Raw genomic sequence first — 69,453 nt, forward strand, 5'->3', positions numbered from 1 at the left:
GTGTGCGTGGCCACGAGTCCTGGTTAAATGAGGTCTGCTGACTGCTAGTGATGGTCCTGATGGCACCGGAGGTCATGGTTGTTTGAGGGGCAACTGTGGCTTCTGTCACAAGATGATCCACGCACAGAACTTGCTGCTCCAGAAACTGGAGATCAGCTGGGGAGGAGAAATGGCTCAGAGAGAGCGAGAGCAAGGGGGAGAGGGGAAGAAAGAGAGAGAGAGAGAGAGAGAGAGAGAGAGAGAGAGAGAGAGAGATGGAGAGGGGACAAGGGAGAAAGAGGGAGAGAGGGGACAGGAGAGAGGGAGAAAGGAAGTCAGGGAGAGAGGGGGAGATGGAAAGGGGGAGAGAAGGAGGGAGAGGGGGAGAGATGGAGAGAGGGAGGGAGAGGGAGAGAGAGAGGGGGAGAGAGAGGGAGGGAGGGGGAGAGGGGAGAGAGGGAGAGGGGGGAGAGAAGGAAAGAGGGAGAGAGAGAGAGAGGACAGGAGAGTGGGAGAGAGAGGGAGAGAAGGGACAGGGGAGAGGGAGAGAGGGAGACAGGGAGAGAGGGAGGGAGAGGGGGAGGGAGAGAGGGGGGAGAGGGGGAGGGAGAGAGGGAGGGAGAGGGGGAGGGAGAGGGGGAGGGAGAGAGGGGGAGAGGGAGAGGGAGAGAGGGAGAGGGAGAGAGGGAGGGAGAGGGGGAGGGAGAGAGGGAGGGAGAGGGGGAGGGAGAGAGGGAGGGAGAGGGGGAGGGAGAGAGGGGGAGAGGGAGAGGGAGAGAGGGAGGGAGAGAGGGAGGGAGAGAGGGAGGGAGGGGGAGAGGGGAGAGAGGGAGAGGGAGAGAGAAGGAAAGAGGGAGAGAGAGGGAGAGAGGGGACAGGGGAGAGGGAGAGAGGGAGACAGGGAGAGAGGGAGGGAGGGGGGAGGGAGAGAGGGAGGGAGAGGGAGAGGGAGAGAGGGTGGAGAGGGAGAGGGAGAGAGGGGGGAGAGGGAGAGGGAGAGAGGGGGGAGAGGGAGAGGGAGAGAGGGAGGGAGAGGGAGAGGGAGAGAGGGGGAGAGATGGAGACAGGGAGGGATAGGGGGAGAGGGAGAGGGGGAAAGGGAGGCCGCAGGAGGGAGAAGAGAGTGGAAACAAAACAGAGCTCACCAGGACAATGACCAGAACCTGCTTGGAAACTCCGATTCTCAAGGAGCCCCTGTTATAGAATCTACTGTGAAATACATTAGCATAAGCTGTGGCAAATAAGGAACTCAGGGCCCCTCTTGGGGAAGACAAAATATCTTAGTTCTCAAATTATTTCCAAGAGTACTTTTGCAAACACAGCAACAAGCACATGATTTAAAACAACAACAACAACAACAACAAAAAAAACATAAATAAAAAGCAGCAGAAACAACAGAGTTAAGGAAAATACCCACAAGGGCTCCCACTATTGGAGTTTTCAGACACATGCTTAACTTGCTCACTATACTCAAGGATATAAAAGATAAGGCTGAGAATTTTGGCAAAGAATCCAAAATCTTTAATGATCTAATATGATTGAGTTCTATACTCCCCCCCCCAAAAAAAAAAAACTAAAAGAATTCAATGAATAGATTGAATGGTAGATTAGACAAAATTAAAGAGAGAGTTTGTGAACTAGAAGGTAGACCATATGAAAATATACAGAATAAAGTGCAAAAAAAAATTCAGAAAAGAGAGCAAAAGATGTGGAGAATAGTATGAGCAGATCTATCATAAATGTAGTTGGAATCCAAATATTACAGCCTTATAGGTGCACTAAGAGAAAGGGGGTAAATAGAGTATAAGAGAAAGTGGTTGAAACAATATCTAAAGACAAAACTTTCCAAAATTGACTAAGAACACAAGCCAGGGATTCCAGAAGTTCTACAAACTTGCAAATGAACAAAGATGGAAAACAGATACAATAACAATGCAACTTAAGAGAGAAGAATGAAAAAGGAACATAGAACAAGGGGGAAAAGAAGTTAAGTGATAGATTTAATGCAAATATATCAGTAGTTAGATTAAATATAAACACAGTAAATGTCCCAGTTCAAACACAAAAATGGTCACACGCTGGATCTCATTTACATCTTTATGTCTCTGATTACTGTTAACAAAATCTACAACTTAACTATCAGGATATAGGAAGGTAAGAATAAAAGAATAAACAAAAGTCTTGCCTAATCAAACACTGCTGATTTGGGCCCTTGAATATTTTCCCAAATACTTTTTAGGGCAAGGAGTAAATGCCCAAATTCACAAAAAGTGCATTTCATAATGATAATTTCAATAGGAAAATTTAAAACACCTTGTGCTTTGCATGTGTAACAACAAATACATCAGAACAGGTCGACTTAGCCGAAGCCAGTTCTCATCACAGAGAATGGTTGTCACGTACCTTTCCAGGCTAGAAGAGCAAACAGACTAAAGGAGAAGGGTATGGGGCAGTGAAGACAGGAGCCCTGTGAACTCGGGGTGGGAGAATATGGGGCACGGGAGCGTGTTCCAGGGAGCCCCTCCAGGTGACCAGGAAACACCCCACAATTGGAATTCAAGAAAACATTTGACCTGAGAGACCAGAACATGGTGATGTCAACCCCTGTCATGCTAAGATCGTGCCTAGAGAGAGAGCAGCGAGAGAAGAGGTCGGGAGAGAGGATCGGTGGTCAGATCAACACGCACCTGGAGAACAGAACAGAACCCCCCTTGGCAGAAATTCGAAAGAACGAAATAATACAGAGAAGAGCAGAAATTAACAAACTAAAATGACATGTTCTATAGAAAGATGAATGAAGTCAACAGCCCCCAAAAAATCTGATCAAAGAAGAAAGGTACAGTGGCCACATGCAGGAGCTGGAGGGGCTCTAGTGGCCCGCAGCTCAAGAAGGCCAAGAGGGCAGGTGGGAGTGCCCAGAGGCAGTCCTGCGAGATGGGACCAGGAAGTCCTAGGGAAGAAGGAGCTGAACAACTTCATGGTTACATAACTGGGAACTGAAACATAATGTGAAACTGTCCCATAAAAAAAGGCATCTCTGTGCAGATGGCTGATGGCTTCATCAGAGAATTCTACCAAACATGCAGGAAGAATCAAGGGAGTTTTGCAGGAACTCTTCCAGAGAACAGGAAAAGACACACGGTCCCTTACCCACAAGCAAGCACCACCTGTACTTACAGTCCATGAGGATGGTAGAGAAAGACAATTACAGGCCTATGAAAGCAAAGCCAAGACCCTGCCCTAGAACCCTCCACCCAGCCCAGCAGTGTGGAAAGATGAGAGGTCACAATCGTGTGCATCTCTTCCAGGAGCATCAAACATCTATCTGGGGCTCCAGCATGGCAGCAGAACAAAGGGGGATGTCACAATCATCTTAATGGGTGCAGAAAGCACATTTGACGAAATCCAACGACTGTTTGTGGTTTTAAAAAGAACCCTTGGCAAAGAGCAGTGGAAGGAAGCTTAATCTGCTAAAGGGAGATTTAAAAAAAAAAAAACTCAGCAAAATTACATTTAGTGTGAACTAGACCATCAGGAACCAGACCACTGCCATTCAATTATAGTCTGAGGTCCCGGCAGGAGTATCAAGGACGAGGAAGGAACGTGACCGTGACAAGGACCAGCCTCCAAGAAGTCAAACCTCCTTACACAGGAAATCAGCGCAATCCAGAGGCTGGAACTGACAGGCATGCTTAGCACGTCACTGGATATGAGGTCATCATACAAAAGCCCATGTCACTTCCACAGGCCAGCACTGAGCAGAAAACAAACTATGTACAAAGGTGTCCTTACAATAATACCACAAATTCAAAGATCCACAACAACTATAATAGGAAATGCACAAGGTCCCTTCACAGACAACCGCAAGGCATCATCCAGGGGATAGAGGGAGGCTTGGAGCAGTGGAGAGGAGCTCAGAGCCTTACAAAGACCTGTGCAAGAGCAGCGCTGTTGTCATCCCATCAGATTCCTAGGTGCACAGCAAACTGGTTTAGAATGTGTTTGTGACCTAAAGGACCAAGAGTAGCCAAGACACTGCCGGAGGGAACGCAGGGCAGCGGGGCCCGCGTGCATGTGGAGAGCTCTGCATCCCTCAAGAAGGTGGTGCTGGTGTAGCCTGTGTGCTGGGGGTGTGGCCTCCTGGCTAGTCAGCTGGAGGTGGACTGTCCCTTCTCCACTGGGCTCTATCCAGTTTCCCAGAGCTGTTTCTCACCAAGGGTGCCGGGTGGGGAGCCCAGTGTCAGAAGTCACAGGTGTCGGAAGTTCCCTTGGGCAGTTTCAAGGGGCAGTTGAGCTGGTGAGCCTGTCCCCTCTGTGCTGACCTCACCTCTACACCCAGGCACACACAGACCTCCTGTGGGGAAGGCAACAGGGACACGGGCCAGGAGCTCAGCAAGGTGGCACACGGGGCGTGTGCTGGTAATATGAACTTGACGGGCGCCCTCACAGTTGTGTGACTTCTGTCAGGTGGATGGGACCCCCCACAAGTGGAGGGACTGCAGCAGCTGCTGCCAGAAGCTGGTGCTCAGGCGTCAGGGGCTGGCAAGGCAATAGCCAGCTTCCCCTCAGCAGCAACTGCAGGAAGCGCCTGCCACCTGGGAGGGTGGGCTCCACCTCTGCTCCGGCTGCCCCAGCACTCCTGCCAGGAGGGCCAGGACGAGGCAGCTCAGCGTGCCCAGAGTTAAGTTCCAAGACCAGTCGCAGCCACACACGGGTCTGCTCCCACCTCACACAAATGGCCTTATCACTTACCTCCACCCTGTAAAGGGCTGCATGAGCTTTAGGTCACTGCAAGCAAAAAAAAAAAAAAAAAAGTTAAAAATGCTTTGTTTTTTAAATATTTTTTTTAATATTTATTTGTTGGTGTAGATGGACACAACACAATGCATTTTATTTTTATGTCGTGCTGAGGATTGAACCACCGTCCCGCCCATGCTAGGTGAGCGCTCTACCACTGAGCCACAATCCCAGCCCCTGTTTTTTAAATATTTAGCTTACTAAAACTTACATGTATTTGTCACACCTTCTGATAAAGGGTCAATAGAAACTTTAAGTAATAAAAACATGTCACTGGAGGACACGGTTCTGGGCAGAACGAGATGCCTAGAATCAGCTAAGAGAGAGATGTTCAGAGAAGATTTCTAACCTAGAAAAAAAGTGTTTATGGATTTTGTGGATGATTGATGGTGGGTAAAAACCAGTTTGGTATTTAGCTTCTTGGGTACATTGACAGGAGTGACTAACAGTTTTATTTTAGAGCATCAATATTTATACCCCACAAGAAATTACCTTCTTTGCAATTATTTATATTTTTTATTTTTTAAAAAATTTAGATGTTGACTTCAAAATATACAAGTGATTTGACAGCTTGTCAAGCCCTTTCTGGGAGCACTAGAGCCAAGACTTCAAAGTCCCCGCCTACCTGCCTTGTCAAGCTGAGCCAATGCATGCCCCAGCACAGGAGTGAGCCATCATCTGGTAGAGAGACAGGTCAGAAGAACAGGACAAATCCCAACAGCAGCTGAATGTGACAAGGGCCTGGTGCAACGTGGAGCCAGATTTCAGAACAAGTGTCCAAGGCTGGGTCCCTGAGTGCCTTGAGGAGGAGGGAATTCAGGGCAGGCAGGCCCTGGGCAGGGTGGACAGGGACCCAACAGGCAAATGTCAATGCAGAAGGGAGGGTCCGGCAGGAGGAGTGATGGAGGGGGACAGAAGAGGGAACATTCAGGGAAGAGTAAAAATTGAGAAGCTAGCTGTTGGAAGACAGGAGTGCCACCAAAGCCAGGGCCAGATGGGGCAGCCTGGCCTGCTCTGAAGAAGTCCGACGTCCCTGGAGAGACCGCCAGAGGAAGGTGGGCCATCTAGGTCTGTGGTAGGCACTCCCACAGTCTGTTCATGGAGGACACATCAGAGGCCACTTGGTGGTCAGAGCAGCCACAGGGCTGACTCATCAGCTCTGGGAAGATGCGGCCCAGCCCAGGCCTGCTCTGGTCTAAGCTCCCAACATGAAGCGAGTACTGACGCGTGAGGTACCAGAACACAGGGCGATACGTGTTGGGGCCAGGGTTGCTGTGAACGCATGGCGCCAGCTCGGTGAGCCAACCGGACACCGGCTGCATGAAGTGAAGGCAAGACAGCCTGAGGGCAGACACAGCCTGAGGACTACTGATCCTAACTCCTAAACACCCCAGGGGGGCAGTGACAAAGTTTGATTCAGGGACACCTGAAGTCCTGACAAAACCCACCTCCACCAGCACCAGGCTGTGGTCTTCTCCTTGTGGCCATGCACCCCCAGATCTCCCTGAGGGACACAGGGGGCAGGGGAGATAGAGGCGCCCCACCCACACCCAGGCCTTGACAAATGAGCTTGCGCCTCCAAACCCAGGTTCCAAAGACGGATGCCACCGCAGCCTGGGGCTGGAACAGGTCTGCTGGCTGTGTCTCCCCTCCTCCTGAGGCTAGGGCTAGGGCTGTTGCAGACCTATACAGTGCCCAGAGAAAGAGCAGGGCCAGCTGGCCAAGGCCGCTCAACTATGAGATGTCTTTTCTCCAACTGTGGTTTCCTGTGCTCCCCCACCCACCCTGACTACTGATCCTAACTCCTAAACCACCCAGGGGGGCAGTGACAAAGTTTGATTCAGCTGACTTGGTTGGCCCTAGAGCCAGGTCTTGTTTTGTTTTTTGAGATGAGGTCTCACTATGTTGCCCAAACTGACCTCCAATTCTTGGATTTAAGTGATCCTCCTGTCTCCGCCTCCAGAGTAGCTGAAGGTACAGGTGCACCCAGCATGCCATGCTGAGAATCAGGTTTTGAACAGTGGGGCTGCACCCAACCACTTCCAGACATTTTTCCAGGATCCTGCCAGCAGGGAGGAGCCTGTGGGAACCTGCCCCAGGGACAGAATGTGTCCCTGTCCACACTGCACTCTTAGGCTTTACAGGACCTGTCACAAGGAGTACTATTAAGAACCTCCTAGCCAAGCTAGGCTCTGGAGTTAGGGCCAGCTGCATGGGGAGCCCAGCCAGTGTCCTCTCTCCTGGAGACCTGACCCACAGTCCTGCTCTCTAAGGCCTGGGGAGACCCCACCAAGACGACAAGAGTACTGTGCACCCTTTGTGGAAAGGTGGGAGCCAGGAGTCCTAGCCCTGGGTAAAGCTTGGGGAGTGGGGAGAGGGGCAGGCGGGGAACTGGTCTCTGCTAGGCTGAGGGGCAAGCATCCTGGCTCTCGGCCCCACCACAGCAAGACTCACCCTGGCGCTCAGGAAAGCCCAGCGCCCTGTCCTCCAGCCACCTGCGCGGCCGCTGAGGAGACTGCTGCAACCTAGCTGGTCCCTAGGGGAGACTGCCCAGGAATCAGGCAAAGGTCACCGTCTGTGTGTTCTCCTGGTGGGCTAGGCCCCTACACCTCGGCTGCAGGGGTGGGCACAGACCCGGCGGGCCGCTGCGGATCCAAAGTGGCTCCGCCCCAAACAGTCCCAGCGGCGGGCGCGGGCGGCGCGCCGTACACCCCGGACTCCGAAGTCTCCGGAGGACGCCTGGGCCCCGCGGAGCCCCCGGGCCGGCGAAGTGACACGGCCCTCGGCACCGCCCCGGCCCCGCCCCAGGCGTCCCCCGCGCCGCCGCCGGGCCACACTGCGGCAGGCGGCGGGCGCGTTGCCATGGCGGCCAGGCGCGCGTAGCTGGTGGTGCCCAGCGCGGCCCAGCGGGGCCGAGGCGGGGGCCAGCGTCAGAGGGGACCTCCCGGGAGGGGACCCCAGGGGAGCCAGCTGCGGGGCAGGGACCCGCGGGGACGCGAGGGCCAGCGAGGGGCGCCGACGTGGCCGAAGCACCAGCCCGCCGCGCAGGCAGGGCCGAGCACGTAGGATGCAGGCCATGGACCCCGCCGCGAGCTTCTACGAGGAGGAAGGCAAGGACCTGGACTTCTACGACTTTGAGCCGCTCCCCACTCTGCCGGAGGACGAGGTGAGCCCTGGACACTGGGGGACCCCACCTGCCCTGGCGCAGAGGTCAGTGGAAGAACGGGGAGGGCCGGGCGGCGTCCGCCCCCGCAGACCCCGTGAGGCAGGTGGTGGCCGCTGGGAGTCCCTGTTCTCATATCTCCCAGCGCTGCTGGCAGGCCTCAGGGGACAGCAGTGGAAGCTGTCACTGCAGAAGTTGGTGCCCAGCTTGGGGTGGGCTTCTTATAACTGTTGGGTAGACAGTGGGGCACCGTCAGCACCGGCCAGTACAGGGCACTGATTACCTTTGCAGTCGGCCAGCTTCACGAGCTGTGGGTGGAGGGTTGTGGCAGGGTGAGAGCCGTCCTTCCCTCGGACTGAGCTGTGCTTCCTGCCCTGGACTTGGGAACCCGAGGCAGACCCACCCTCCCAGGGGGCACTCTGCCTGTGGTCTCCACCCCTAAGGGACAGAGAGGTGGGCCCACCTGGCCCCACAGGCTATGTTGGAGTCCCATGCACGAACTCCATGTTTTGAACAAGTATGAAAGCAGCCCCCCCCAGGGGGCAGCCACCCCCCCACCCTGCCCTGGGACGCCCTCTCCTCGCAGAACATGAGGTCTTGGGGAGAACTTCCAACCTGGACTACTGGCTCTCTGTTGAGGAATGCAGCCTTCTGCAGCCACTGGGGACAGTGAGATGCTGAAGACCCTCCTCCGGCCCTTGTGGGCAAACTGGCCGACTGATGAGTGAAACTTGGTCCCAACCTTCCTGGAGCAGAGGCCCATGGCTGCAGTCCCCAGAGCCTGTCCCCTCTGCCAGCCCCACACCTCCCCAGGGAGTGAGCTCCAGAGGAAGAAGGAGTCCATTGCTGCTGCCTGGCCACCCAGAGGCCACTTGGACAGTGCAGGGGGTTGGCACTGCCCCCACCCTCGATGTGGCCTGGATTTGGTGCAATTAAAGGCCACCGAGAGGCGAGGCCAGGAAATAAATAAACCTTCATATATCTCCCTGTCTTTGATGGAAAAGAAAGGGTGTCCTCAGCCACAGCCTTCACAAACTCCCCCAGAGGACACGCTTCAGTGTACCCCTCAGAAGATTCGCCCTCTAGCTGCCACTGGAAGCAGATCTGAGAATGTGGCTCTGCACACAGCACCTTTGTGCACTGGCTGCTGAGCTTGGAGGGTCTGCTCTGTGCCCAGCACTCCAGGCAGCAGCAGGCACCAAACAGGGCAGTGCCCTGAACACAAGCCTTGCCCCTCAAGCCGTCTGCCCTCCCAACATGCCCTGCTGCCTTCTGTCACAGAAAGACTGCACACAGCTTCCGTGTTCACGGTGCATGGGAGGGTCTCCTCTGTGACACTGCCATTTTAGTGGTGTCCAGTGGGAAGTTCAGGTGGGTCTCTCAGCAGGGGAGGGTGCTGCCTTCTCTCCTATTAGCAGGAGTGGGGTGCCCAGGGCCCAGTCTGGAATCGACGGATGTCCCGTGTCTGAGAGCAGGCATGGGGTCCAGACGTCATGCCTCCTGCACTGCCTGGTTCACATGAAGAAATGTGCTTTGTACCTGTCAGCCTTCTGCACCTGTCCTACAGGGTGAGGAAGAGGGCAGCTGCCATGTCACCTGGAGGGCATTGCTGCAGGAGCCTCCAAAGAGCACAGCTTCCAGGGCAGTGCCAATGAGGACCAATGAGGTCAAGAAGGGAACCTTCCAGACAGCAGGCCTAGGATGGCCCTTCCCCATCATGACCCAGAGAAAGCCCAAATGGCTGGCAAACTCAAGAGAAAGTTCATTACAGTCAACGGGATGCAGAATGTGCCCATCCGGAATACTTTTCCACAGCCACCAGATGGCGATGACAGAGGTGGACAATGGTGTGTGAGGGCAGGACCTACTTGCTGGCTCTGCCCCCTTACTGCTGTGGGAGCAGGAGCAGGAGCAGGAGCAGGAGCAGCCTGTTGGAAAACAGCAAGACCTGCACCCCGCAGCCCAGCAGTATCACCCCCATCTGCAGAGCACATGGGCAGACCATCGTGTGCAAGAAGGTGCTGGGCTGGAAATCACGCAGAGCTCAGTGAGTGGACAGCAAGGCCTGGCTAGGTTCTGGATCCCAGGACACCTGCAGGCTGACCGCAGAGGACCTTCCACCCACAGCGCAGACCTTCTGCCCAAGCACTGCACAGAGCCAGCCTCTGGGAGGAGCCATCCCTCCTGGACTCCCCTGGATTCCAGCTGCTCTGGACAGGGGATGGGATCAGAGGCAGAAGAGCAACATCAGATCTGGGCAGGACTGTGGCTGCAGGACAAGCAGACACATGCCAGGTGGCTTAGGCCCAGGTCAGGGTGCAGACCAGGACGGGCTAGGAGATGACAATGGCACCTTTAGGTGCCAGGCAGGGCGTTTCCTATCCCATGCCTCCCCTGAGAGGAGAGAGTGTCTCACCCTTGTCCAACCCGGAAAGCACCTTCTAGAACCTCCTGGGGTGGGGCTAGGCTCAGGACCCAAGGTGGCTGGGGCCACAGCCAGGAGCATCTCCCAGGGTGCCTTCCTGGACTCCATATGACCTGCACCCAACCCATGGGCCCAGAGCAGGAGGCAGCCTGAGACCCAGGGAGACAGCCCGGAGGGACAGCCTTGGACAGGGGAGGAAGGACGCCTGGGAGGGCGGGCCAGGGCTGCGGATCCGGTGGGGGTCAGGCAGCCCAGGGGCCTGCCACGTGCCCCAGGCTCTCGGCAGTTAACTTGGTTTGGCGTTGGAAGTCCCACTGGAACGTACCACACCTCAAAAGTCAATGGGTCATAAGTGTATTTGAAACAGGCACAGTGACTTCGGGGTCCCCTGCCATCCAGGCTCAGAGTCTGAGCAGAGGGGGAGGTCCCCTCAATGCACAGAAGCCCTGAGCACTACCCTCTGCACTACCAGAGAAGTGCCCCACCCTCTGGACTGGAGATGAGCTGAAGTACCACCTCTGCCCTGGAGAATGGCCCCTGGGGGTGGGGGTGGGAGGCCCCATCCAGATGTCCTCCAATCACCCTCCCCCCAGGCATGGAGGTTGGGTCTGGACCCACAAAACTGCAGGATGATGACTCTTCTTTCCTGCCCAGCAGGCAACAAAATCTGGGTGACCTTCCTCAACCTACCACAACCCCCTGGCAGCTCCTGATGGAGGAAGGGTGAGCAGGACCCTCTCACCACCCCAGGAGCTGGGCCTGCACCAGCAGATGAAGCGCCAGGTTAGATGGCAGGAGCCAGGGGGCTGCAGTAGGAACCATGATACCCCCAGCTGTGTGCACCTTGTGTGTGTGCTGGACAGGGGGTCTCTACAGGTGACCTCTTCAGGAGACCAGGCCAACTGGGCGCATCCGAGCATGTCCCCCTCCTGGGAAGTGTCGACTGTGGCCCACTGAGCCTCATGGAACCCACTCTAGGGCCCTGCAGCTGGGCTAAGCATATTTCACTTGGAGCCTGGACCTGCTGGGCCACCAGGCTAAGAGCTGCCCCTTCTAGAAGTGAGTGCAGGCATGTGGCTGGCTCTGTTCATGAGTGGCCGTGGGCCTCTGCTGAAGTTTGGGGTGCTGTGGATGAAGGCTGAGTGGCAGTGAGCGCTGCCCACCTCCCTCCGGGTCTCTCATCCTATCCCCTGGCCCCTTAGCCAAGACTCATCTTAAGTTCCTACATCCTCCCCTAGTTCCGCCACTGCAGGCCTCAGAGGGCGGGTGGCTCCAGGACCCAGCATCCAGGCCTGGGGTCCCTCTGCGCAGGTCAAGGGGAGCCAGCAGGGCCTGGGGTACCATGAGAGCTCAAGGGCGGAGAAGACCTGGTCCTGGAAGAGGCCTGAGCCCACTGGAAGCAGTGTCTCTGCACCCCAGGGATTCACTCAAGTCATGCAGAGAACCCCCAGGGTTTCTGCTTTCCCACCCTTGGACCCTCGCAGCATGGACAGGTGCTGGGAGATGCAGCTGCCCAGCACTGGCAAGGCGCCTGACTCTCAGGAGCATCTTTCCACGGGGCCTGAGAAGGAGGTGGTATTGCGGGCCACAAGACTGCCCTGCCTGAAGAGGCTCTCTTCTCTTGGCAGCACAGTCTGTGAGCTGGCGGGCTTGCTGGCCCGTGTGAGCAACTGCAGCAGGGTGTCGGCAGCCTTGCCGGGGACTGGGCCTGGCGCAGACTCATGTCGTGGGCGGGCTTTGTTCCTCAAAGTGGTACAGAACCACGGGGCCTGCCTGGGCAGTGCCTCATTTAGGGTGTGCTTGTGTTTGTGATGTGTGTGTGTGCATATGTGTGTGTACATGTGTGCTGTGTGTGTGCTTGTGCGTGTGCACTGCACTGTATCCTTGTGTGAGGTGCATTGTGCTTGTGTGTGTGCGTGTGTGCACATGTGTGCTTGTGTGTGTGCACTGCACTGTGCACTTGGGTGAGGTGCATTGTGAGGTCTGTGTGTGGAGGTCCCATGGCAGGGCTGGGTTCTGAGGAGCCCCACATCAGACCTGGATCGGCCAAGGTGTTGGTCATCTTCCTGTCACTGTGATGAAACCCTTGATAAAAACAACCCGGAGGAGGAAAGGTGTTTTTGGACTCGTGGTTCCAGAGGTTCAGTCCCTGGCTGACGGGCTCCGTGCCTCTGGGCCTGAGGTGAGGCAGAGTGTCATGGTGGAAGGGCCTGGAGGCGGAAGGCTGCTCGGTTCATGGAGTCAGGAAGGACCTGACGAGGTCCAAGGCCATGCCCCCCGTGACCCACTTCCCCCAGCCAACCCGCCCACTAAGGTTCCCAGTGCCTCCCGATAGTCCACTCAGATTATGAGTCCACCAAGGGTTCGCCCACGGATGGAGTCAAGGCCTTCAAGGGTCACCACCTTGAACACTGTTGCATGGGGACTAAGCCTTCGACACAGGGGCCTTTGGGGACATTCAGCCAGAAGCAAGCAGTCAGCATCTCCACACGGAATGAGTTGGAAGGTCTGGGGAAGGGCCACACAAGCCCCTCCCTGGACTCCAGAGGGAAATGGACGGGCAGACCCAGGCCCCACTGCGGAGCCCTTGGTCCCCTCACCTCTGGTTATGGGGATCCTGGGCCAGCCGCCTGGACACAGGCACACCTTTTAGGACCTGAGCTCCTGGCCACAGTCGAAGGACAGCCTATGTCCTGGTGGAGCTGCGGCCAAGGCTGAAGCTCTGCCTCCTCCCCCACCTGCGTCCCTCCAAGAGTGCCCACACCTTGGCTGGACCAGCGCCGCAGTCCGGCTCCCTCAGAACCTCCCACCACCTCCTGTAGGTGGGGCAGTGCACCCACACGAACACGGGGTGGCCGGTGAGGAGCACTGACCAGGACAGCCTTGGAGTCCAGGTGTCTGGTGGGTGGGTGTGAGTCAGTGTGTGTGGCGTGGCTGGTGTAGCATTTATTGTGTAACTGTGTGACTGAGGGTGGGGACGGGTATGTGTAGCTGTGCATACGTAAGCATGTGTGATGTGTGTGGACGTATGTGGGCCTATATTACTGCATGAGTGAATGAGTGTTTCTGTGCATGTGTGGGCATGCATGTGCATAGGTGGTAGGTGGGGACATGTGGGCTCATGTGTGCAAGAGTGCGTGTGGCAGCTGTGTGCCTGTGGTGTTGGAACTGGCCATCGTGTCCCAGGGAGCTACGCAGGATCTGCAGTGGCTCAGCGTGGGGAGGCTGAGCAGGGTCCTCCACGCTGCATCCTGTGTGAACTGCTCACAGCTCGTGTCTGGACGCATGTTCCCATCACGCAGGTGTGGCTGAATGTCACGTGACTGTATCGCAGGCTTGCTACCTCGTCCACTGGGCGGCTCCCTGGGCACTGGATCATGGCCTGTAGGCATCGACTGCCTCCACGGTCCCGTGGCTCAGCCTGTGCACAGTTCCATGCTGGCCAAGCTGTGAGCCTGCCAAGCCACGCTGTCCCTGAGCAGGTGGCCGGCTGGGCACAAGCTCACAGGCTCTAACCAGCCTCCCCGGAGCACAGCCTCGTTCCAGCGCTGCATAAGCAGACACCTGCTTCAGGCCACGTGCTGGGGTTCGCCAAATGATCACAGTTTCGCTGCCAGAGAACAGGCCCAGAGGGGAGTGTGGTTCAGTGGTGAGGGCTTGGGTGGGACAAGGAAGCACAAGCCCCTAGGTTCCAGCACCACAAATAAATAAACAGGTAAATTTTAAGAGGCTAGAGTGGGGGGTGGGGGCTGGGGCTGGGGCTCAGCAGTACTGCACTTACCTGGCATGTGTGAGGCACTGGGTTCGATTGTCAGCACCACATATAAGTACATAAATAAAACCAAGGTCTATAAAAAAAAAAGAAGCTAGAGCGGGGGGTGGGGGCCCTGCTACGGGCTCAGCACTCAGGAGCAGCTGCACCCAGGAGCGCAAGACCAGCCTGGGAAATCCTGAGACGCCATCTCACAAGTAATGATCATAAATGGAAAGTCCTGTCTGAAACTCCTTTCCCGACCGTGAGGGACTGCTGCAAGCCACCTGCGTCCCCAGGGCCCTGCTCCATGTTGGGCGTGTGGCCTGCCTGGGGCAGCTCCTCTGTGGGCTCATGAGGCCTGTCTTGGCAGGAGAACGTGTCCCTGGCTGACATCCTCTCCCTGCGGGACAGCGGTCTCAGTGAGCAGGAGGCCTGGGCTGTGTGCCTGGAGTGCAGCCTGTCCATGCGGAGCGTCGCCCACGCGGCCATCTTCCAGACGCTGTGCATCACGCCCGACACGCTGGCCTTCAACACCAGTGGGAACGTGTGCTTCATGGAGCAGCTCAGCGGTGAGGCCAGGGGCAGGCTGCTGGGTGGGCATGGCGGGGCAGAGGCACCCTCTCGGGGTGAGCCAACAGCCAGGTGGATGGAGCGCAGACCCAGAGAACAGGGTCCTTTGCAGCCTGGTGGGATCCTGGGCCCGAGGTACCACAGAGGGTGAAAGGCGGCTGCACATGGGACTTGGGTGGCTGGTGAGCTCCCGCTGCCCCAGGCTGACACCATGCCCTCAGAGAGCCCAGTAGGGGCCGTGCCAGCCTGACCCACCCACCATAGCCCCCAAGGGACCCTGCTCCAATGGGAGACCCCAGCGCCTCCTCTCTCTACTGGCCGGTGGGGAGTGGCCACAGGACACAGGGGACCTGACCATGAGCTACCTGGCTCAGGTGGGCGGGCTGCCCTGCACTGTTCCCAGGGAGAGCAGGGCTGCTCTCCTTCAGGAAGAGGAACAGAGCCCTTGTCTCCTTCCCCTGGAGTATGTTTAAGGTCCTCTTTTTAACCACTGCTTCTCCCAACGCCTGGACCATCCTCCCGTGGGGTGGGTGGAGAGGAGGACGTGACCCGGCACCAGTGGCCCTCCTGACTGCCCGGAGGCTCCTGGCTGGGTCTGGCCAGGGGGTGTCCGCCTGCTCCTTCCCAGGTGACCAGAACAACGCCTTTCCTTTTCCTCTCCAGATGACCCCGAGGGTGCCTTTGTCCCCCCGGAGTTCGACCTGACCGGGAACACCTTTGAGGTACGCGCTTCGGGAGGGCCACCCACTGAGCCCCGAGCTCCTGCTACCTTTGGGGTTACCTGGCCACCTTGGCCACTACAATGGGCTCCAGACTGGCCCCTGAGTGCACCCGCTGACCCCAGGGGAGCTGCCTTTGGGCTCCATCTTCAACCTTGAGGACAGTGTGTGTGGAGGGGTGGCCTTGGGCCATTTGTCCTGACTGTGATTTCATTTCCTGCTAGAGCATATCAAGTGGCCTCTGGGGACGTCCCTGCAGGTGGAGATAGGAAAGGGAGAGGGGGGCTGGCAGGGAAGTGGCCAGCAGGCAAAGCATCCTCCCTCGCTGCTGCAGCGTGTGCCCTCCAAGGGCTTCTACCCATGGCCCAGCAGGTATTCACTGATGTTTCCCACCAGGAGCTTCAGAGCTTTGTTCTTCACACGTGATCTTTTCTTTTTCAATATTTTTTAGATGTTGATGGGCTTTTATTCTATTCGTTTATTTATATGTGGTGCTGAGAATCGAACCCAGTGCCTCCCACAGGCTAGGCAAGCACTGTACCGCTGAGCCACAACCCCAGCCCCTCTTCACACGTAATCTACCTGAGGCTGTGGTTGCTTTTTATTCAACTACAATTAATAAACAAAATCTGTGCATTTCACGGTGTACCAGGCCACGCACTGCCCAAAGTGCACACCACTAAGTGACTAAGTCAGACTAAGCAGTCCATCCACTCTTTCCCAGTGTGACACAGGGACCCCTCTCCTCCTTCCGCATCCCAGGCAACTTGCCAGTGCAGTCAGTGGACCGGCTCCCTGCCACGGGAGCAGACTCCGTCCTGTGGCGCCCCAGGTCCATCCGTGCACTAGAACTGGCCTCTAGATCCCCAGTGCCCAGCAAGCCCTGTGCCAGGAGGGCTGTGCCTGCAGAGTGGAGCTGCTCCCACACTTTATCCCAGGGGGATTTTGGACTCTGCTCTGCTGGCGTGTGGCGGGAGTGGCTTGAAGTTAGACGCCTGGTCTCCTCTGTGAGCAGCTGACCCTTCTTACCTGCCGTGGTCTTTTTAACATCTGAGCAACAGCTAAAGCTTTCACCTGTCATGGGTGTTAGATCTTTATGAGATTTATTCTCAGAAACTTGTTACCTTCTGCTTCTCTTCTGAAACGGACGTTGTGTTTTAGTAGCAGTTTCTCCTGCTTGTTGCTAGTCTACAGAAGGACAGGTCGCTTTACTATCCTAGTTTGAATCCACCCATCTGCAAACTCTTGTGTTGTTTCTGGTAGTGGACAGATTCCCTCAGCTCTTCTCTTTCACTGATCACATCACCCACCTCACCAGCAGGGTCACTCCCTGGGGGCTGCCTTCCTTGGGGTACTCTGTGCTGTGAGGAACGGTGTTGAGCCAGGGTCCAGGCACAGGGCGGGTTCGTCCTGTCTGGGGAAGGATGGCCCCGTCCAACAGCACGCCCCACTCTCCCCGCAAGACATGGGCCCTGCTGCACCGATCGCGTTGATCACCAGTGCCGTCGGGCCTCTGAGGCGTTCCTCCGCTGTCACCCAGATTGACTTTACCAGCCAGGCACAGCGGTGCACTCCTGTGACCCCAGAGCCCGGCAGCTGAGGCAGGAGGATTGCAAGTTCAAAGCCAACCTCAGCAATTCATTCAGCATCGCCCTAAGCAACTCAGTGAGATGCTGTCTCTAAATAAAATACAAAATAGGGCTGGGGGTGTGGCTCAGTGGTCGAGTGCCCCTGAGTTCAATCCTCGGTACAAAAAAAAAAAGATTGACTTTACCTATTTACTTCCTGGTATTAAATTGCTCTTCCCACCGAGGAAAGGGCAGCTGGCCAGGTGTCCTCTCTCTGGACTCAGGAGTGTGCTCTGTGAACCCCCTGCACGCTCTGTGGGTGCTGGTGGTCTTCCCCCTCTGGGCACCGGGATGGTCCAAGGCCTGTCTGTGCAGCCCTGTTTTCCCTGCATGTCTAAGAATGGGATGATCTGTCCTTGACAGTCCAGCAAAGCTCGCTGTTTCCCGGCAGAAACATTCATTGTCACAGCCGATTATTAATAGCCACAGGACTAACCTGGTTTGTGCTCTTCTGAGTGGGCTTTCTGGTCAATTTCAGCAGACGACAGTGGGCTCAGGTAGAAGGGTTGGCTGCAAGTGATGCCCTCCTGTAGCCAAGGGTCCTCAGGCTGCCACCTGGACCCAGAGCGCCAGTCTGCACCTGCACGTCCCCCTCCTGTCGGCCGCACAGCATTGCTTTCTGGTCTGTTCAGGGTCTGTGCTCTCTCTTGGCTGCACACTCTTTTATGTGGATCACTCTGTCTCCCTTTACTTGTTTTGAGTTTGGGGTCTGTTCCTTTTCTAACCTGAGTTGGACCCTGCTCACCCATTTTCAATTCCTCTCCCCAACATCCGTGTTGACAACACAAGGCTATGAATTTCCCTCAAGGAGTTTTGCTGCATCCTGTGAGCTTGGCCACATAGCATTTATTTCCACCAAGATTCCTTCTTTAGCCCATGAGTTAGTCAGTCTTGTGAATGGGTTGAGCTTTTCTTACTTTTCATTGAGATATGTGTACAGAAAAATGATACCCTGAGCACACAGCCCCACGGATTCTCTCAGCTGCATATCCCTGTAAGAGCATCCACACAGCCAGAGCGAGTGTCTCCACACTTGGGACCCGCCATCCCTCGGGGCTCCAGGCCACACAGAGCTAAGAGCAGCCTCTCTGTGCTGTTCTGCTTCCCAGGGTGGACTCAGCAGGGCCAGCCAGGCGACTCCTGCCGTGAGCATGCGGTCACTGGTGAGCATTCAGGCCCAGCAGCCCTCTCCTCTTCCTGAAGGCACTAGGCCTTTCTTTCTGTTTCCAACTCCTAACTCGGTCGCCCTGTGGCTGCAGAGGCTGTCTGTGCTGTAGTTGTTTGTGGTTTGCTGGGGTTTTCTCTGTTGAGAGGTTCCTGCTCCCTGGGCAGGACGCAGCTTCCTGTGATGTGACCCAGCCCCTGCGTCGGGCTGGGTCTGGATCTTCTGTGGCACTGGTTTGTTTAACTTATTGCCCACTCACCCTACTGGCTATTGAGGTGAGGGCCTTGAGATCCAGGCTCTGCTGGTGGGCAGACACGGCTCTCTCCCTAGAGGATGCTGAGCTCCCGTGTCTGCAGAGGCACGGATGCCCCCGGCCAGAGCACCCAGCTCACAGGAAGCTCTCCAGGAGGAGTGTGGGGCAGGAGGGCTCAATGTGTTTTTAGCCAGGGAGCACCCAGGAAGCTGGTGGGTGGGGAACAGAGGAAGGGCCCCGGGTCCTCACCTCAGGATTGTCGAATGACAAGGAGCTTCTGTTCTGAGTCCCTCAGTTCCCAGGTAACCATCATGGTCCCATTCTTCTACCCACAGAGCAGGTGGGCCCTTCCTACCTGGCCCTGTGGAAAGGCCCTTCAGGTGCACCCAGGCCTGTTCCCATGTGGACATGGGACCCATCATCCCAGCCAGCCTGAGGTGCCCGGAGACCTCTGATCCGTCCCAGATGAATTTGGCTCTGGGGCCCTCAGCCAGGAGCTGCAGGACCCCTGGATGATCTAAGTGCTGCCCGTGGCCTCAGGAGCGCAGGGCCCAGATGCACCTCCACCTGGACAGCCCTCGCCCCGTTCAGGTGCACACCATGCCAGGAGCAGGTGCCCATGGCCAGCTCACCCTCCAGGCGCCATGCTGCTCTCAGGAGCATGTGGCAGGGCCAGGTGGACACCACGGAGAGACACCTGCCCGGCCTCCTGGGTCTCTGGACTGAGGTACTAGCCCTTTGGGCCGAGGCTGCTGGCTGCACCCAGGCTGAGCCACCCCATCCCTCACCTGTGCCCCTCCTGGTACCCAGACCCCATGGCCCAGTCCTAGCGTGATGGTGCTGATGAGTGCAGCTGGGCCCTGCTCCTTCCCTGCTGGCCTGCCCCCAACACACACACACACACACACACACACACACACACACACACACACACGCCTCCCTGTCGCTCCAGCCTCAAGAACAACCTCCCCCAACCCTTACCTCCCCCAGGCGCCTCCCCCAGCCCATCCTATACTCCAGGCACCACGCAGCTGCCCCTCCTGGGGCCATCTCCCCTCCACCTCTGAGACTGGCCCCTGGGCTCTTTGAATCCCTGGACACACCGAACACCTTAGTCCTTGCTCAGGAGACCCCACGAGTTGAGCTTGCTGGGCTCTGGCCCTGTGGGTCCAGGGGTCCAGCCAGGAGCCGGGCTGTGTGACACCCACCCAGGGCCTGTGCTCAGCAAGTGCAGGGCACAGAGAAGCTGTGTGGATCTGAGTGGTCACTGCCAAGAGGCCTAGGGGCTGTGAGACAGACAAGGTGGAAGGTGGTAGAGGGCAGGGCTATGGCCTCCCTCTCTTGCCTATGTCCTCTCTAGCCATTCTCAGACCCTGTGCTCACCACTGCCCCTGTCATTGTGAAGGACGACACTCAGGATCCCCTGAGGTTCAGAGAGGGTCTGTGGTTTGGCCAATGCCTCACAGCATGTGAACAGAGACCAGACCATTATCCCTCTGCCAGGGGTGGGGTGGCTTATGGTCCTGGTGTGAGCATAAGGAGACAGGACAGACTCAGGACACTGCAGTGACATGGACCCTGTGCAGGGTGCATCTTGGACGGGGCAGAATTACCTTGTCTGTCAATACATCTGTGGACCTAGACCCCAGAAGAACAGAGAATATCAGAGGCCAGCCGGAACAAGACACGTGCCCAAGCCAATGGCACCCTCTTTGGCAATCGCCAGCTAGAAATGAAGCTTATATGTCCCATAGTAAAAGCCACAAAGCCCACAGAAACCAGGGTGCCAACAAGCAGGAAGCAAGCCAGAGGCAGAGAGCCCACACTCGGGCATGGAGTATCACGTGGAGGCCCTGGGTCCCTCCCAGCAATGGAGAAAATAGAGTGTCCAGTCACCTGTTGGTTAAAGAGAAAACTAACAAAAAAGATAGGCCATGGCTCGGCAATAGAGAAATTATTCTGCAAAAAAATTGATCTCCCCCAAATTAATATAAGAAGCCACTGCAGTCACAGCACAGTCCCAGACATTCCGGTTTGTTCTTCAAGTGCCCAAGGTCCAATGGCATCGCGTGGCACAGGGGACAGCAGGCCGCTGTCGGCCCCACCAGGACCTGGGGTCGGCCTTCGGCATGGTTGGTGTCCTGGCGTGGACCACGTGGAGGGCCCACTCTCAGGCACACAGTTAGGAAAGTCCCCGATTTCAAGCAAAAAGCCAACCGGCATTTTCCCTGCTGCTGTTGAAGAGTGCCTAGGTCGGGCAGCGTCGGGGGCCTGAGTCTGCACCACAGGCCACTGTGGCTGGACTGGACAGGGGTGCAGAGGGGCTGGTGGGGCCTCTGGGACCCTGGAGCGGCGTGGCTGCTGTTGCTTCCTCCAGGAACGTGGCCTCAGTGGGCAGGGCCTGCCAGACTGACAGGTGCCCCGGGTCCTGAGCACAGCAGAGGGTGCCCAAGGGCAGAGCCGGAAACCCTGGCTCCTTGCTGCCGCAGGCTCACATCTACTCTCTGGGGGCCACACTGAAGGCTGCCCTGGAGTACGTGGCGGACTCCGAGCTGGAACCCAGGCTGAGCCCAGACCTGGAGGCGCTGCTGTGCCAGATGCAGGCGGAGGACCCCAGGGACCGGCCTGACCTGGAGGTAAGTCCTCAGCGTCTGCCTGCCGATGCCCACAGCTGATCCCTGCCCAGCCCGCCACACATGTAATGCTGCACACCCAGGCACACACACACACACACACACACACACACACACACACAGACCCCAGAAGCCTCTTCGGGGTCCCTCAACCAGAATTAGGTGGCACTGCATTGTGCTAAAAGAAGGGCCCGACCCTTAGTGTGCATGTTTGTGGTGAAGGGTTTGCCTTACAGTTACCGTGGGAAAACAGAATCCTGTTCTCTGCCACCCAGGACACCTTGCCTTTTTACACAAAAGGTGCATGTGGTGGGCAAGGGGCAGCCGGGGACCGGCCACCTGGGAGCTTTGTCTCAGGAGGGCAGCCTCTCCGCTGAGAGACCAGCCTCACTGGGCGGCACGCGCATGTCCACAGAGCATCATAGCACTGTGCCAGGAGAAGGTGGCACCCAGGTCCTCCTGCCGCCTCTGCCGGAGCCTCTCAGCCGTCGGGAGGAGGGTGCTCTCCATTGAGTCCTTCGGAGCGTTCCAGGGTAAGCACAGGCCTCCACACACGTACCTGCCTGCACACATGCACACACATGCACATGTAGGCGTGCAGTGTGCATCGAGTGGGAACACACATTAAGATGCAGCACACTCACACTTGCTCATACCAACACCCCTACCAACACCCACCACATCACATTGCCACATGCTCAAGGAGAGCTGTGTGCACCCCACAAACACAGCCACACTCACATGCGTGCAGATCCACAAGTCTATTCACACTCTACACGAGCGTGCAAATGCATCTGCATGTCTGCATCATGTGCCACGTGTGCCACACTGGCCTGTGCACACTCATCCAGTGACCTGAGCAAGACTTGCAGGGAGAGCTGAGCACTGGGCTCACACTCAGAAGCCACCGAAGCTGGTACTGCCAACCTCTGCCTGTCCCAAGCTGCCCTGCAGGAGGGGAGCCCCGGGCCCACACGCCCCATGCCCACACCACAGGGTCTGCAGACGCCTGCTGCTGTGTCTGGGGCTTCTTTGCACGTGTGCGACTCTGGTGGAGTCTGGGGAGCCTGCAGGGCCCGGTGGCTGGGGGTCCTCCCTGCTGAGAGTGGCCACCGGCCTTGCTCCCACAGCAGGGAGGTGGGTTCTGAGGTGCAGAACCGCCACAGGAGGGGTGCCACTGAAGTAGGCCACAGAGTCCCGAGGGCCAGATGCATGGAGGACTGCCCCGGGTTAGGTCCTGTCCTGGTCAGGGTGACCTGTGCACTCGTCATGGAACAAGGAGGAGCTGGGGACGGGAGGCTGGGACAGGCTCGGGCCAGCCAGGGACGCTCTGCTTGGCAGGGCCAGGGAGGCCCTGGGTGACCCCAGGAGGTCTCTGGAGCACAGGACGGGAGTCCCCACCTGGGGGACCTGTGCTGGGGGCGCGGTCGCCGTGCTGGCCACCAGCAGTCACAGCCGCTCCGTGGTGACCACCTCCTGCAGACGTCGGGGAGAACACTTGGAAGGGAAGACCTGCCTCCAGAAGCTCAGGCCCCAGGAGGCCCCCTGGGGACTTGGGCGCTGGCCCAGAGGCCCTGCCCACGCCGGAGAGCCCGCCCCAGCCCACCACACCTGAAGACCCAGAGCAGGAGGCCAGCCGGGGCCCCAGACCCCCGCCCACCAGGCCACTGCTGTCAGCCCCCAGGAAGAATGGAGAGAGCCCTGGCCGGGAGGGACTGGCCAGCCTCGTCCTGGACAGCCAATGGCCCCTCCATGAGCTGGACAAAGGTCTCCTCAGGCGGAGCCTGAGGAAAGTGCAGACGTTCCCCAGGCTGCTGCCGAAGGGCCCCGAGGCCAGTGCCCTGTGCTTCTCCCTGAGCAGCCCCAGGAACCCTCTGAGCGTCTCTGAACTCTTCCCCCCGGACCCCAAGGTCTTTCTGGAAGGGAAAAATGGCCTCCCCAGCTTCAAGGCCCAGCCCCAGAGCAGACTGTGGCCCGAGCAGGAACCTGGGCTGCAGCTGGAAGGCGCACCAGGTGCAGGCCTCGGAGCGGACAGGCGGCTGGGGGCCTCGGGGCAACCAGAGACCCCACTCCCTGGCCAGGAACCTGCGGAGGAAGGCCCCCGACCCTGTCCCATAGAGCCCGGAGATGCAGGCCGTGAAGCCCAGACTCCAGGGGACGACGAGGGGACTCCAGGAGGCGCCGGGCAGCAGGAAAAGGCAGCCACAGAGCAGGTGGGTGGGCCAGGTGGGGTGGGTGGGAAAGGGCTCGGGCCTGGAGCTGCCTGTTTTTGAAGGAAGCTGTGAACGTGCTGGGGGTGGGGGCTGCCAGGCTCTATCACCCCAGGTGCCGCCTCAGGCCAGAGCCCCTCCAAGGGTCTTTGGAGGTGGGTGTCCATCCCTGAGTGGCCAGGAAGCAGCCTCCAGCCCCGCCAGACCGACGTACCCACCGATCAGCACATCCTGGGGCTGGATTCTTGCAAAAGACTGAGGCTGGCAGCTGGGTTGGGGGCTGTTTCCCCAGTTCTCATCTCAGGGCCCTCCCTGTCCTGCTCTTACGATTGCCTTAAAGGTTAGAAACCAAAACTGGGCTGAGATTGCTCGCCGTCCATCCTGGCGCCGGAGCTGAGCCTGATCAGCATTCCGGTCAATTCCGGGATTCTGCATCACACCAAGATGGGGCCTGCCAGGCTGGCGCCTCAGACAGGACAGTGTACCCCAGCCAGAGGGGTTCCCCCAAGCAGGACAGGGTCCTCAGGCAAGACAGGTCCCCTGGCATGGACCCCTCCTTGTGAGGGACAGAGGGTTCTGCTTGGAACCAACCATTTGGGAGATTTGTGTAGTTTTCAGCATTGCCAGAGACCATCAGAGTAGCCTACGTTTTTGGCCCTTCTATTCAGTCAGGGTCACCTGAGCTAGTTGGAACTAGCAAGTATATCATTAATTTTTCATATTTGTCAGTTTCTTGTTACTATAACAAAATACCTGAAACAGGCCACTTGATTTGAAAAAAAAAAAAGGTTTAACTTGGCATACACCTGTAATTCCAGCAACTCAGGAGACTGAAACAGGAGGATCACAAATTCAAGGCTGACCTGAGAAACTAAGAAAGACCCTGTCTCAAAATAAGTTTGAAATAAAGCAGGGATGAGGGAGGGGCACTGCGGATGTAGCCCAAAGCCTGCCTAGCATGCTGGGGGCCCTGTATTCAATCCCCAGTGCACAAAAGGAAGAAGAAGAAGAAGAAAAGGGGCTTATTTAGCTCACTGCTCTGGAGGCTCAGGTTGAGGGCCGCATCTGATGGAGGCTTCTTGCTCACAGGGCATCACATGGAGAGGCAGGGAGTGTGTGTCTCTGGTCTCTCTTCCCCTCTGAAGCCAAGGGTTTGTGGCTCCCCCCATGACAGTGTCTCTGCACCTCCCCAGCCCTCTGCCAGACACAGGGCCGGACTCCATCCCACCCTCTCACACCTGGCGGTGGGGACAAGATGCCTGCCCCTGGGGGCCTCAGACCCACAGCTCAGCACAGAGCTCCTGCTGGCTGCTCAGCCTCCTGAGGTCCATGTCCCCAGGCCTGGCGCCCCTCAGGACGAGGACCTCTGAGCCAGGGCACAAACAGGCCCGTCCACTGGGCAGCCCCCAGGCTCGAGGACCAGGTGACGGCCACAGCCCCTTTTCCACCAGGCTCTGTGGCCCAAGGGAGGAGGGGTGGGCCATTGTGGTCACATGGTCCTTCCTGTCCCCACGGCGGGGAAGGACACCCCAGGGGAGCACGCAGCCATGGCACCGAGCCTGCCTGCTGGGGCCTGGCGCCACCCAGGCTCAGCCAGCTCCCACCCGGCCCCCGCGGCCCCAGCACCTCCCGGGGCGGGACGCCCCACAGACATGCCCACCTTCCAGACCGCGTCACGGCCGGTGGCAGAGCGGCCGTCAGGGCAGCATGCGGAGTGGCTGGGCCGAGGTCTCCGGCCGGGCACAGGGTAGCACTGACCAGCGAGTGCAGCTCCTGCCGAGCCATCAGACAGAGCTGGGCCCAGGGCCCCGGGGTCAGGCCCCCTGGCCCCCGGTGTGGGGGCGGCTCAGTCAGGCCCACCCCAGGTCCAGCCCCAGCAAGCAGGCCACGGGTCAAGAGAGGCCCACACGGCCGTGAGCAGGGAGGAGCCGAGGCACTGAGGCCACATGTGGCTCAGCCCTCAGGGGTACCAGGGGCTGGGCACAGGGTCCCCAAACTTCCGACACCCAGGCAGGCGGTGCCGGCCCCAGCTCAGACGTGGAGGAAGCCCCGGAATCCAGGAGCTGCTGTGTGAAACACCCGGGCCTGAAGACCTGCCTGGGCCAGCCAACAGCCCAGACCACGGCACAGCACAGCCACCTGCCACCCGCCCCACGCCCAGCCCCTACCACTCACCCCCCACCACCAGCCACCTGCCCGCCAGTCCATCTGGGCTCTGAGAAGGGCCCCAGCCAGTGCCTGTGCAGGAGGCACGGGGCCCATCCTCCAGGTCCGCCTGTCGCCGTGCCTTCCTGCCCCCAGGGAGCCACGTCCTCACCCCCGCCCACGGACAGTGCAGGGACTGTCACATGGACGTGCCCACTGCACCCTGCCCCACCCAGTGTCCAGGTGTGCCCAAAAGCAGCATCGGGATCGCCCGGCCGTCCCTCGCCACTCCGGCTCTCTCGCGGGCGCTGTGCGTGGGGTGGAGGCCGCCTCACAGGACAACTCTCCCCCACAGAGCCTGTCCCTGCAAGACCTCCTGAGCCAGCTGGGCCGGCCCTTCCGGGAGTATGAGCTGTGGGCCCTGTGCCTCGCCTGCCTCCGAGCCCTGCAGACCCACAGCCAGCACCCAGGTGACCTGGGGCCCGGGGCAGCTGAAGAAAGGCTGGGGCGGGAGTGTCCACCCTGTGACCAGGATGCGGAGCAGTGTCCACGCTCTGAGCTGGGGGAATAGTGTCCAAACAGTGATCAGAACGGGGCAGTAGAAGTGTCCACTCTGTGAGCTGGGGGCAGCAGTATCCATACTGTTAGCGAGGACAGAGGACAGTGTCCATGCTGTGACCAGGACTGGGAGCAGTGTCCATGCTGTGAGCTAGGGAAGGGGGCACTGTCCACAGGTGAGCTAGGGTGGGGCAGTGTTTGCACTGCGTGTGGCCTCCCAAGCTGGACCCTGCTGGACCCTAGGACAGATGGGCGGTCATCTGTGTTCCCAAAGCTCTTGAGGCCGTGATAAGAATGGTGTCTAGAAGAGATGGAGGGTGGGGCACGGCGGCCTCTCTTGTCATCCCAGCCACTCGGGAGGCAGAGGCAGGAGGACCCCAAGTCCCGGGCCAGCCTGGGCAGCTTAGCCAGACCCTGTCTGTCTAGAGTAAGAACAGAAGGGCTGGGTGCAGCTCTGGGGCAGACCACTGGACCCGTGTGTCTGGGGCCTTGAGATCCAGCCTCCCAGGTCAGCCTCCCAGGTCAGTGCCAGCATGGACCACAGCCCACTCCTCTGGGTCCTGCCCTTTTCATCCCCAGCTTGATGAGGGCACTACAGCAGTGTCTGCCTGAGGCCCTGCTGCCTGGGGGTGGAAGAGGTGGCCCAGGACCTCTGTGGCAGGAAGAGGCTCGGGTAGAGCAGCACCGTCTCCTGACCCGCATTCTGTTGCAGCCTGCCTGTGCCTGGACAACGTGTTGGTGGCCGAGGACGGGGCTGTGCTCTTCGGGCCGCCCCCTGCCAATGGTACGCACACGGGCCGGGGGCCTGGGCGAGCCCTCGTGGGCACACCCTGAGCTGTGTTCTCTCCTAGGCTCTTACAACTCGCTCTTCCTGGCTCCCGAGGTGGCAGAGGAGAGGCTGGTGACGGAGAAGGTAAGGCCCAGCTCCCCCGGCCACCTTCCCCACCCGACAGAGCCCACACCCCCTCCTGTCCGGTGCCCCCTTCGGTGCCTTGGCTGGCCCGGCAGGCAGCTGGGCAATGCCCAGCACAGGCCTCCTCCAGGGCACAGGCAGAGCCAGGGCAGGGTCCTGGGCAAGGCAAGTGTGTGTGCCGGGCTGCCCCTGGCTCTGGAGGGCCCAGGGCAGCGTCAGGAGTACTGAACACTTGAAGTACAGTAAGTACAGCGGTCGGCACTGGGTCCTTCACTCGGGAGGTGGAGGGTGCTCCAGAGGCTCCCAGAGCTGGACACTCCTCACACCCGAGTCTGCAGGGAGAGGACAGGCAGCTCCAGGGCTCCCCCAGGAGCTCCCTAAGGGGCAAGGCAGGGCCTCGTGTGGACACTTGGAGCCAAAGAGGCCGAGCTGGGCAAGCCCGGTGGGCAGACGGAGCTGGTCTCCGGCCAGAGGAAGCAGCGGGCGGTCTAGACATGAGCCCCCTCTGCAGCCCACACCACAGAGCACGTGCCACCACACTGGCCAGCAGAGACCGGAGCAGGCCGTCACCCTCACAGTCAGTGGGGACCACAGCCAGACAAGGCCAGAGGTCAGGCTCCAACAAGATCGGGGTCCCAACAGGAACACAGGTTTCCAGTGAAGATCCCCCCAAGAACGCGCCGGAGGTCCACACTGGGATGAAACGGTGTGGGCCGGGTGACAGACGCCAGGGGTAACTAAGGGACGTGGGAGCAGCCATCCAACAGGGCTTCAGTGAGCAGTCACCAACAGGCTGGAAGAAAGGACAAAATGGAAACAGGAAGTTACAACAATGAAAGAGAAAACCAAGTGCACATTTTTAGAACTAAGTAAAAAAAAACGGCTCCGAGGGCTGGCGGGGTGGCTCAGTGGTAGAGCACCTTCCAGCATGCTGGGGCCTGCACTTGGTCCCAACAGCCCGCGCACTCGAGATGGATCAGCAGATGGGCCTGGGACGCAAAGGACAAGGGAAAGGACTGGTGCAACTGAAGACAGAACCACAGACATGGCACAGTGTGAATAAGAAAGAGGAAGAGACTGAGACCTGCCCAGAGCCTGAGGGTTTTGTGGGAACATGACAAAAGACGTAGCAGCCATGTCATCAAAATCCTGGAGGAGAATAGCAGGTGGGGCAGAAAAGATACTCAAAGAAATCAGGGATGAAAACCTCCCAACCATGGCAGAATGCACAGACCTACAGATTCAAGAAGCTAATGATACCCAAACAGAATAGGTTCCAAGGCATCCACACCACCACAGCACAATCAACCCCTGCATGCTGCAGACCAAAAGAGAAGGAACCGCAACTGCTGTGCAGGGCAGCCAACTATATGGCACCTGCCACAGGCCCACAGGCTCCAGGCCTGAGTGCAGAGGGCCCCGTGGCCAGCACAAGCTCCTCAGAAATGGAGGACAGGGCAAGATAGCCTCCGGTGAAGGCAGCTGAGGACTCATGGCCAGCAGATTCACTCTGCAAGAATGGCTAACAGAAATCTTTAAGCAGAAAGGAAAATGGAAGGAGGAGGAGGAAGGCAGGAAATGCTAAGAAGAACACGTGTGGCCACCCTGGTCACCCCAGCCACCAGGGGACTGGGGCAGGAGCATGGCCAGTTCAAGGGCAGCCTGCAACTTTTTTTAAAAAAGGTGGGGGATGTAGCTCATGGCAAAGCAGCCCTGGATTCAATCTCCAGTAACTCAAAAAGACAAAAAATACTACGAGTAAAATGGAATCTGATGGAAGAAAAGAGAGAAGACGGGAGTTACCAGCTCCAGAGAGAACAGAGGGGCATCTCGATGGCCTGCAGACGTGGCAAGCACAGCCTGGGAGGCTGCCCACAGCCCTCACCCACTCCGGAGGCGCAGATAAAATGCCCAGTTCTGCAACAGCAAACCACCACCATCCAGGATGAAGCAGGTCACTCGAACCGCCCATTAAGTATCGAGGACATCGAGTTTATGATTTTAAAATTCACCAGAACATATCTCTAGGCCAGATGGTTTCACTAGAAAATGATGCCAAGTGTTTAAGGAATAATTAACACCAGTTCTACACAATTTTTTCAAGAAAGCAGAAGAGAAAAATGTTTCCCAATTCATTTTATGGAGTTAGTATCACCCCGATCCCAAATTAGACAAGAGTACACCCCCCCAAAAAAAATCAGTATCTCTCACGAGAATGAAGGCAAATGCAAATGTCATGCAGCAATATAGACAGCAGTCACACGCCTCAGCAGAGGGGTTCTACTCCAAGGATCCAAGACTGCTTCAATACTTGAAAATCAGTGCAGACAAGCTTACTAACACCACAGCACAAAAACGCACAATCGTAATGATTGATGCAGAAAAAGCATCAGACAGGGTCTAAGGCCCATTCATAAGCTTACAAAAAAGAAGAAAAAACTCTAGAAAACAGAAATGGAAGAAACATCTTCAAGTTGATAAAAAGCATCTACCAAAAAAATAAATAAATAAATGCAATAAGCCATCCGCGGCTAGTGTCATAGTACTCAGTGGCCAAAGACTGGACGTTTCCCCTGGATGGGAACCAGGCACCACCCTGAGCTCCGGGAAAGCATCTCGGGGTGGCTGCGGGCCCCTCATCAGACCCAGCGGCTCCTGTGCACAGGGAGCAGGCACCTGTCCGAGGGTCTGCTGCTAACGGCAGGCCTGCACCACTGGGCAGGTGTCCAGAGGCCATGTGGGCAGCTGCCTCCTCACACTGCCCACCAGCTACCTGTGAAGACAGAGGGGCGTCCCGGTGGAGCTCTTCACACTCCCATGCTCAAAGCCCAGACCTAAAGGGGGTGTTAGCCATGCAGCCCCCCGGCCAGGCCCCGGGGCTCCCCTGGGGGCTGGCTAGGGTGGACCCCCAGGCTCCGGGCTGGTCCTGGCTCCAAAGGACTGTGCCTGAGTGCCCCTTAGGACACCAGGTCTGCCAGGCCTGGCTGGGCCCCATGGCCCAGCCGCCACCCTCCTCCTCTTTCTGCCCTGCAGGCTTCTGTGTACTGCGTGGCCGCCGTCCTATGGACCGCAGCCAAGTTCAGCATGCCCCGTGAGCAGAAGCTGGCCTTGCCACGCAGACTCAAGACCCTCCTACTGGACATGGCAAGGCGCCACGCCCCTGAGCGGCCATCTGTGGCTGAGGCCATGAAGGTAACCACAGGGGTCAGGCCCTGCTCACAGTCCCGGGGCCTGCAGGCCACTGGGCAGGGAAGGGAGTGAGTCTCATTCCTTGGCCAAATCCATGTGGGCAGTCAGAGTGGGGCTGCCCCACAGCCTGGACCTCTACCTACTGTCCCTCCTGCTCTGCAGGCTACCAGCTGCGGTTGTCCTGTATATGTGCAGGGACTGGTCCTGGCCAGACCCACCAGGCTCTGCAGTGAGACCCTCTCCTAGTCTGGCACCTCTCGTCCCTGGCCCACAGAGGTAGCAGAGCCAGGGCAGCCCCTGGCACCGGCCCCCAGTGTCGGCAGGGAGGCATGGAGCTCCTGCTCGGTTTCTATTCACAGCTGCACACAGGGAGGGCAGGCCCCAGAGGTGGAGTCTCACTGAGGTCTTCCTGACTCTCACCCACTGCCCTGCAGCATCAGGGCACACGGCTGGTGTGGTGGGGCTGAGGCCCGAGCCACCCACTGGCCCGCCCCACCTTCTCCCTGCCCTCAGGTGTGTGGCAGCTACCTCCTCCAGCGAGGCATGGACAGCAGCAAGATCCTCGCCCACCTGCGGGTGTCCACCTGCAAGGTGAGACAGCACTCCATGCTCAGGTGACCTGCCCAGCAGGCACTCCCAGGGGCACTGGACTCCCCAGAAGGCAGCGAGTTTGGCTTGGCCAGCGTCTCCCATCCCATAATCCTTCCAGAGTCTCACTGACAGGAGCACAAGGGAGGCCTCGGTGGCCCCTGCTCTGAGTCTCAGGGGCAGAGGCCCTCCGTGCTGGGCTTCTCCATCCCTCAGAAAGTTCCTCGCACTGGAACCATGGGCAGGTGTCCACACTGCACCCCCAGGGACCCCCGATGACTTTTCCATGGCCCTTGGGCAGGTGTCCACACTGCACCCCCAGGGAGCCCCGATGACTTTTCCATGGCCCATGGGCAGGTGTCCACACTGCACCCCCAGGGACCCCCGATGAGTTTCCATGGCCCATGGGCAGGTGTCCACACTGCACCCCCAGGGACCCCCGATGACTTTTCCATGGCCCTTGGGCAGGTGTCCACACTGCACCCCCAGGGAGCCCCGATGACTTTTCCATGGCCCATGGGCAGGTGTCCACACTGCACCCCCAGGGACCCCCGATGACTTTTCCATGGCCCTTGGGCAGGTGTCCACACTGCACCCCCAGGGAGCCCCGATGACTTTTCCATGGCCCATGGGCAGGTGTCCACACTGCACCCCCAGGGACCCCCGATGACTTTTCCATGGCCCTTGGGCAGGTGTCCACACTGCACCCCCAGGGAGCCCCGATGACTTTTCCATGGCCCATGGGCAGGTGTCCACACTGCACCCCCAGGGACCCCCGATGACTTTTCCATGGCCCATGGGCAGGTGTCCACACTGCACCCCCAGGGACCCCCGATGACTTTTCCATGGCCCATGGGCAGGTGTCCACACTGCACCCCCAGGGAGCCCCGATGAGTTTTCCATGGCCCTCTGCGCAGGTCCACCAGGAGGAAGAGACCATTGGCCTCCAAGACACCTTCTCTGTGGTGGAACTGAAGCCCCGAGCAGCGCCTGCTCCTCAGCCCAGCCCAGGTGGGTCTGCCAGCTCCTGGGAGTCCAGCCCCCGGAAGTCCCGCCCCGGGGGCACCTGGCTCCCAGACCAGGACGGCGAGCACAGAGGGCAGCCGACCGGGCCTTCCTGCCCACTCTCCACTCCAGACTCCCTCTGCTGCCCACAACTGGGCCAGCCCACCCCTCCCATCCACGCTCTGGGCCCAGTCCTCACCTGGCCCAGCTCTGTGCTGCCCGCTCCCTCCCAGCAGCTCCTCCACCCCTGGCTGCGGCCAGCCCTGCAGTCTGTCGCCTGGCCTCAGTCCTCCCCAGGCATGGACCCTCCACCTTCCAGGCCCTCGGGCCAAGCCTGACAGAGGTGGCTCTGGGGAGGCACAACAAGGGCACAGTACCCAGTCTTGGGGCACAAGGAGCTGGGGGCCCCTAGGTGCAGAGTCACACTAGAGCACTGCCAGCCCCTAACCACCCTTCTCCCCACCGGCTACCTCAACCACCCATGGCCCCAGGCTTCCTGCCAATCAGCAGTGACACCGGGCTGGTGGCTGTGCCCGGGCCTGTGCCTCACCCGCCCTCCAGCGAAGGAGCCAGAGAGCTGCCTGAGGCCTTCAGCTCTGAAGCCACGCACTTTAAACCCATCGTCCTCATGCAAGACTCAGGTGTGGCCAGGTGAGCATGCCCCCCCTGGCTGGTGGCACACAGCACGTGGGTGGCCCTCCTGAGCACTCTTCCTCTCCCCACAGGGACCAGCTTGCTGTGTCCTCAGGGCCAGCCAACCAGGCTGAGGAGAGGAGCATCCAGCTGGACACAGAGGGCAAGGGGAAGCAGGTAGCCCAGAACTTCTCGGGGGCCACCAGCCTGGAAACACCTTGCCACTCAGAGTCTGGTCCAGGGCCACAGGGAGCAGCCCCAGAGCCTGTTGGGGACCAGGAGAGCCCCTGCCAGGCAGGCCCTGACCCAACCAACCAGCCAGAGGAGGCCACATCAGCAGTGCCGGGGTCTCCGGGCCCTGCCCTGCCCCAGAAGGCGCTGGCACTGCCCCCCAGCACAGGGCCAGACGGGCAGGCCCTGCCTGGAGCCATTCTGCCCCCGGGGCCCTCCTCAGCCAACCACAGCCCAGGTCATCTGTGCAAGCCACCCAGGAGCAAGGCCACAGAGCCGGAGGGTCCCCAGCCGTCGGCCCAGAGCCCCACCCTGGCTGCACTGAGTCCAGACAGCCCCAGGGGCCCAGACAGACACCCCGAGAGGCCCCGGACAGCAGACCGCAAGACCTCTCTGTCCAGTGTGGATGCCTCATCCCCCTCCAGGAGGACGGCCTGCCCCTCACTGCAGGAAGCTATGCGCCTTATCCGCGAGGAGTTTGCCTTTGATGGCTACCTGGACAACGGGCTGGAGGCTCTGATCATGGGTAGGGGCCACAGGCCAAGAGCAGCCCCAGGACCAGGCAGAGTAGGCAGACGCGGCCCCAGGGGGAGGCTGGAGGGCAGTCTGGAGCCCCACTCACCAGCCCTACCAAGGGCCACCAGGGGCCAGGGACAGCACCTGGCAGCCTCAGGTGGGAGGCAGGTCTGGGGAGCCCACCCTGTGTCCCCCCACCCACACCCAGCCCTCTGCACCTCGAGACTACCTCCTCCAGGTGCCTGGAGCCAGGGAACAAGAAGTGCCCAAGGTGCCCTGTTGTCCCCACACCAGGGGAATACATTCACGCCTTGAAAGACCTCACCTTCGCCACCTTCTGTGGAGCCATATCTGAGAAGTTCTGTGACCTCTACTGGGATGAGCGGCTGCTGAAGAATCTCTTCCAGGTGGTCAACCAGCCAGCCTCACCCTCCGAAAGGTGGGTGTGCAGGCCAAGACCACCTTCCAGGCCCCGCCTCCAGGGTGACTGCACACAGGGCCACGGGCCACGGGGTGCTTGCCTGGGAACTCTGCTCCCTGGGGGCAGGCCCACCCTAGCTCGTGGTTCTAGAAGGTGTTCTGACCTGTCCCTGAGTCCTGTCCAGCAAGCTTTGTGGGGCCGAGGCCCCAGGAGGTGCAGGCCAGAGGTGAGAGGTCCCACCCTCCCCCAGGGTGTGCAGGTGAGGCTCCCTGCTGGGGGCCGGCTGCATGGGCCCAAGACCATCCCGGAGGGCAGGGGTCCTGACCAGTTGTTCTGATTATCAGCACTTCCCAGGATCCGGGGTCTCAGCCCGAGAGCTCGTCAGGCAGCTGTTCAACCTTCGGCAAAAGGCCCTCGCTCCACGGACTGGGTAAGAGATACCGCCTGCAGCGCGGGGAACAGGTGCGCACTCTGCCAGCCAGCCCGGGCCCTTCGGCAGCAGGAAGGGCTTTGGGTGCCCAGGACACCCAGGATCCTGGGGCTGAGGGCTGTCAGTTAGGGGCCTTCCTCCTCCCTCTGCCAGCCACCAGCACCCAGGGGGGCCTTTGCACCCCCCTAGAAACACTAGCCATTTAAACCCTCTGAGCTGGTTCCCCAGATCATCAGCCCAGGCTCCAGGTCAGCTGAAACCTAACTTTCCTAACCTAGCTGAGGGAGCAGACGGGGGTGCTGACCACACCTGGCTGCAGTAGGGCCTCCGTGGTGGCCCCATCCCTATTGAAGTAAACCAGGGAGCAGATGATAGGCCAGGCCTGAGGTCCACTTGCTCTTGATGGCCAGGGACCCAGGAAGCCACCAGCACAGACAGAAGCTTCAGAGTCGACAGACCCCAGGGCCTGAGGGTTGTCGGGAAGGGACAGAGTGGGGTCCAGAATGTTCCAGAGAGGATGGGCTGCAGGGACAGAGGGACCTGGTCCCACAAGAAGTCTGGAAACAATGCAGATGCCTACAGGAGGCCTCTGGGAGGGCCCCTCACCTGGAACGGGAAGTCTGGCTTCCTCAGCCTCCAGCCCTGTCCCAGGATTGCCTGGCATCCAGCCTCCCCCACACTCCCTGGGTGGCGAGTCCCCTTTCACTGGGACACATGACCTGAACCTCCTTCCTGACCCTCATCTCTTTCTCTCAAGGCAAAGAGAAGGTGGTGGCAGCCCGGGGCAGCGGGGGCCCTTGCTCGCCCACCACGCAATCGGACAGAGACTCTGACATACTCTCACAAGGAAACTTTGAGGTGGGATTTCGGCCTCAGAAATCGATAAAAGCTGCTCGAGAAGGGCAGCCTGAGGTGAACGGGCAGCAAGTCCCTGGCCCGGAGCCTGCCAGCAGGGCCTCAGACATGGACACGGTGGCCCGGCTGGCCAGGCCCAAGGAGCGTGGCCCTGCTGGGTCTCTGGGCCCAGCAGAGTTCCGTAGCTGCAGCCCTGGCTGGTCCAGCGCCTTCTACGAAGCCGACTGTTTCGGGGCCGATGTCCACAACTACGTGAAGGGTCTGGGCATGAGGAAGGCCAGCGGGCACCCAGAGCCTGAAGCCGAGAGCTCTGTGAGTCCAGGGCATCTGCCCATGGGGGGTGGGATCACTGTAGGCAGAGGGCCTTGCTCAGGCAGAGCTTTAGGTCACCCCGAGGGTTGATGATGACATACATCCTGTACCCCACTCCGGGGTCCTGTGGGGACGGTGCTCTGCTCTTAGGCACACGCTGTGCACATTCTGGAGGCGGGCAATAGCTTTCCTCTCCTGTTAACGGAGCGTGTGGTACCGGTTCACCCATCCTGGCCACCATGGTGTGGCTTGGGTCACCTCCCACTGGGATGGGCAGGTGCAGCCTCTTCCTCCTTATCTGGTCCCTGGCCTTGAGCAGCGCCATTCGGAGATGACAGCAAGCACCAGAAGTGTCTTGTTCGCAGCAAGTCCTGGCTGGACCCGGGGTCAGTGTGGTCTGGCATGGGCTCATCTGTGGGCAGCACCATCCAGGTCAGGGGCAACCCAGGCTCTTTGTTGCGGGTCACAGGGCACAAGCAGGCTGTGGCTTGAGCAGCTGGGCCTGGCCAGCACCATGTGCAGGAGAGCTCTGGGTGGAGAGCTGCTGTCCCTGCTCTTGGGGCCCAACAGTGACCAGGAGCCCCCTGCAGGGCAGCAGCTGCACAGGTCCAGGCCATGGGGTCTGACGAGGAAGCCCCTCAGCAGAGGGGCTCCTGGCACCTGCCCTACCCACTGCATCCACACCTCTGGCCCTGCCCATGGCACAGGGCAGCATCTCTCAGCCCTGTCCGTGTGCCTTGGGACGTCACAGCAGGGCGCTCTGCACAGACATCCACTGACTAGCCGCGCCCAGACACCGGGCCTGGCAGGGGGGCCCATAGCACCCCTCACCTCTCATACCAGGGACTCAGCGTCACGAGGCTCAGCCCTGAACAGGACCAAGGTGCCTGGCACCTCCCGGGCCCCAGAATGTCCCTGAGCCTCGCTCCTTCAACTCTGTGGGGCCTCCTCCTGCTTCCCGTCTTCCTGCCGCTCCTGGAGCACTGGCCCCCCACCCCCAGCCCCACCTTTCCATGCAGCAGAAAGTGCCTGCAGGGTCACGGGCCTGTCGTCCATCAGCACAAGAAACAGACCAGGAGGGGTAAGGCACTAGCACAGGTGGCAAGAGACCAGGCTCAGCACCCTCAGGACATGCACCAGACCAGAGGTCGGGCCTCCACCAGTGGCAACCTGAGTAGCACTGCCCTGCAGCCGTGTGCTGGGCAGCCCTGCCTGGGCCGCTCCAACGCTCAGACCATGAGAGAGCCCAGGTACCAGGGTGTGTGTTGCCAGGCAGTTCCAGAAGGGGCCTGGCCTCTATCCCCAGAAAAGACCTTGAAGACACGCTAAGGCCAGCTCCTGCTGACTTGGCTGTGGTCCCACAGCTGGGTCCAGGTTCCTTAAGCACTGACCGTCCTCAGCCAGTTGAGGGCACAGGTGGCCAGGCCTGGTGTCACTGCTGTGGCTCCTGCTCAGGATGGCTCTACAGGGGTTCCTCTGAGGAGGGTGGCTGCCCTTGGGGCACAGGGGACAAGGAGTGGCCTGCTCCCCTGGGGGCATGTCAGATGAGTTTCCTGTGCCCTGGTCTGCATGGTGGGTGGCTTAGGTGAGCCGTCACAGTGGTTATGTCTGTGAGAAACCACTGTCTGCCCCAAGCAAGGACAGCATCACAGTTTGTGGGCAGACTTCACATTGCGACCCAAAGAGCAAGGGCCTGCACAGGCAGCCCCTTCACCCCAGTGGGGAGGGGAGGGTGGCATCGACCACCGACAGCATGAACAAGCAGCCCCTGAGCACCCGCCGGCCACAGGCGGGAATACGTGCTGCAGTGTCTGCAGCCGCGGTGGCGCACCCAACACCCCGTGTCCTAGCCTGGGCACCGGGTTTTGCTTCTGCTGTGGAAACGGACTTTGCTTTCTGTGTTTGGGGATTGGCAGAGGCTTCAGTTCATCCCTGTTTTCTTCCTTTTTTTGTAATTTCCGGGTTTTCTAACCTCTGATTGTTGCTTTCTTTGTCTACCTTGGGGTCCATTAGCCATTTGGCCAATTAAATCCAGTAGCCATGGTGCCTAAATTGCACCTCAGATCACACACCCTTACTTCTGTAATAAACCAGTGCTCTTCTGATTTCCTAAGAGCTCTTGGTCAGGATAGGGGCAAAGCCTGCCTCACCGTCCTTGCAACTGGGCCTGACCAACCACCTGAGCCTCGGGCCACGCTGTTCTGTGCATCAGCCACAGTGGGGACCTCATAGGGAGGCCAGCTCTTGTGTCTTCCTCTCCAGCCTGTGTGAAGATCACGTCATGTGGATCTATCTAAAGTCTGCACCTGTCTGCAGGGCTGCGCAGAGTCAAGTGCTGCTCACGTTGGGAGCAGCCTCAATGGCAGCACGTCTGCACAGTCTGTGTTCTAGCTGCCTCACAGGGAACCACCTCTAGGTCCCCAAGTCCTTGGCACCCACAAACCCTCCCCAAGGATTTGTCAACATCAGCACCTCCACTGCAGACAAGAGACGACAGGGCAGACAGAACCCGGTACAGGGTGACCTCCAGGGACAGACAGGAGCCGCACAGCCTGGGGACATGGCCCCCCTCCTCAGAGGCCAGGATCGCAGCTGTGAAGACCTCTGGCCTGGCTCCAGCCAGCAGACAGCTGGATGCAGCCTGTGCACACAGCTCGGGAGGCTGCAGTCACCAGCCTCGACCTCTGAGGTGCCCCGGCCTTCCCCAGGACAGGATGCTCTGGGTCTGCACTGTGCCCAGGGAGCCACCACATGCAGTTTCTAAGCACGTGAATGCTGCCGTGTGGCTGAGGAACTGGCACTTCAGTTTCATTTCATGTTAATAATCTAGACAGCCTCTGTGGCTCCAAGTGGGAGGCCCAGGCTTTGGGCACACAGCCATGGCACAGGCTGGGACCCGTCCTACTCCCCACCACAAAAGGGAGCTGGTTCAGACCGCCATCGAGGGGAGGCAGACTGGACGCCTGGCTGTGGGATGCCAGACCCAGGCTCTCCTCCACCCCTGGGAGGTGACGCTCAGCAGCTCTGGGGCAGTGCCAGCAAAGGCTCTTGCATGGGGTCCTCAGTGGTCCACCCCAGTGTTCTCCAGTACATTTCCATGGAGACAGACCCTGCCTGGAGTGTGCCTCGGCCCAGCTGGGGCAGGGCCCGGGGTCTTGGCACCCCCTGGCTTGACGGCAAGACTCGGGTTCTGCTGGGTCTGGACCCCTCTACAGCTGCCCGGGCCTGGCCACGTTGACCATCATGGAGCTGCCCACTGGCCCACACCCCATTCCCTCTGGGGACAGCCCAGGCTCAGTCCTAGCTGAGGGCCCAAACTCACCCCAGCCCAGCCCATCCAGCTGGGCCCAAGGCCCCTGGGTGCAATTAGGGAGGCCATGTCTCAGGCCATGGGACAGAGGGGACATAGTACCTGGAGGGGGCTGCCTGCCAGGCGACAGAGGTGTCCTGGGGGAGTAAGGCATCCTCCTCCTGAATGTCAAATGAACCCTCGAAACATCTTATCCAGCCAGGCACCATGACCTACTCCTGTAATCCCAGCAGCTCAGGAGGCTGAGGCAGGAGGATCACTAGTTCAAAGTCAGCCTTAGCAACTTAGCAAGATCCTAAGCAACTTAGTGAGACCCTGTCTCAAAACAAAAATTAAAATGGCCGTGGATGTGGCTCAGTGGTTAAGTGCCCCTGGGTTCAATCCCTGGTACAAAAAAACCCACCTCATCCCAGGAATAACTCAGACCCACCTGGTATAGGGTGCCTCGAGCAAAGCCCAGGGCAGGGGGGTCTGGCCCAAGTCCTGCTGCCCTCATGGAGGTGGACTGATGCCTGCAAGGACTGATCACCCTGACTCAGGTGAGCCCTGCTGTCTTCTGGGGCAGGAACCTGGATTCAAGACAGGTTCGGGAGAAACACTCAGAGGCACACATGTTCCTCTGCAGAGGCCACTAAGGGCAGGGGCGTGCCCAAGATCTCAGGAGGAGTGGACATGTCCCAAACAGGGCCCCTGGTGGGGGGGAGGGGCAGACCAGAGCTCGCGGATGTGGTGCCCCTTGGGGTGATGGTCACTGTAAGGTGACACACCACTGGCTGCCCCGTTTCAGTGTCCTCCCGTCCCTTTCTCCGAAGTTGACAGCTTTATCAGCCCTCCAGGCATGTCCCCCTGGCCTTGGCCTCATGTGACGGCTGGCAGTTGGGCTGACACTCTGTGCTTCCTCTTAGGAGCTGGAGCAGCAGCTCCTGATAGAGAAGAGAAACTACCGGAAGACCTTGAAGTTCTACCAGAAGCTCTTGCAGAAGGAAAAGCGCAACAAAGGTAAGCCCAACCCGACAGACAGGCCAGCCCGGGGCCTGGGGGCCACCAGTGCCAACCGGCTCTGCCCCGCAGGATCCGAGGTGAAAACCATGTTGTCCAAGCTGCGGGGGCAGCTGGAGGAGATGAAGGCCAAGGTGCAGTTCCTCAGCCTGGTCAAGAAGTACCTGCAGGCAAGGCCCTTCCCCTGCGCGGCACAGGGCACCCAGGTTCCCTCCCGGGGGACAGAGGCAGGGTGTGCGCGCTGCCAGCCGTGACGGTGACTCGGCCCTCCTCCAGGTCATGTACGCAGAGCGCTGGGGCCTGGAGCCCTGCGCCCTGCCAGTGATCGTGAACATCGCGGCAGCCCCCTGCGACACCCTGGACTTCAGCCCCCTGGACGAGTCCTCCTCCCTCATCTTCTACAACGTCAACAAGCCCCCGTGTGGGGGCCGGCAGCAGAAGGCCCGCATCCTGCAGGCTGGCACACCGCTGGGGCTCATGGCCTACCTCTACTCCAGGTGCGCACAGGTGCCCGGGGAGGTGCCTGCCGATCCTTGGGCACGAGGTGGAGAGCAGGAGCGGGAAGAGCTTATTCAGGAAAAGGAAGTCGGCCCCAGAAGAGGCAGGGAAAGCCCCATCTAAGCTGGGTCGATCTTGAATTTAGGAAAACGTTTGCTCATTTGACCTGTGTTCACTGTCACTGCTGTGCCAAGCAGCCTCGGCCGTGTCTGCAGATGCCCCGGCATCGGGTCTCAGGGGGTACCCAGGAGGTTGTCCTGGGAGAGTGGAGAAGAGGCTGCATGATTAGCACGCCATCGGGCAGGAATGCTCACAGGAGCCTGGTGTGGCCCGGAGGGGTTGACACCCTCTGCCGTAACCTCTGGAGCAAGGCATGGGTTGGGCGCAGCCCTCAGTGTGCACGGCTGCACCCCAGCCTCTGGTGTGAGCTCTGTTTTGCTGTCAGATGCCCTGAGTGACCACCAGGAAGCCAGGGAAGAGCCCTGGAACCCACCCCCTCTGCCAGGGCTGCGGAGCCATCCGTGGCTAGGTGCCCACCTCTCCCACACACCAGCCCCATGCCCTCTGGCCTGGCAGTGTCACCATGTGCCCAGGCAGCAGGCCTCCCACAGGCTCTCTTCCCCCGATGGCACTACCCACACTAGACGTGGGGGCAGATGGATCACCTGGGCTTTCCCAGATGACAGGGCTCCTCCCAGGCTCTACACCATTGCACCCTCTGGGTCAGGGGCCGTGGCCACCCCAGACCTGATCATTGTGTGTCAGCAGGGCCCAGAGAGGACAGTCAAGGAGCAGGACTCCCTCTAGAGACCCAGGCCTCCTGGCACAGCTGCCTCCTTCCCACCAGCCCTGTCTCCCAGGAGCACTCACCCAGTCATGCTGGGGCCTCCTGCTGCTGGGACTCCAGGCTGACCCTCACTCAGCCTCCCCTTGCCTGCAGGAGGTGCAGTCATGCCCACCATGGGGCCTGCTGCCAGCTTCAGGGGTGTGCTGTGCTCCAAGTGTGTATAGAGCGATGTGCGTTCATGGGCGTGTGCTGTGTCTGTGATGTAGGGTGTGGTGCAGGTGATGTGTGATATGTACTGTGTCGTGTGGTATGGGGGGCCTGATGTGGTATGGTGGCACATGTGTGCATGTGGATGATGTGTGGGGTAACGTGGGTACTGTGTGATTGTGCATGAGTTATGTGCAAGCTGGCACACACACAGTGCACCTTGGGGTGCTGTGTGGTGTAGTCGTAATGTGTGGCATGCCTGCTTGGTGTACACGCAAGGGTGTGGTGCGTGCGGGAGCTCAGCACCGTAGTGGGCATCACCTTTGCAGGGCCAGCTGAGCCCGCGGCTGTCTAGTCCCCCCCTGGGCTGTGGCCATGAGGGTCCTCGTCCCCTAGGGGTCCCCTATGGTGGACACAATGTCCCAGCCCTGGACTCCTCCCTGGACCTGGGCAGCACCCTGTCAGCCCTCCCCCGCCCCCAGCCCACCTGTGGGGCTCCAGCCAGTGTCCCCAGCTGGGACACCCCGTGAGGACGCTGAGCACAGTGCTCTGTCCAGGTGCGGCTCCCTGAGCACCCGAGTGCAGCCCTCAGAGGCGGCCTGCAGAGTCGGGACGGGCGCCTGGTGCTGCACCTCAGGAAGGCTGGGGACTTCAGGGACGTAGGACCCCAAGGGGCCTCTGAGCTGCCTAGAGCTCCCCCCTCCACACCCAGGGCCCACAGCCACACACCCACACTCCCTCACACACTCACGCTCGCCCCAGGACCCCCCCATCGTCAGCACAGGTGAGTCCGGGTCAGTGAGAGACCCCTGAGGCCCAGGCTCCAGGCAGCGACTCTCTCCCCAGCGATGCCTTCCTGGAGGGCTACGTCCAGCAGTTCCTGTACACCTTCCGGTACTTCTGCACACCACAGGACTTCCTGCACTTCCTCCTGGACCGCATCAGCAGCACCCTGTCCAGGTACCACCCATGGGGACAGGCTGGGGAGAGGGCCCTGTGAAGGGCAAGGTGGCCCCAGGTGACCCCAAGAGGGACAAGGCCCAGGAGAGCCTCACCAGGGAAGGTCGAGGCTGGGACGCAGAGCAGCAGGGCGAAGGGCAGTGGCCAGCGCATCTGGGTGCCCTGGGAGGCAGCCCGGTTGGCGAGGGCTGGCCCCTCCCTGCTGGCCCAGGGGAGAGCCAAGCCCACCCCCAGCAGAGGACAGCCCAGCGGGGGTAGAGGCCTACTGGCCTCAGCCTCCCTCTCCAGGGCAGCAGGGCCAGTGACAGGGACTGGAGAGGGGCAGTGGGCTATGGGGAAAGCTCTGGCCTGGTCTCTGGCCTGGCCGGTCATCACCCCATGCACCCCACTTGCCCCTCACCCACACAAGCTGGGTGCCCCACCACAGGCATCCTGTCTCCCTCCAGGGCCCACGAGGACCCCACCTCGACCTTCAACAAGATCTACAGGCGGAGCCTCTGCGTGCTGCAGGCCTGGGTGGAGGACTGCTACACCGTGGACTTCACCAGGAACGCAGGGCTGCTGGGGCGGCTCGAGGACTTCATCTCCTCTCAGGTGGCCACTGCCCCTCTGGCCAGCCAGCACTCCAGGCTGCACAGAGGGGGGCGCTGCCCTGACCCCACCCCTGCCACGCGTCTGCCTAGATCCTGCCCCTGGACGGTTCTGCTGTGCACCTGCTGGGCCTCCTGGAAGTGGGCACTGACCGGCGGGCTGATGGTTCCCCTCGCAGCACAGACCTAGAGGATCCCAAGGAGGCTGAGGAGGACACCAGACCCTTCAATGCCCTCTGCAAGAGGTTCTCAGAGGATGGCATCTCCCGGAAGGTGGGGGCATTTCCCAGGGAAGGGCTTCCTTGTGTGGGCAGATGATGTTCCCTGAGACCCACCTGGAGGACATGGTGTGCAAGTGTTCACGGGCACATGCATAGACATCCAGAGAATGCATGCATGTGCACACACGACCTGGAAGACAGTGTGCACATACAGGAACACACTTGCATACACGGATCTGCACGTGCATGCAGGTGTGTATATGTGCGCACTGTACGCATGGACCTGCACTCACATGGGTGTGTACACGTGTGCACACACATGCTCTCCATGCACATTCCTCTTTGGGGCTGGTCCCTTGCCCTGGGCAAGGGCAATGGAGGGGCCCACCATGCCATCCCATGAGGTGGGTCCTACTGTGCCTCGCCAAGCCTCTCTGACCTTGGGGTGGGAGGCCTGGGTGGAAGAACCCAGGACAGTGGTCTTTGTTCTAAGAGTGGGTAGGAGGGACTTGCTCTCTGACTCTGGCTGAGCCGGTCTGAAGAACCCTGGGCAGGACCCTGCCTGTCCTCACCCAGCCCCCCACACCTGGCCCGCCTGACCTGGAGGGGACCTGGCTTGCCCACAGAGCTTCTCCTGGAGACTGACCCGGGGCAACGGGCTGACCCTGCCACACCACAGGGAGCGCCAGTACACCATTGCGTCCGCCTTGCCCAAGCCCTGCTTCTTCGAGGACTTCTACGGCCCCTACACCAAGGCTAGCGGGAAGGGGTCCTACTTCCTGACAGAGTACAGCACGCACCAGCTCTTCACGCAGCTGACGCTGCTGCAACAGGTGTGTGGGGGCTGCGGGCACCAGGAGGGGGCAGAGGACCCCTACTGGGCTGGCCACGGGCAGCAAGGGGCAAGCCAGGGGCAATCTGGCATCATGGGCCTCAGCAGACACTTCCTGAGCCACAGACGGGACAGTCGAAGAGGGACCTGGCTGCCAGGAACGCAGGTCCCCAGGAGCAGCTTCCAAGAGTGGGGAGGCCGGAGTCAGGGACAAAACTGGTCTCCAGCCAAGCTGGACCCGCCTCTCCAGCTGCTCAGGGCACACAGATGGCACACAGGTCACCACCTACTGGCCACCAGACTCTGGACCTGGGTCAGCACAGCTCCTCATGCCCTTGCCCAATTCCTCTCTCTGCTCCTGGCCTGGGTCCAGAGCCCAGGAGCCCCTCCCTGACCCCCTGCTGTCCTAGGATACCATACCATAAGGCAGGTGACAGAAATGCCAAGAAATCCTACCATTGTCAGCGTTGGCCATGTCACCGGCCCCAAGGACTGAGCTCGGGAGCTTGTTGGTCAAGCTCATGGCACATTGGCCCACTGCATAGGTCACCCGATACTCCAAGAGACGACACCAAATATCCAGCCCTCCTTGGGACACTGCCGTGGTTTCCAGGCCCTTGGGGACAGTGGCCTGACCATCTGCTTCTATGTCCCGGCAGGAACTGTTTCAAAAGTGCCACCCCGTCCACTTCCTGAACTCACGGGCCCTGGGTGTCATGGACACAAGTGGAACCATCCCCAAGTGAGTGGTCCAGGAGTCCCAGGCCCAGAGCACTGGTGGAGGGTTAGAGGCCTCCCCCAGGTGCCTCCTGGCTGCTCCTGGCTGCAGAGAGGCTCCGCACGCCCCGGGGCCGGGCAGGCCACCTGCCCCCTCCCCAGGTGAAGTGCTCCGTGTTCTCCCCAGAGCCAGCTCTTCCGAGTCTCTGTCTGCCCAAACCTGCAGCCTGTTTCTGCCCAGTTACGTCCAGGACAAGTACCTGCTTCAGCTTTTACGAAACGCAGACGACGTCAGCACCTGGGTGGCTGCTGAGATCGTGACCAGCCACACCTCCAAGGTAGGCGCCTCCTGGCCAAGGTCAGAGAGGCGTGGACCACGGGCGTCGGCCCACAGCCTGCCCCTTCTCCAGGGGCCGGGAGCCCACACTTCTGTCCCTCACAGCAACACTCAAGCCCAGTCAAAGGGAAAGAGCAGACCACAGTGGCCACTGACGCAGGCCCCGACGGGCATGGCCACCACTTTACCAGGCCGACCCTCCCTCCTCTGCAGAAGCTCCCGCGCTGTGGGCTACAGGACGCCAGGACCTATGGGCCCTGCCCAGAATCACCGGTCATGCTAGTGCTCACACTCACATCCCTCTCACACAAGGTCCTTTACACACGGACCTGCAGACACATACAGCCCCTGCGACAGGGCCCTCTTACACACTCACACTCACACACAGCCGCTCCAACAGGGCCTTCTGACACACACACACGGCCCCACCAACAGGACCCTCTTAGACACATTCTCTCTCACACACACACACACGGCCCCACCAACAGGACCCTCTTACACACTCACACTCACACATGGCCCCTCCAACAGGCCCCTCTGACACACATTCCCTCTCACACACTCACACACATGGCCCTGCCACAGGACCCTCTTACACACTCATACATGGCCCCTCCAACAGGGCCCTCTTACACACTCACATGGTCCCTGTGACAGGGCTGTCTTACACACATTCCCTCTCACACTCACACCCATTCCCTCTCACACACTTAAACACTCACACGGCCTGATAGGGCCCTCTTACACACTTTCCCTCTCACATACATACACAGCCCCTCCAGCAAGGCCCTCTCACATTGCCACTCACACACAGCCCCTGTGACAGGGCCCTCTTACACACATTCCCTGTTACACACCCACACACATTCCCTCCTACACACTCAAACGCTCACACGGCCTGTCTTACACACTATCCTTCACACACACACACACACACCCTCCAACAGGGCCCTCTCACACACACAGTCCCCAGTCCTGCACACACCCTCCCACAGGGCTCTGTTAGAGCAAGCCCTCGGCCAGGCGGCCCTCACACCTGTGCCTGTCCTGCCCTGGGGCAGGCTTAGGACCACCCCGCCCTGCCCGGAGCTCCTCTAAGGCAGCCATAAACTCCTGGCCCGCAGCCCCTGCTCCTGCTGCAGCCCTCAGCCCTTTTGGAATGAAGGACACTTAGCTCAGTGTTCTGGCCAGGCCAGGGTCCAGCTCCAGCTGCTGTGGCCAAATCCCAGGTTCCAAAGTCCCACAGGCCTTGGGTCTGCCCAACGGCTTCTCAGCCCAACCTGACCACCTGCTCTCAGAGGGCTCCTGGCACCCAGCAGGAACCACCCTCCTCCCAGGAAGAGCCCAGTGTCCAGCCTCAGGCCCGAGGGGTCTGCACCTTCATGCAGCAAGCTCCCCACTGCAAGGGCCTCCAGTTCCCTGGATGGAGGTCCACAGGACCTGGCACTCTGTGGGCTGGGGTTAGCTCGGTTCTTCTCCTGTGAGGTGGCCACACCGGCAGGCAGAGGACAGGCATCAGGGTACGAGGGCTCCTGTGCCATATGGCCGTCTACTACAGCAAGAGGACAGTGACTTGGGGTCACAGTGAGCACCCACCACCAGGGCCGCAGCTCCCTTGAAGCAGACCTGGCCCCAGACACAGGCCCCCGGCAGCTCGCCAGCATGGCTCTGGCGTGGGCTGGGTGCTCCACAGGAAATTCAGAGTTGGGATGGTGTGGACCAGGGCTGCCCTGGAGCCCAGAGGTCCAGGCCCTGCTGGACTCCAAGGCAGCGTCCACTGTGGGCTCTTCCTCTCCGCCGTCTCTCAGAGCCACAGTCCCTGTGGAGCAACTGAGGCTCACGTGTCTGTCAGGAGAGGGAGGCTGTTTACGAAGGGGTTCAAAGGCCTGGCACCTCATCAGCTGGACTCTTGTGGCCTTGACATCCCAGTGGCACAGGTGGAGGGCGCTGGTGGGGGGAAGGGGAAATGGCCAGACAGGATCCAGGGAGCAGAGGGCCCAGGCTGGGCCTTGCCACTGCCACCCAAGGCAGCCAGAGGGGCCCCCCGAGATGCCTTGAACCTTCTGCGACGGGTCCCTCAACCCCAACCTCCTGAAGGGCCACCCTGGGGATCAAGCCTCCAACTCCGGCTCCCTGAGGCAAACCACCCAACCCAGCAGCCCACAGGGAATAGTTCCCAGGCCTGGGCTTCCCAGGCTCTTCCTGCCGCCGCACACTCATCAGCCACACCACCCACTGTCTCCACCAGCACAAGGAGCAGGGCCTGGCTGATCAGTGCCCTCTGATCCACAACGTCACAGACTTCACATGACATGGGTTGTCAGCCTCTTCCAGTGGGGCCTATGTGGCTGGGATTCAGAGGACCAGAGAGAGAATGGTGACAACCACCTTGCAGACCGCAGCATTCAGGCCCCTCTGAAGCCAAGCTGCCTGGAAGGTGGAGGATGGCCCCCTCCTGGCCAGAGAGGCGGCTTGTCACCTGCTGCACTCAGCCCCAGGTGGCAGGAAGAGCCGTCCATCTGGGTAAACAACGCCCAGCTTGCAAGACACTGGCTGGGCAGAGGGAAATCTGCAGGCAACAGGACAGTGACTCCCAGCACGGGAGGGCAAGAGCCACCCATGACACCACAGCAGCAAAACTCTTGAGCATCATCCTCCACCCCAGAACCAGAACCAGAACCACCAGGAAGGAGGAGAACCACCAGGAAGGAGCAGAACCACCAGGAAGGAGCAGAACCACCAGGAGGAGCAGAACCACCAGGAAGGAGCAGAACCACCAGGAGGAGCAGAACCACCAGGGAAGGAGCAGAACCACCAGGGAAGGAGCAGAACCACCAGGAAGGAGCAGAACCACCAGGAGGAGCAGAACCACCAAGGAAGGAGCAGAACCACCAGGAGGAGCAGAACCACCAGGGAAGGAGCAGAACCACCAGGGAAGGAGCAGAACCACCAGGAAGGAGCAGAACCACCAGGAAGGAGCAGAACCACCAGGAGGAGCAGAACCACCAGGGAAGGAGCAGAACCACCAGGAGGAGCAGAACCACCAGGGAAGGAGCAGAACCACCAGGGAAGGAGCAGAACCACCAGGGAAGGAGCAGAACCACCAGGAGGAGCAGAACCACCAGGGAAGGAGCAGAACCACCAGGAGGAGCAGAACACCTGGGAAGGAGCAGAACCACCAGGGAAGGAGCAGAACACCGGGAAGGAGCAGAACCACCAGGAAGGAGCAGAACCACCAGGAAGGAGCAGAACCACCAGGGAAGGAGCAGAACCACCAGGAAGGAGCAGAACCACCAGGAAGGAGCAGAACCACCAGGGAAGGAGCAGAACCACCAGGAAGGAGCAGAACCACCAGGAAGAAGCAGAACACCTGGGAAGGAGCAGAACCACCAGGGAAGGAGCAGAACACCGGGAAGGAGCAGAACCACCAGGAAGGAGCAGAACCACCAGGAAGGAGCAGAACCACCAGGGAAGGAGCAGAACCACCAGGAAGGAGCAGAACCACCAGGAAGGAGCAGAACCACCAAGGAAGGAGCAGAACCACCAGGAAAGGAGCAGAACCACCAGGAAGGAGCAGAACCACCAGGAAGGAGCAGAACCACCAGGGAAGGAGCAGAACCACCAGGAGGGAGCAGAACCACCAGGAGGGAGCAGAACCACCTGGGAAGGAGCAGAACCACCTGGGAAGGAGCAGAACCACCAGGGAAGGAGCAGAACCACCAGGAGGGAGCAGAACCACCAGGGAAGGAGCAGAACCACCAGGAAGGAGCAGAACCATCAGGAAGGAGCAGAGCCACCAGGAAGGAGCAGAGCCACCAGGGAAGGAGCAGAACCACCAGGAAGGAGCAGAACCACCAGGAGGAGCAGAACCACCAGGAGGAGCAGAACCACCAGGAATGAGCAGAACCACCAGGAATGAGCAGAACATAGGGAAGGAGCAGAACCACCTGGGAAGGAGCAGAACCACCAGGAAGGAGCAGAACCACCAGGGAAGGAGCAGAACCACCAGGGAAGGAGCAGAACCACCAGGGAAGGAGCAGAACCACCAGGAAGGAGCAGAACCACCAGGGAAGGAGCAAAACCACCAGGAGGAGCAGAACCACCTGGGAAGGAGCAGAACCACCAGGAGGAACAGAACCATCTGGGTGGAGCAGAACCATCTGAGAGGAGTAGAACCATCTGGGTGGAGCAGAACTATCTGAGAGGAGCAGAACCACCAGGAAGGAGCAGAACCATCAGGAGGAGCAGAACCACCAGGGGAGGAGCAGAACCACCTGGGAGGAGCAGAACTACCAGGAGGAGAAGAACCATCTGGGTGGAGCAGAACCATCTGGGAGGAGCAGAACCCCTGAAAGGAACAATTCTCTGAGACAGGACACAGACACAGTCTCCCCAGGGAAGTGTTTCCTGCAAAATTACAAGGGTCTCTCTATCCAGTGTGCTCTGCACAATCTGAAATCTATATGGTTTTGACATCTTTGCATTTTACTTATTGTGGTGCCAGAACTATAACTCAGAACAAAGCTGAGTTTCACATTTGCAAACTTATGTTCCCAGAACATTGTTAAAATACAGAAATTGACAGCATACTGGAATCAACGTTAGCTCTTGTTGATAGACAGTCCACTCTGAGCCCCTCCCAGCCAGAGAGGCTGCTGGCCACCAGCGGCACTCTACCTCATGCCTGAGGTAGGGGTGGAAAGACAAGAGAAGAGACGGTGTGAAATTTCTCACCTTCATGAACACTTAATGAACATCTTTTTCTTAGGTGAATAATGGTAGGTTTGAAAGCAGAATAGGATTTCTATTTTATTGGAGTGGGCTGAGGATGTCGCTCAGTGGAGAATCCCTGCCTGTCAGGCCCCGACCCTGGTCCCACTAGCCCAGGGCTGAGTGTCCACAGATGGGGGCCAGATGAGGACACACGACCAGAAACACCATCTAACCTTGAAAGGGAGGCAGTTCTGGCATACCCCAAGGTGGAAGAGCCCGAGGACCGAACACAGGAGCCAGAGCCAGACAGAAGGGAAGTGCCTGCAGGCTCCATCATGAGCAAGGGCAGCACCTGGGGGTCCAAGCCCCAGACACAAGGCTGGCCGGCCGCCAGGGGCCGCCAGGGGCCGCGGAGGAAGAGGCTTCTTTAACAGAGCATCTGGCTGTGTGGGATGCTGGGGGAGGACTCCTGAGCACAGCCCAGGGAACATCACAACTCTGTGTTCTACTGTGGTTTTCCTGTGCTGAAGACGGAACCCAGGGATACTTTACCACTGAGCTACATCCCCAGCCCTTTTTTATTTTGAAACAAGGTCTCACTAAATTGCCCATACTGGCCTCAAACTCCCAATCCTCCTGCTTCAGTCTCCTGAGTCCCTAGGATTACAGACTGTACCACCACAGCCATAGCGTTTTTACAATTAAAAACAAGACCGGGGATGTGGCTCAGTGGTCCAGTGATGGCCTGCAGGAGTGAGGCCCTTGGGTTTGGGGGTTTGATCCTCAGCACTGAGGGCAAAAGAATTAAAAACAAAAAAAGTGATAGAATGATTTTTATCTGAAAACACTGGAAATGATATACCTTGTATCTATGGAGAAGAAAATTGAGATGTTAACTTACAAATCACGAGCAAGTGAGAGTCTCTGAAGACTCTTTAAGAGGCTCAAGCTGATAGCCAGAGGCTAGTCACCAAGGACCTCTGGGGCAAGGCTCACCCTTACCCCACAGGACCACAGCAGAACTGGTCACCAAGGACTTCCTGGAGTAGCGCTGACCCTCGCCAGGCAGGACCAAAGCAGACCTGGTCACACCTGGTGCAAGGTGTCCAGCACACGTCCTGTTCCCACCTGAAGGGTGCCCAGGTTGGCAACAAGGGCAGGGCAGCTCGGAAACCAAGGACGAGCCAGATTCTCCAGGTCTTCAAGTGGCTGGAAGTGGGTCCATGAATGTAGCCACGTGGTGTGTGGTGGAAGGTGTGAGGAGCCACCATTGCTGGAGGCAAGAGATGGGCAGAGGACAGGACTAAAAGAGGCAGGGGAGAGAAGGAGGGGGTGGAGGGAGGGAATGGAGGCAGGGGATGGAGGGACCACACCAGACTGCAAGAGAACCCTGGTGGGAGCTGGCTGGTCAAGCGAAGCCCACCCCACTGCCAGCGGAGCCCCCCACAGCCGCCACCACTATAGACCTGTGTACCCCACCCACCTTCTTTTTGTACAAATGACCCAGCCATACCACTCTGTGCCTGGAACCTGGGTTCACCTGTTCACCACTCTGCTTCTCTCTGTTGGGCCCGGTTCTACAGTGCTGGGGGTGGAGTCCAGGGCCTGTGCCTGTTGGGCCAGCCTCTCCACTGAGCTGCCCACCCCACCCCCGCTGCTCCCGGACACTGAACTTGTTGCTTCCTTGTTTCAGCTGCAGGTGAACGTGCTGTCCAAGTTTCTACTGGTTGCCAAGTCTTGCTATGAGCAGAGGAACTTCGCCACAGCTATGCAGATCCTGGGTGGGCTAGAGAACCTGGCTGTGAGGCAGTCTCCTGTGCGTGCACCTGGGCCATGGCCAGGGGTGGGTGGAAGGCACACGGCCCGCAGGGGTCTCACCTGCGCTTCCATTGCAGGCCTGGAGAATGCTGCCTGCCAAGATCGCAGAGGTCCTGGAGGAGCTGAAAGCCGTGGAGGTACTGACCACAGAGCTTCCAACCTAAGGCCTTACTCTACACCCTGCAGGGCACCCACCCACACAGCCCATGTCAGGACCCCAGACACAGCCTGGTCACCTAGGCCAAGGGGCCCCACCTGCCAGGTCACATGGCCTGGCTGGGCTGCCTTCCTGGCACAGGGCACCAACCAAGGTTGGAAGCGGGACCTGAGCCTGGCTGACTGAGAGACCTGCTCCTGGGCACCCAGGTGGCCCTGGAGGGTAATAAGTAGAACACACTGTTGAAGTGACCTGGACTTTCCCAAAGTGAGGCAGCAAGAGCCTCAACTGTCAGCCTATGGCAGACACCCCAGAGCATCCACGTGGCCGTGTCCTCGCTGCGAACACAATCACGGCTGCACTACCTGCCAGCAGGGGTCTCAGTGGGAAGGTCGGGCCCCTGGCTCTTTAGGAGCCCAGCAGAGAATGAGCAGCTCAGAGCTCTCTGGCTGTCGGCATTCTGTGCCCAGCACACCAGAGTCCAGGCTGACAAGCCTCAGTCCAGGAGCCCAGGTTCATGTTGAACTAGATGTGCAGTCAGAGTGCTGTGCAGCACCCCCACACCCAGTACACAGGCTGCCCTGACGTCCTGCTGACACCCCTGGCTGGCCACCAGGTGTTCCTGAAGAGCGACAGCCTGTGTCTGATGGAAGGTCGGCGCTTCCGAGCCCAGCCCACCCTGCCCTCAGCCCGCCTCCTGGCCATGCACATTCAGCAGCTGGAGACAGGGGGCTTCACCATGACCAATGGAGCCCACAGGTGGAGCAAGCTCAGGTAAGGGGGCTCAACATGACCAACAGAGCCCACAGGTGAGCTGACTAGGTGGGGGAGTTTCACATGACCAACAGTGCCCACGGGTGAGCAGGCTCAGGTGAGGGCTTCACCATGACCAATGGAGCCCACAGGTGAGCAGGCTCAATTGGGGGCTTCACCATGACCAATAGAGCCCACAGGTGAGCAGGCTCAGGTGAGGGCTTCACCATTACCAATGGAGCCCACAGGTGAGCAGGCTCAGTTGGGGGCTTCACCATGACCAATAGAGCTCACAGGTGAGCAGGCTCAGGTGAGGGCTTCACCATGACCAATGGAGCCCACAGGTGAGCAGGCTCAGGTGAGGGCTTCACCATGACCAATGGAGCCCACAGGTGAGCAGGCTCAGGTGAGGGCTTCACCATGACCAATAGAGCCCACAGGTGAGCAGGCTCAGGTGAAGGCTTCACCATGACCAATGGAGCCCACAGGTGAGCAGGCTCAGGTGAGGGCTTCACCATGACCAACAGTGCCCACAGGTGAGCTGACTAGGTGGGGGAGTTTCACCATGACCAATGGAGCCCACAGGTGAGCAGGCTCAGGTGAAGGCTTCACCATGACCAATAGAGCCCACAGGTGAGCAGGCTCAGGTGAGGGCTTCACCATGACCAATAGAGCCCACAGGTGAGCAGGCTCAGGTGAAGGCTTCACCATGACCAATGGAGCCCACAGGTGAGCAGGCTCAGGTGAAGGCTTCACCATGACCAATAGAGCCCACAGGTGAGCAGGCTCAGGTGAAGGCTTCACCATGACCAATGGAGCCCACAGGTGAGCAGGCTCAGGTGAGGGCTTCACCATGACCAATAGAGCCCACGGGTGAGCAGGCTCAGGTGAGGGCTTCACCATGACCAATGGAGCCCACGGGTGAGCAGGCTCAGGTGAGGGCTTCACCATGACCAATAGAGCCCACGGGTGAGCAGGCTCAGGTGAAGGCTTCACCATGACCAATGGAGCCCACAGGTGAGCAGGCTCAGGTGAAGGCTTCACCATGACCAATAGAGCCCACAGGTGAGCAGGCTCAGGTGAAGGCTTCACCATGACCAATGGAGCCCACAGGTGAGCAGGCTCAGGTGAGGGCTTCACCATGACCAATGTAGCCCACAGGTGAGCAGGCTCAGGTGAAGGCTTCACCATGACCAATAGAGCCCACAGGTGAGCTGACTCAGGTGGGGGCTTCACCATGACCAATAGAGCCCACAGGTGAGCAGGCTCAGGTGAAGGCTTCACCATGACCAATGGAGCCCACAGGTGAGCAGGCTCAGGTGAAGGCTTCACCATGACCAATAGAGCCCACAGGTGAGCAGGCTCAGGTGAGGGCTTCACCATGACCAATGTAGCCCACAGGTGAGCAGGCTCAGGTGAAGGCTTCACCATGACCAATAGAGCCCACAGGTGAGCTGACTCAGGTGGGGGCTTCACCATGACCAATAGAGCCCACAGGTGAGCAGGCTCAGGTGAAGGCTTCACCATGACCAATGGAGCCCACAGGTGAGCTGACTCAGGTGCACCCCTCCTCCAGTTCCTCCTGCTCTCTGGCTGTCGGCATTCTGTGCCCTGAGCATAAGAGTCCAGGCTGACAGATGTGTCCAGGCTGACAGATGGAGCTCAGAGGCCAGGGCATTGACCCTGTCTCAGCCCTGGCCCTGCCCCAGGGCCTCAGCACTTCTCAGAAAACAGTGTGATTCCTGTACTGCCGGTATCTACGGTCCCTAAACGCCCCGCGTTCTCGCGTGACCTCCTGATGGAACCAGGCACCCTCCATTCACCTCCCTGGCTTCTGCAGCAGGGAGGCTGCAGTCCGTGAAGGCCCCGGCCTGGGTGTCCCTGCTCTAGGCCTCCCGGAGGCACCTCACCGAGACATCAGTTGGAACCAGTCAGTTCCCAGCCGTGCCCGGGTCCCGCTGTTTCCCTGACCAGCACACTTGCCACACTACCATCCACATGCTGCCTGGGAGGGAGCTATAAAGCCCACTGCTATGACCCTCCAGCAGCCCACACACCCAGGCCTCATAGGAGCCTGGCTCTCATTCTGCCTCAGGAGGTGCTGGCCAGGTGGCCTCTCCTCAGAGACCCAGGACCTGTCCAAGGTACCCCTCCAGGTGCCACAGCTTGCAGACACACCCAGGCCCCAGTCTCAGCCTCACCTTCTCAGCTCGCATCTTCACCCCTGCTCTGAGTCATCCACATGGCAGTCAGAGTACCTGGTCAGGCTGCAGCCTGGCTGGACAGACAAGGCCCAGAGGACCCAGTGCACAGTGGCTCCCTATTCAGACAGTCACCAACTTAAAAAAAAAAAAAAAATTTTAAATGCATCCCAAATGTAAGTTTATCATAAGAGACCAGAAAGCCTGCCTCAGTACACAGAACTAATGACACAAGGCAGTGCCACCATTTAGAAGGGACTCGGACCGAGGCTTGGTGACCTCTCTTGATTCTTCCTTCCCCACCATAGGAACATAGCCAAGGTGGTGAGCCAGGTCCACGCGTTCCAGGAGAACCCCTACACGTTCAGCCCCGACCCCAAGCTGCAGTCTCACCTCAAGCAGAGGATCGCCCGCTTCAGCGGGGCCGACATTGCCATCCTGGCAGCAGACAACAGGGCCAAGCTGCACCAGGTCCCGAGCGAGAAGCACTCTCGGAAGATCCAGGACAAGCTGCGGAGAATGAAGGCCACATTCCAGTAGCTCGGGACCTGGCCGGTGGGGGTCCAAGCGGGACCAGACCTGGGGGAGGCAGCTGCATTCCCAGAACCCCGCAGAACCTGGACTTCCACCAGGTCCGGATCCGAAGGTGGAGCTCAGAGGAGCTGGCCCCAGGCCCTGCCACAGGGCGCCCAGAGCTGCTCCAGCCTGACCCCGCAGCAGAGGCGGCAGCTCCAGGACACTGCACAGGGTGGGCATAGCATTTGTTAGCCCACTTCTGCTGCAACTTGAAATGAAACTAGGATAAGTAGACTTCCTTCAGTTTCCGTACTGACAATATCTCCATAAACAAATGTCTCTCACTCTATTCTTTGGTGACTCCTGCCCAAAACCACCCCAAACCCCTCCATCCCTGACCCCACAGATTCCAGACCCAGCTGCTCACTGAACAGTGTTGCCACACCTGTCCAGAAGCCAAGGACCAAAACTGATCCCTGCACTAGTAGCTCCCAGGCTTCTGACTGGGCCCTGCTGGGATCATGCTCCCACCACCCACCCACCTGGCCTTCCACGGGCACCCCCACTGTGCCAGCAGGTGGGGGAAGGAGCTCTATCCCAGCCAGCCATCCTGCTGTGGCAGCTGCTCCTCCCCCATGCCTGGTGCCCCAGCTGGGAACAGCTACCCTAAGGGACATGCCCAGGCGAAGGCTTCCGCCCCGGAACAGGGTGTGAGGCACCAACAGCAGCTCCAGAGCAGGGAGGCCACCTGAGCTGAAGGCGCCTATGCACACCTCACAGCCGGTGCGGCAGGGCTACCCCTGCCTTTAGCTGCCAAGCATGTGCACTCCCGACCACCGCGTCCCTCTGCTTGGCACCAGCACTAGCGCTTTGTCAGACACGGACCTGAGGCTTGCCGCCCAGTGGTACCAAGCCCTTCCCTGAGTTTGTGGTCGAGACAGTCTGCATTGAGCACTGGCTCAGAGAGTGGAGAGCCGCTCTGGCCGGGGGACCTGGGAACCCGTGGAGTGCAGTGGGTCAGGGAGACTCACCTGCTAGACACCTGGGCCATCCCAGGAGCCTCCTGCTGTGAGACCCAAGACTGTGTTTTAGACAGGTGGCCCCAGTGAGCCACTAGTGACGTTTCAGGGGCAGCTGCGGGCTGTACTGTCAATGCTGAGGTTTTCCCCACCTGAACCCACTGGGACCAAGCCCTGCTTCCGCCTGTGTGAGGGTGCAGGGACGTGCCCTTGTGACTCACGGTGAGGACCCTTGTGTCCTGCTGATGAGCGCCGTCTTCAGATTTTGTCTGTGCCCCGCGCAGCAGCACCCCACCTGTCTCTGGGGAAGCAGCGGGCTTCCGGCTTCAGCACTGTTTGCATGGCACCCTGATGTCACGCGGTACAGATTTCTGAATAAAGTCATTTCTACCAAGCCATTGCCGTGCGGCTCATTCCAAAGCCATAGCCCGTGGAGGGTAAGGCGAGGTATGCGCAGTAGCAGATGTGCCTGGCCCAGGCCTGGAACCAAACTGCCAGGCCACAGCACCGTCACAGGGTCACACTGGCACACTCAGTGACAACCAGAGGGCCCCGGTCTGCAGACTTACCCTAACACAGGTGCTACCAGAAGCCAAGTGCCTTAAACTCCCAGGAATGGGAAAGCGAGCCTCCCTCCTGCTGCAGGAAAGAACCTGAGGACTGTGGACCCTGGGAAACAGGTCCACCTCTCGGCCGCTCTGCCATGTGCCCCGCTCACCCCAGCCAGTTCCCCCGCGCCCAAACATGGCCCACAGCCCACAGGTGAGACAGTGGATCCCTTGCTCACCCAGCAAGGCCTCACCAGGACTTCGGCCCTGGCTCAGAATGGGGTGAGGTCGGGCACTGTTGTGGGGGCTCTCGTGCCCACGTGATCGGTTAGGACTGCTGACACCCCAAAGGAGGTGTGAACTCTGGGTGTTTTTATGGAAGTGCTGAGGCTTTGAGGAAGTTCCTGTAATGAACAATGCTGCTGTCTGCCTGGCTATCTGGCAGCCATTCCAGGTGAGTGGTCCAGGCCTCACCCACCCTGGCGTCACCGAAGGCCAAGCCCTGTGTGCCACCCCTTCCCCTCCTGCAAGGCTGGAAGACCCTGCTCAGGAAGGTCTCCCATCAGGGCAGCAAGTCTGAGAACTTAGACCCTGGAGAACCCAGGGCCAGTACAGCCCCCAGGAGTGTGCCTCTCCCAGCCGACTGCAGCCTGCCCTGCACACGGCAGCAGAGGACACCACCCACACACAGGAGGTTCCACCACCCTGAGGCCACCATGCCAGCGGCAAGCCCAAGAAGCCACATGGTGGCCTACACAGACAGACATGCCCCAGGGGCCCCGTCCGGGAGCCACCAGGCACCAGCACAGGACACCGGAGAAGGCCTGAGAACCTCAAAAACAGCAAGCTGTAGCCCAGAAAGACTGTCCCCGGGCGGGAGATAGAGCTCAGTTGGTAGAATGCTTGCCTAGCACACATAAAGCCCTGGGTTCCATTCCCAGCACTACAAACAGACAATAAGAAATTATCAAAGAAAGAAAAAGTAGTACTGCCCCAGACAGACCAGGTTCATGTGGCCAGCCAGAGGCTGCCCTCACCTGCCTCAGGCATAAGAGATACAGGCAAGCAGTCCTGGTCCTCACCCAAGCCCCTGACCAGAGTCACCAGCTAATGACAAGGTGGTTCACTACATCCCAGCACAGATGACCAAATGTCATGCAGGATGCTCAGCTGGTCGGCTCCCTTCTTAGAGACGTGGTCTCCTGTCCGAGGGTCCTCACAGTCCAGGGAAGCACCTCAGGGCTGCAGAGGCAGCACGACTCTCATGGAGGCACTGGGCTTGAGCCACTCCCCACCTCGCTCAGTGCCCCCACCTCCCTAGACTCCGACTGCCTCACAGAGAAGCCCACTTGGGGTCCCCCGTTTAGGACCGATCATGCTCCCACACAGCAGCTTCCCAAGGAATGTTTAGGGAAGTGAGCATCCACCCCACTGATCCCCCATCCTACTCCCCCACAGGACCAGATAGGGGCTGCCTTGTGGTCCATCAACGTCCTTCTGCAGGTTCTAGGGGGACATCTGGTTTCGGCTTCTCTAGATAAATACCATGGGCGCGCCTGATGGATCCTCGGGAGAGAATACTTTAGTTTTACAAGAATCCACCAGACTGTCCCAAAAGTAGCTGTTGTATGTAAACCAGGCTGAGGCAGGGGATCCTCAGAAACTTAGCAAACTGTTTGGATGACCTTAGCCTGAGCCTAAGCTACTCCATTTTAAAAACTCCAGTTTCACCTGCAGTCATTAGGCACATCCCACAGATCCCTCCAGCGTGACCTCAAACAAGTTACTTCCCCTCACCCTGCTAAAGAGAGTGAACCCCTGGGAGGCTGGCCTCGCCTAATAAGAGGGAAGGGGCAAAAGGAGGAGAAGGTCAGGGTGGAGACCACCAGACCAGACGTTTCTGACCCCAGGTAAATGACGTCACTGAGAAATCCAGTGTTGGCTGATAAGGATTGAAAGGGGGGTCAAAAGCCCCCAAATTTAGTATAAAAGACAAGAATTCAGCCAGCCAAAACCAGGATGCACCCGAGCTGGAGAGCCTGGTGAGGACCTGACATCCCATCACTTGTCATTGTTCCTGAGCCTCTGCGTGATCCTCACCACTCTCAAACTCTACCTCCTCCTCTGGACCTTGGTGAGAGCTGCAACTTCTCCCTATGACCTTCTCCTCAACCGGTCATCCACTCCACGCCAGGAAAGGCCGGCCTTGGTTCCAGACCTGGCCACCACAGTCTAAGTGAGTGTGCATCTGCTGGACTTAAAGCCTAAGGCTTAAGACTTTTGAACTTAGCATGCAGAGGAAATGTCTGTCATTAGCCTATCATGATTAAGTGTGTTTTGCAGTGCTTAGAATTAATCTAGAATTGTTTGCTGTGAATTGATCATGTCTATTGCAGTGCCCAGCATTAAGGATTGTCGTTTTCTTGATTAAGAACCTATAGAGTGAAATTGTAGTGAGTGATTTGAGTGAATAAACCATTGAAAGGGGCAGAAGTGTATGGACATTCTTTATTTCTCCCCTCGACTGCATATGCTGCAATTTTGCAGCCTCCCAACACAAGCCCTATCTCAAAATAAAAAACAAAAAGGGCTAAGGACCTAACTAAGTGGTACAGTCTCTCATATCAAAAACAAAACAAAAAAAATGTTAGCTGCGGTTCTGCATCCCCACCAACTCTGGTGAGAGCACCCATTCTTCCTCACCAGCACTGGGTGTGATCAGTGTCTGGCTTGGGGGGGGGGGTTGGTTTGCTAGGTCTCTAATGACAAATAATGGTATCTTCTCACTATTTGCCATTGGGGACCTGGAGATTATTTTTTAGTTCCTATGTACACAGTCTTCCCATCTGCAAAGAATGAGTATCTTATTGCTTGTTTTCCAGTTTTATAAATCTTATTTCTTTTTCTTGTCTTACTGCACTGGCCAGAACTTCTAGAATAAGGTTGGATGAAAGTGATGTTGGGCATTCTTGTCTTAGTTCTAGTCTCAAAGAGGAAATGCCCAGTACTTTAAGTTACCTATATTGACAGCTGCAAATACACTTTACCAGGCCAAAGATGGTCCCTTTCTGTAGCGTGTGTGAATGACTTTAGGCCCAAGAGCTGGCTGATGCTCTATCAGATCAAGCTCTATCTACCTTAGGGAAGCAGCCTGGCTTCAAGGTGAACACCCCATTGATACCTGGATTAGCACAATGAACAGGCCTGATGTGCATTTGCCAAAACACACAACTACACTGGGGAGAGGGGTGGGCCTGGCAGAGCCAGGATAAGCACTATTTGGAAAAAACACACTCAGACCTACTGAGGTCGGGAAAGAAGGCGCGACCATTTTTGTGGCTGGAAGTGTTCCACCGCTGGATATGGGCGGTGATTAAAGGGCATGGCACATGCGTAAAAATAAAATGACCCCTGAGCACCTCACATGCATTTCTGTATTATACTGTACCTCAATACATGGCTTTAAAACTAAGAACCCTATTGTTTTTGCAATTTCTTACACGTCGGACAGAGGCTGAGCTCTGCTCTGTGAACTTTTCGGCCTAGGCGCTCATAAGTCAAGTCAAGTAAACCTAGACACACCGATAAGCCAAGCAGAACTCGGCGGGCCTGATGGGCGGGGCAGCCGGGGGCGGGGCGCCCAGCGGTGGGAGGGTCGCGTAGGCCCGGCACCGACGCGGAGGGCGGCGCAGGGTCCTCAGAGCGCGTGTGGGCGGCTCGGGCGCCTCTACGGTAAGGCCCCGACCCCCGAACCGCGAGCCCCGGCCCAGCTCCGGGATGCTGCTCCGTCCCCGGCGGCCGCCACCGCTCGCGCCTCCGGGGCCGCCGTCGCCAGACAGTCCCGACGCCGACCTGCGGCCAGCCGGGGACGGCCCCGGGACCCCACCTGTGGGTCCCACCACGCTAGGCGCGCTGGCGGAGCCCGAGTCGCCCCAGTCGCCCGTGTCCCCGGGATCGGCACAGCGCACGCCCTGGAGCGCCCGGGAGACTGAGCTGCTGCTAGGCACGCTGCTGCAGCCGGCCGTGTGGCGCTCGCTGCTGCTGGACCGCCGCCAGGCGCTGCCCACCTATCGCCGCGTGTCCGCCGCGCTGGCCCGCCAGCAGGTGCGGCGCACTCCAGCGCAGTGCCGCCGCCGATACAAGTTCCTCAAGGACAAGCTCCGCGACGCACAGGGCCAGCCGCCCGGGCCCTTCGACGCACAGATCCGCGAGCTCATGGGGCTGCTGGGCGACAACGGGCGCAGGCGGGTCCGCCGCCGCCCCTCTGGACCCGGACGCCCCCAGCGCGGCCGCCGTCCGGCCGCCGCTGCGCCCGCCCATGACGACCCAGGTATGTGCGGGAGGAATTGCTGGGGGAGGGGGAGGAAGCGACGCGCCGGGGTCCCTGACCCACCACGCGCTCCGCTCCTCAGGCGCCTCGCCGCAGCCGGCCGCCAGGGATCCAGACGTGGACGCCGTCTGCGCGCTCAGGTTCAGCCCATCCGTGCCGAAGTCTGCGAACTCCTGCTGCGCCCCGGGCTCCCCACCGGCCCCCGCCCAGACGGCTCTCCGCACACTCTCCCCCGAACGCGGCCACGCGCCGGGCTCCCCACCGCCGCCCGACCCCGCCCCCGCGGACCCGGACGAGCCGCCTGGCAGCCCCGAGAACCGCGCGCCCCCACAGGCTGCGCCCCCGTCGCTGAACGCCGCGCTGCTGCAGACCTTGACGCACCTGGGCGACATCGTGGCTGTCCTGGGACCGTTGCGCGACCAGCTGCTGACCCTGAACCAGCACGTGGAGCAGCTGCGTGGCTCCTTCGACCAGACGGTGTCCCTGGCCGTGGGTTTCATCTTGGGCAGTGCAGCCGCAGAGCGGGGCGTCCTGAGGGACCCGCGAGAGTGAGGCCCGGCCGGGCCAGCCTCCCTCTTCAGGGCAGAGCCCCCGTCTGCCTAGACCCCTTCCTACAGCCCTTACCCCCACCCAAACCTAGGTGCGTTCAATAAAAAGATTTTTTTTGACCTGATCCTGTGAATGAGTGGTTAGGGGCTGCAAAGGTCAGGGCAAGGTTAAAATGCCTTGGGGTCCAGGGAGGGGCTCCAGCTTGCTCCTGATGTTTTGCTGACACTCTGGGACCTTGAGCACTTGTGGGACCGCGAGCACTTGAGGGACCGCAGTCTCCTCGGGAGGACACCGGGTATCTTGTTACGGGTCCCCGTTACCACCCAGCGCTCTCAAGTCCACACCAGACCTTGCCCACCAGAATCTCTGGTTTCAGGGACCAGCGACGAGAATCGACCCTCTGCGGAAGGGCTGAAAGGCCGGAGGGGGAGGGGTAAGAAGGTGACCGCGCCGGGTCCGCCGAGCGCAGAGTGGGTGGGGCGTCCCCAAGTCCTGCCTTAACCTGGGCTGGTCTGGAGCCTCTGGGCTGCGCTCAGTCGGACGCTCCTCACAAAGACGATCTTAGAGCGCAGCTCCTGTGAAGGCCTTATCTTATCCCTGGGGAGGTGGCTGGGTTGGGGTCTAAATTTTTGGGTAGCAGAGGTTCGAAGCAAAGCTACCCAGAAGTTTTTTCGCAACTGCAATTCCTGAGCCCTTCTTGGACTGGAGAGTCAGGATGGGGGAGGGCCGGTGGCCTGAGGCTAGGATGTAGCCTGAGGCCCTTCACTAGCATGACAATGTGTGCTTAAGCGAGACAATGGCCCCATTTTACAAGTATGGGAGCCCATCCGGGCCACACAGCTGAGGGGTTTGCCCAGTGCGTAGCAGGGCCACAGCCCCTCCCCCACATCCTCTGGGGAGACACCAAATAGGTCCTGGAGCTCTGTGAGAACCAGTCCGGAGCTGACTTGGATGTCACCTCATCTAAGACATGTGTCATGTGCCCCCACTCTGTTTTGAGAGTTGCAAGCCCCCAAAACCTTTTGGATGAGCCAGGCTTGCAAACAACCCGTACAAGTGCATACTCCCTGGGAAGTCAGAGACACCACTGGAGAGACGACAGGCCCCCTGCCTGGGGCCTCCGACTTGGCAGGATCCTGTCTCAAAAGTGAAGACAAGACTGGGATAGAAAATAACTTTGTTTAACAAAACATGGGATACAGCTCTGGTGGAGTGCCCTGGGCTCAATCCCCAGTATCCAAGGGTAGAAAAAGAGAAAGATTTCTGTATTTCCCAGCAAATACACCCACATCCTCAGCCTGTAAGAGACCAGCTTCTCTGAGCTGAGGTCCTTGAGGATCTGGGAGATGCCCCCTGCCTCCCTGCTGCTGGTGAATGGACACTCCTGCACTGGCCCTCTTCTCATCTGGAGAGGAGCGGATTTTGGTTGTGTGCAGAGGGAGCTGAAAGGGCCAAGCCTGTGGCTCCCCTAAGTTCTTTGGCTAGTTTCCTTAGACTTTCAACCTGCCTGTGTTGCCCAAAGCTGCTGCGTCTTCACCCTGCCTACTGGAGAGGACCATCTCAGACTCATCTTGTGCCAGGCATCCTGATCTGCCCTGGTGAGTGGTGGGACAGCCTCAGCCCACAACTGTCTCTCTTTTTTTTTTTTAAAGAGGGATTATTATTATTATTTTTTTTTTTTAGAGAGTGAGAGAGGAGAGAGAGAGAGAATTTTTTTTAATATTTATTTATTTATTTATTTTTAGTTCTCGGCGGACACAACATCTTTGTTTGTATGTGGTGCTGAGGATCGAACCCGGGCCGCACGCATGCCAGGCGAGCACGCTACCGCTTGAGCCACATCCCCAGCCCCCACAACTGTCTCTAACAGGGTCCCCAAGGGCCACTCCTCAGGTTAGTGCCCTTGTGGCTTGCCAGTGCCCCCTTGGCCAGCAGATCCCAACCTGTTGTAATAATATGTGACCTCTGAATCACCTCCTGCCCTTGTCGAGGTGTGGTTCAGCCAGGTACACAGCCACCTCGTGCAGCAGAACCGGATCAGAACATCTTCCTGATCAAATATTCCACACCCACCACATTTCTTCTGTGCTGGCTCTTTTCCTCCAGGCCTACCCATTCTGTGGTGGGCACTGGGAGTCCCTTCCTTCCACCTCGCTGCTGTGAGAAATGAACACGGGTGCACACGTCTCCTAGAGACCCTGATTTTAGTTCTTCCCAGGGTGCTGGGAGGTGGCATCACTGGCTCAGACAGGAATCCTCTGTTTGGGAGGACAGACTCCACGGGAGCTGCCTCTTTTTAGGTTCCTACCAGCTCCAGGGCTCCTGGTTCTCTTCATCCACAGCTCTCTTACTTGCTCGGTGTTTCATTATTATCACCACTACCATTATTCCTCTGCTCCCAGTGGACATGAGGCTTCCCTTTCATCTTATTTATGAATTTTGTGTCACGAAGGAACCAAGTGGCACAGATCTGTGATTTTTGAACTGCACCCACCCCCATGGCACAGTAGTATTCAGGGCTTGGGGTACTGAGGCACCCCCAGCCCCCCATTTTAAAAATTTAATTAGAGCATTATAGGTATACATTGGGTTCATTTTGATGAAACCATACATGCATGGTATTTGATTTCAGTCCCTGATGCCCCCTTCCCTTTCTCCTCCCTCCCCCTAGTCTCCTTCCTCTAGGCTACTGATCTTCCTTTTCCTCATTTGTTCATTTATTTTGATGGGTGCTTTCCACACATATAAAGGTGAAATTCCCCATGGTATATTTCTGTGTGCACATGACATGATTTTGCTAAATGCATCCCGCATTTCCTCCCCTTTCCCATCCCCTCACTGCCCTCCAGTCTTCTACTCCACAGATCTTCCCTGTCTTTGTGATATCCTACCATCCCTCCTTTCTTACCTTTCTTTGTGCTAGCTTCCACATATGAGGAAAACACAGCCTTGACTTTCTGAGTCTGGTTCATTTCACTTAGCATGGTGTTCTCCAGTTCCATCCATTGACTGGCAAATGCCAAAATTCCTCCATTATGGCTGAGTAAAACTCCACTGTGTAAATATTCCACATTGTCTTATTCTATTCAACTATTGACAGGCAACTGGACCAGCTCTACAACTGGGCTATTGTGAATTGTGCCCAGCCCCTTTTTAAAAAATTATTTTAATTTTGCAGGACTGAGATTGAGCCCAGTCTACCTCTGAGCTGCATCCCGTTCATGGCTTTCACAGCTCACGGCATGGAGAGAAAACCTTTCGCGACAGTGGTGCCTACCACCCAGCTGTCAGTCATGTCCTTCATTCATATTCCACCCTGACCTGGTGCTGAGCCCTGTGGATTAGCTTTTCTGCTCAGAATTCCCCCGCTGTGGCAGGTGGAGTGTCTGCTCCCACCCAGGATGACCTCCTCTCCCAGGCTTCCCACCTACCAACCAAGTAAATCTTTTCATTTTCAGGTTAACTGGCAGCCAGACTATCACCTTGTATGGGGACAGGCTCCTCCTGAGAGATTTTCCTGAGAGAGGTTCTGGGGAACCCGTTAAACTCCCTGCTGAGCTCAATAACCCCCTCCAGGTCAGCTGGGGCCTGTGAGGCATCCTCTGTGGCCCGCCCTCGTCCCTGGAACCTTAGCCACAGTGCCTGGCCCCTGTCGGGAGAGGACACTTGGCCCTTGTCACTGTCACCAGCAGCTCCAGGATTGTTAGGCCCTAACGTGCTCTCCAGCCATAGCTTCTGCTCAGAGTGGGAGTGAGCTGGCATCTAGCCCCCGCCGCTCCTGGGGCCCTGGTCTTGGCCTTGATTTCCTACTCAGAATCCCTTAATGCTGCCCTGGGGTGGGGGTGGGGGTGCAAATATTCATGGTTTGTGCCACCTGAGCCCCGGTGAGGTCAGCTCTTCCTAGCAATTCAAAATGCGGGCTGTAAATTGTTAACTGAACTTATCAGTTTAGGATTTATTCTTTACCCCAGAAGAAGCCTATACTCTTTTTCTTTTTCTTTTGAGGCATTGGGGATGGAGCCAGGACCTGTGCATGCTAAACAAGTGCTCTACCATTGAACCATATCCCTTACTTGTTAAGCTTCTAACCAGCAAAACTAGTTAACAGGGCTGGGGTGTAGCTCAGTGGTAGAGCACTTGCATAACATGCATGAGTGCCTGGGTTCCATCCCCAGCATCTCAATAAAACAAGTGAACTTGCTTTAAAACTTCAGGCTCACAGTTGCCTATCTTCCTGATCTTGACATCTGTCCAAGTCATTGTCTGTATAACAGTGTCCACTTTATGCTGTGAATATAACCCTTGCTGCTCTGCCACTGCAACGGATTTTTAAAATGGTCAGGTTTCTTTCTCTTCCTCTCTCCCTGCTCCACCCTAATCTCTTCCCCTCCCCAATCTCCAGGGAAATAGGATTACCCTGAGCACACACCCACCACAAGGTCATCCAGTCTTGGGCTGGTATCAGAAGATCTCAGAAATCACCATCTCCCAAATTAACAAGTCAATTACAACTCCAACAGAGAACTTATGGAATGTAGCCTTTGAGCCACTTCTTTAAAAGCCCCCTGCTCCTGCTGTTGGGCAGAATCACAACCTCTGGGACAGGAGTCCCCTGTGTTTCTCCTTGGCTAGCAAAGCAATAAGACTTTTTCCTTTTTCTCAAAACCATGTCCTTGTTAATGGGTTGGCATCTGGGACAAGGACTGAGTTTTTGGCAACAGTTCCCCCAGGGACATCCTTCCTTCGTACAGCGTCCCATCACCAAACTTGATGCTGTCTGCTCTTTGGACAGCCCCGAGATCTGCAAACTTCCCTAATCTGACTTTTTTTTTTTTTTTTTTGGCACCAGGAATTGAACCCTAGGGTGCTTTACCACTGAGCCACATCCCCAGCCCTATTTTTGTATTTTATTTAGAGACAGGCTCTCACTGAGTTGCTGAGCACCTTGTCTTGCTGAGGCTGGCTTTGAACTCCTGCCTCAGCCTCCAGAGCCACTGGGATTACAAGTGTGCACCATCATGCCCTGCTTAACCTCACTTTTCTCACTCTTAATAATGGTGTCTGTGAAGAACTTATCCTTGAGGTTCTAGAAAACCTGTGCTCACCCTTTCTGTGACTTGGGAGGCTTCCCTGCTCACTCCAGCATTCTGTGGCCATTCAGCCAGTCTGACATCACTGACCACAATGCCCACTGGGGGCTCCCATCTCATCACCAGCTGGTCTTCCCAGGACCCTTTCCACCTGATCTCTAGAGAGGTCCTCGCTCGCTGCTCTTTCAGTTTTTAACAGAAATGGCACCACCGAGGCAGGGCCTCACTTTCCCTCACCTGCCAGGCTCTTGCACTTACTCCAATCCCTCCCAGGCCTCAGAAGCAGCCCTCCTTCCCCCACTGTGGGCAGCTGGAGATTGCCAGGTTGGACCTGTCTGCAGCAGGTCTGCCACATGCTGTTCCTTCTGGTAGATTCTCCACTGGTGCCATGGGGTCTGTCAGTTTCCTGCTTACCTAGAATGAGCCGCTAGCACCTGCTCCTCCCCCAGTTTTCTGAGGCCTCTGTTCTCATCTGTACTAACAGAGGGTCCTGTCCAGAGAGGTTGTAGGGCAGAATCAATCCTCCCACGTTCCCATCCCTATCAGAGGCCTGGTGCACCTAAAGTTGGATTCCTGATTGCAGAGTCACCTCCAATGCCACCCCCACCCCATAACCCATCCAGAATGTGCTCCAGAACTCCAGGGACTCCTGTGCCCTCTCAGTACAGCCCTCCTGGGCATGGCTGCCTGTGCTGGCTCCTGCTGTCACCTCTGCCACCATCCTCAGGTAGAGCCTGGCCCGCTCCTTACAGAGTAGCAGTCTTTCCTACATTCCCCAATGTCTGGATGTGCTGTGGGTTTCCACAGCAGCTAGCCTATCCTTTGCCATCCGCACAGTGCTGAGCAGTACACTCTGGAAACATGGCATGTTCTAGAACTCCACTGGCCAGTAGGACAACAAACAAGTCCAGTGCAACCATGGGACTGAATCCTTTCCTTGATTTTGTTTAATTAAAAACACCACCTAAGCCTAAAGGTGTTCACTTGAAAAAGCCCATTCCTCTCACCACAGGTCCCAGGCTGGGTCTCCTCCACTCCCCAGTCTCGAGCAGAGCATCAGCTCCCAAGCCCACTCTTGCCAGACTCCCTTCAGCACCTGCTCTTGCCACCCCTCTCTGGGGAAGGGCTGGCCACAGGCCCTCATCTCACTGTGGACTGCACCTGTATAAGGCCCACCCAACTGTAAGACAAAATGTCTCATGCTGCCACCCACGAGGCCTGCAAGTGGCACCCTGGATGTCAGGAGCACCACAGGGCCGATTAAAGCCAAGGGAAGGTGACGTGTACTGTGAGGGGAGGGTGCTCCACTCACCCCAGTGCCTGGACTCTGTAGCACTGGCCTTCAGTGGAATGGGGGTGGGCAACATGTCTGGGACTCCCCCAGGCCTGGGAATCCCATGTGTCCTGGGAAGACCCTGTAGACTATCATGGCATCCTCAGTAGGAACCCATCAGGCTTGACTTCTCTGGGTTTTATTCCTCGTCCATGCAGAGAGTGTGGCCAGAGGCGGCCAGCTGACTGCCTACCTGGCTTCTGCCTCCCTCTTGCCTACCACAACTCTCAAGGATCCCAGTGAGCGTCAGATGGAATTCATGACTGCGTCCCACCAGAACCCCTGCTGCAGCCTCTGATGGGCAGTGGGCAGGGTGGAGGCAGAACAGTCCCTGAACCTCCCGGAAGGGTGCAGCAGGCCCCAAGAAATGAGGAGACAAAGGCAGCCCCTCCCCACATGAGCACTAGGGGCTCTGCCCCCACGGAATCCCACCCACAGGAGTCTCTTCCCAGACTGGTCAGTACTAGCAGCCAGAGAGCTCTGACGGCAAGAAGGGAGGGGCTTCGAGGGCAGAGGAGCCGGCAATCGGTGAGCAGATGCAGTCACAGGATTGAAGGAGGCAGAGCCACGAAACTGTCCTTTTCTTTTCTTTTTAATTTTTTTTAAGTTGTCAATGGACCTTTATTTTATTTGCGGTGCTGAGAATTGAACCCAGTGCCTCACACATGCCAGGCAAGCGCTCTACCACTGAGCCACAACCCCAGCCCCCCACCCCCACCCCCGAAACTGTCCTTTTCTCCTAGGAGTTTGCAGGGGAGGACACAGTTCCTTGGACAGGTCTTGGAGGTGCTGACAGGAGATGCTGGTCTGAGAGCGCAAGCTCAGAACGCGGCCTGCACTGTTTCTGGGGAGTCTGGCTTTGGCTCATGGGGAGAACAGGTGCTGCCGGGCCCCCCAAGTCCTGCAGTGGACTTGGGAACATGGGCTAATGCCTTTCGCTGCTGGCTTCTACAGCGCCCAGCCCCGGGCAGGTGGGTGTGCGGGGAGCCATTCCCAGAGGGGTCGGGCTGCCGTCTGGGCCTGGAGACCCGCGCCTAGCCGCGGGTGTTTGGAGCGGAGGTGGGCACGGATCCCAGAACCGGAAAGGTACTCCTAGCAGCCAAGGAAGAAGCTGAGGCGGGGTGTCCGGGACTACAGTCCTGGGCTTCAGCAGCCCCCGGGGTGCAGAGGGGCCTGTTCTCTAGAGCTGTCCCAGCTGGAGTAGCTGACCGCTAGGGGAAGCGAGGGGACCACCCCTGGCGGCCACCAGGAATTGGGGGGCGGGACTTGTGCCCCTGCGGAGTGGAGGCTAGGGTGAGTGCCGGATGAGTGCCGGGTGCAGATGGAGTCGCAGAGCTGGGACTGGGCGGGGGTGGGGGGAGGGGCAGCATGCCGGGCAAAGAGCCCACCCAGAGATTAGAAAAGGAAACGAGTCGCGCGATGGTGCGTGCCTGTAATCCCGGCTACTCCGGAGGCTGAATCTGAGGATTCCAAATTCTAGGTCAGCTTGGGGAATTTAGACCCGGTTTCAAAATAAAGGGCTGGAGATGTAGCCCAGTGGTAAAGAGCCCCTAGGTTCAGTCACCCCCGCAAGAAAGAGAAAAAAAAATACATTTTTTGTTTCAAAGTGAGGGAGTTAGTGATTTACAATTCATAATTAAGGCTCTAGAGCGCAAAACGCAATAATTTCCACAAGTATCACTTAAGGGCCTTTGACCTTTTCCCGGCTGAGCAGCTGGGGGGGGGGCTTACATTTGCCTAGTGAACAACCACCTCCGGGGACAGCCTCGCCCTCGGGGCCTCTTTCCAGGGAACAAGACAGTCCCTCGTGTCGCGGTGGGTAGGAATTCCACACAAGGAGCATCCTCGGAGCAGATACCGGACACGTCTGAGGGAC

At 58.6% G+C, this 69,453-nt stretch overlaps 2 protein-coding genes across 2 annotated transcripts; both read left to right on the forward strand.

The window, feature by feature from the left end:
* Positions 1-7,843: 7,843 nt before the first annotated feature.
* Kndc1 (kinase non-catalytic C-lobe domain containing 1) lies at positions 7,844-54,732 on the forward strand. Its single transcript, XM_026381410.2, has 30 exons — positions 7,844-7,942; positions 14,489-14,687; positions 15,352-15,410; positions 20,943-21,089; positions 21,502-21,619; positions 22,569-23,299; positions 25,797-25,911; positions 26,712-26,783; positions 26,851-26,912; positions 29,946-30,104; positions 30,615-30,692; positions 31,607-31,700; positions 32,186-32,345; positions 32,420-33,084; positions 33,369-33,513; positions 33,840-33,925; positions 34,683-35,092; positions 39,308-39,401; positions 39,474-39,571; positions 39,678-39,898; positions 41,740-41,853; positions 42,300-42,447; positions 42,537-42,716; positions 43,291-43,497; positions 44,156-44,238; positions 44,401-44,551; positions 50,957-51,079; positions 51,159-51,218; positions 51,855-52,012; positions 54,501-54,732. Exons 1-30 carry the CDS (start codon positions 7,844-7,846, stop codon positions 54,730-54,732), a joined length of 5,268 nt encoding a protein of 1,755 aa, XP_026237195.2.
* Positions 54,733-60,052: 5,320 nt separating this feature from the next.
* On the forward strand, positions 60,053-61,157 carry Utf1 (undifferentiated embryonic cell transcription factor 1). The gene is made up of 2 exons (XM_026381400.2): positions 60,053-60,605; positions 60,688-61,157. Exons 1-2 carry the CDS (start codon positions 60,053-60,055, stop codon positions 61,155-61,157), a joined length of 1,023 nt encoding a protein of 340 aa, XP_026237185.1.
* The last annotated feature ends 8,296 nt before the right edge of the window (positions 61,158-69,453 follow it).

This window comes from Urocitellus parryii, chromosome 5 (assembly GCF_045843805.1).
Source record: "Urocitellus parryii isolate mUroPar1 chromosome 5, mUroPar1.hap1, whole genome shotgun sequence".
NCBI classification, from domain to species: Eukaryota; Metazoa; Chordata; class Mammalia; order Rodentia; family Sciuridae; genus Urocitellus; species Urocitellus parryii.

Excerpts from the sequence above, each read along its gene's own strand:
- Utf1 (XM_026381400.2), top strand. The coding sequence starts at position 60,053 with ATGCTGCTCCGTCCCCGGCGGCCGCCACCGCTCGCGCCTCCGGGGCCG. Across the intron at positions 60,606-60,687 it reads GCCCGCCCATGACGACCCAG|GCGCCTCGCCGCAGCCGGCC; the intron begins GTATGTGCGGGA and ends TCCGCTCCTCAG.
- Kndc1 (XM_026381410.2), top strand. The coding sequence starts at position 7,844 with ATGCAGGCCATGGACCCCGCCGCGAGCTTCTACGAGGAGGAAGGCAAG. Across the intron at positions 7,943-14,488 it reads CCACTCTGCCGGAGGACGAG|GAGAACGTGTCCCTGGCTGA; the intron begins GTGAGCCCTGGA and ends CTGTCTTGGCAG. Across the intron at positions 30,105-30,614 it reads CTGTGGCTGAGGCCATGAAG|GTGTGTGGCAGCTACCTCCT; the intron begins GTAACCACAGGG and ends CCCTGCCCTCAG.